A 66,368-nucleotide genomic window follows, 5' to 3' on the forward strand; every position below is an offset into this window, starting at 1 on the left:
ATTAACATAATTTTTATATTGTGTTCTTTGTTTGCAGGCTGTTTGTGATCATATGGGATACTTTACAAATCTCTACGTCGGAAATATAGGTTCAGTGTGCGATGAGCGTGCTTTTTCTTTGTCTCCTCTTCAAGAATATGTCAATGATCCAGATAAGTTTCCAAATAATACACATTTAATTGGAGATACAGACTACAGACTACATCGATATCTTTTGACTCCGTATTTTCACAAAGGACTGCTGACGGAACATGAGAAAAATTACAATTCTTGCCACTCTGCTAGTAGGATGATAATCAGGAAAACACTCGCCCATCTAAAATATCGCTGGAAAAGTCTTCAACAAATTCTAGCAATAACTCAGATGGATTATGTATCTTGTCATATATTAGCATGTTGTGTACTACACAATATTTGTTTACTAAAGGAAGATGAATTGGAAGAGCTGAAGGATGTGAAATTAGCATTTGATGAAGATATTATTGTAGGAAAAACAGATCTATCGAGTGAGAAAATTCACTACAATGACAAAAAAGTTGCAGAAGCTAAAAGAGATTTAATATGTTCTTCTTTGTTGTACGAATAAATCATAAAAAGTAATTTTTATGACTTTCACGTAGAGACTATGCTAGAGAAATATCTGTAAATCTGTGTATTTATATGACTGATATTTAAGTAATTATAAGACTTATATGTACAATATTTTATTAAAATGAAGCAAATATTTGTAACATCTATATGAATAGTTCAAACTGTATAAAATGCTTCTTTGATTGATATATATATATGTCGCCAGTCTCGTATTTTTTCCTTGATTAGGAGTGTTCGAAGATAATATATAGTTGCCTTTCGATTTTCCAGCAGTAACTCCAAAGTTAGACGTTTTTTGTGAACTTTTAGAATTGCATCTGATCTGAGTACGCGTCAAATTATAAGATAACGATATCCTCGAACTTTTCCCTCCACCGGAAATATTCCAAAATTATTCAATTTTATTCAAATACGTGTGGGAGCTGACAGAGTTGCTAGACCAATTAGGGGCGGGGGGGAGAGAGGATGTGGTCCAGTCACCGTCACAAATGCCTCGAAGTGTTTTTACTTCTTTCTCCTCCTTCATTCGAATCCGAGAGATAGAACAAGAAAGAGCAAACGCTTCTAAACACTTGTAGCGATCACTGGACCGCATCTTAAATTAAAACTGCCGCTCTTATTCCAGTTTATAATCCAAACCACCGACGAGATACTCCATGGGTGCGTTCCGTTTCACACATGTGCGCACATTTTTTATAGTATACGTGACATGAAATATAGATAAATGCGCGCATATACGTGAAACGGAACGCACCCATAGAGTATCTCGTCGGTGGTTTGGATTATAAACTGGAATAAGAGCGGCAGTTTTAATTTAACCCTGTAAAGACTGTTGGTCTTACCACGGGATTTAGCGTACCAGAGAAATCTCGCTGTGCACTAGCGTCCTCTTAAGATTATCGTGGCCAGAATATGAAACATAGCTCGAAACAAACATTGGATGGTAACAGATATGGAATAACGAGAAAAAGATATCGGGGAGAGTATCAAAAGACTATGGGCAAGAGCACAGGCTTTTGCATAACGCATAAGAGAATAAACCAATTAGTTTTCTTCATTTCCCTTCTCAGGACAGAAATGAAGAACTCTGATTGGTTGGATTCTCTTATGCGTTGTTTATTATGCGTTATGCAGAAGTTTGTGCTCTGGCCTTTATGTAGTTATTAATTACAGAATTCTAATGAATAAGCGCGCGCGGATTGGAGAAGCGTCGTATCAATGAATTAGCTTATTATACCATTATACACGTTAAACAGTCAATTTACATATGATTTTTTCTCGCAGTCTTATTAAATGATTAAACGATTTTACAACAAACTAGTCAAAAATAAATTAAGGCCGGTATTCATAGTCGGATCTTATATTTCAGATCGTCTTAAGTTTATCTTCAGATTCTGTACAAATTACTTCATTGGCTACGGGATATCTGAAAGTGAACTTGAGACGATTTTAAATATAAGACTCGACTATGAATACCAGCCTAAAGTCTAACCAGTCTAATGGTCTGTTCTTTGTACTGCTGTACTGTTGAACTGGTGCGATAAGTTAAAGTGAGACAAATATAGGTTTTCTCACTCTAGCTTATTGCACCAGTTCAGCAGTGCAGCTACAAAGAACAGACCATAAATTATAACTCGCAACCTGGCCAGCGCGAACTGCTTCGTTCTGATTGGTAGATTTCCAACATCCAACCGTAACCAAGCCCGTAACACCTGTAGTGGGATATGATCTTTTAGGTTTTCAGAGAGTCTCTACTTCAGGCTTCTCTCTTGTGTTGTGTTCTCTTGTGTTGTGCGCATTCCGCTACTGTAGGCTGTAGTGGTGATAGATCGGCTGTGTGATAAATTTCAAAAGATAAAAATGCGCCGAGGATTTAATTTAAATACCAAAGATATAAAGCAGAGTATCAACATATTGTCTGCAGTGATAGACTTGGACGAATCTATTTGTAAACCTATCACCAACAAAGAGCATCGTGAGAAAATGCAGGAGGCTGTACAGGGTTTATTACATCTTGACTTGTCGGATATTGAAGAAAAAACCGATACTGAGGTAAATAGTGTAAGCGAGGTCCCTGAGTTCAACATAAGATTAGCGATAAGGAAAGAAATATTAATGTTTAGAGAACTTCCGAGATACAATGAGGAATAATTTTTTTTCCTAATGTAACCATGTTTTGGTAAATATTTAAGATACGAGTTTTCTATCGCAGATTTCCAAAAGTTAAATTTGTCTAAAAATTAAATTGTTTGACACTGTAGCAAAAGCAAAAATTGGTTTCTAAAAATTGTATCTTTTTGGCTAAGAAGCCTGTTACATATTTTGTATTATATAATCTTCAGATATTTCTATTTCTTATTATACAATTAATATATTGGTATGTACTAGTCTAGTTCTCCTATAAATTATTTAAAACGTTAACTAAATATTATATGATTAACGATACAAAATTAAGGTATATACATGCAAGTGTATTGGTTTTACTCATATTATAGATAACTTACTTTTATTTATTTTATTTTATATTTGTAAGTAAAAAATTATATAGGTTATCTTAAAACATTTTAACTCATTCTACGAATATAGAGACTATTATTAAATTAATTAATTAAATTAATGGATATGAAGGAATATATTGATTTCGTACACTATGTATTATTATAAATATTATCATAAAAAATTGCATGGTTTGATGCTAAGTGTTATTTTGATAATCCAAAATTATTTCTAATATATAAAATTTATATTCTAATATATAAAGTCTAATATGTAAAGTTTATCAAAAATATTATAGAAGAGCTAATTATTTATTGAAATTATTTTTATTTAATTTTTATATAGGTGGAAAGTAACCTCACTTCATTGCTTCTCTCAGCTTGCGCATCAGGTTACTATGAACTTGTCCAGGTATCAAATATAATTATATTTTCTCTCTTTGTGTATTTGTATATAAATATATTCTGCTTTATGTGTGTAGTGCTGAAATATAATATTTTTCTTACTAATATATGTATACTAACAACTGATACAAATTTATCCTCATATAATAATATCATATTTTAGTAACATTTAAGTATTATAAGAATTATTATATATTATAAAGTAACTGTTCTGATAAATCCAAGAAAATTTGATTTTCTAATCTATCCTGAGTTCTATTCTTCTTCCTCTTTTCTCTTTAAAATTCTCAGAGAAAGAGAGAGAGGGAGGGAGGGAGGGAAAGAGATAGAGAGGAAACTGTTATAATTATATCTTTTTTTTTTACCTTTGCTTTCTTTACTCTTACTTTTATATGATTGCAGAATATAAAAGCCAATTTACTTATAATTTAGCTGAGAAAAAGTTATCTTTATATAATTTATATAATTAGAAAAAAAAATCAAATATAATAAGTTTGAAAAGAATCGCATAATATTTCCTCTGAAGTAATATTTTATTCCAACTACTTTTTCTTATTTATTTGACTGTTATATTTTTCAGTAACATATAAAATTGACTTATATATATAATATAGCGCAATGATAAAGATAAAATTAATCCAAATTGATTTTGTAGTGCAATAAAATCCATCATCATGTATTTCCATATATGAAATAGGAACTCATCACAAGGAATGTACAACTTGACATAAATAGAGCTCACATCAAAGAGAATTGTACTGCATTAATGGAGGCTGCCAGAGCAGGACACGCCAATATTGTGCACTTACTTCTTTCTCATGGTGCTGATGTCGATGCTCGCTCCTCTACAAGTAAAATTACATAATGGTTATTTATATATCTGATGTTTCTCACAAGTACATAATATTGTGTACATAATTTTGTGTATTTAATTGTTTATCTTTCAAATATTTCCAATATGTCTATCTTTTTGAGATTACATGGTGTTATATCAAATAGATTAGAAAATAATTATATCTAATCGTAGAAAATTCTGCTCTCATATACGGATGCGCTGGTGGATATGAGGAAGTTGTACGTATTCTATTGGAAGCAAAAGCTAATATTGAGAATTGTAACGAAGATGGTTGTACACCTTTGAAGGCAGCAGCAAAAGCTGGTTATGTTCCGATTGCTAAGATTTTACTGGAACATGGAGCAATGTGCAAAACACAGTCCAGTGAATTTAAAGAAACTGCGTTAACATTGGCCTCCTACAAAGGACATTTAGAGATGGTTCGACTCTTACTGGAAGCTGACGCAAGTCAGGTATAATTGTCCTACTATCAATCAGCCTTTCGTTTTCTCAAGAAGGCAATATACGATGATTAAAGTCTTTTGTAAGTATTTAAATCAAATATGAATATTTTTGTGTATACTATGAAGCAGACCAATGAACATATACACGCATAAACAAAACTGAACACGTATACACGTACACAGAGGAAGGAGAGAAAAGGAAAGATGAATATTTTACATATATTTTCAGAGTTTTATCAATTTTTTTGTATCTTTAATTGTTACAGAAATATGATATCAATGATCTAAACATGGCACTTGTGGTTACATCGATAGGTGGTTATATAGAAGTAGCGCGCTTACTCTTAGACTCAGGTGCCCAAGTAGATACAGAAACCGACAGCGCCGAATCTTCGTTATTATTGGCGGCTTGGAGAGGTCATACGGAACTTGTGAAACTTCTGCTTGATCGAGGAGCAAACATCAATAAAACTAACATTCAGGGTTACAATTCCTTGATGCAGGCATCGCGCGCAGGTCACATGGAAACGGTCGCGTTACTTTTAAGTGAAGGTAAATCATGATTATTCGAATCGTTTAATAAATCACATAATTCTCTTGCGACTTACGTGAATTTTTCCACATAGGTGCAATTGTCAATACCCAAAATAATAAAACTTCGGAAACGGCACTTATTTTAGCCTGCCATGGCGGTTTTCTTAGAGTTGTTGAGTATTTAATTAAAACGGATATTGATATCAATATGGGATATGCGGTATATACTCCTTTAATAAAAGCAGCCCAAGCAGGACATATAGATGTTGTTCGATATTTATTGAATTGTGCCGCCGAAGTTGAAATTCAATCGGATAAAGGGAAGACAGCATTGACATATGCCTGCGAAAATGGTCATACCGACATAGTTACGCTTTTACTTACATTTAATGCCAATTTGGTATGTCACATTTTTGACAATTACGATCTCTCCTTAGAACACCAAGTTTATGAGAAATAAATCTATTTTATTTACTGCATACTTTGATCAACTTTTACCTTTTGAAATATGAGTTATCAATTTATTTCTTGGTGTAATAGGAACATGAAACGAAGGAAGGTGCGACTCCTCTAATACTAGCTTGTATCGCTGGTCATTTTGACTTAGTTCAATATCTTATGACAACGGGAGTCAATATCAATTACCAAACAGAATTTAAATACACTGCTCTCACAATGGCATCTATATCTGGTCATGCAGCTATAGTTGCACTGCTTCTTGATCACGGTGCTGTCCGACAGTATGAAGTAAGTTCGTATGCTGATAATAGTAGCTGACATGAAAATGATAGCGCTCGAATGCAGACCTTCATCTTTATAATTGCTTGTTTTCAGTATCGTTGTACGTTTTTTTTTTTTTTTTTTTTTACTTTTTTATTGATTTAGAATACTTAGAAACAAAAATTATTGATATATAATAATATTTAACATACTTTGCATAATATATATTAAATCTTACAACTTCCTTACACATCATAATATTTCCTTGAAACTCCGAACTACTTATCACGTGCCTCTTAATTGTGGTAACATCAGAAGTGAAAAAATACATGCTCAATATTTTTACAAAATATGTTGGAATAGGATATATCAATAAAATGACAATTGCAGTCTGTCAAATATATTGAAAATAATTTGGCCATTTTCTTCCTTTTGTTATAATAATAAATATATTACTGTAAAGTTAATGTAACAATATAGTCCTATCTTTTTGAGCTATTTCTTTTCATAAGTCACATTATATAAGTCAAATTGGTCACAGCGAGCAGGTAGCGAGCTTTAAAAAATTATATAAGATTGCATTCCAATGTTCATTACCATTACTGAAAATCTATAGTGCATGTAACATGAACTAGATTTTTATTATTTACAATGAATATCAGAATGCACCTAACCATAGAAAGTTGTATTATGTGCGACGTGTATATATCAATATATATACACATGTTGTATATAGTATATGATACAAACTTTCTGCATATTCTTTAAGGAAACACTACGATAATATATATATATATATATAAATTGTAAAATTTAATATATATGACATTTTGTATATACATATATATAATGTGTCAAAATGTGTTATATAGGATGAAGATGGACTGTTAACGGCAGAAGTAGCAAGAAATAATCAGCCATACACCATCAATCTGTTACTAGATAAACCTAGAATTTTTCGAACGTATGCACATAATTATAGTACTAATAACAATAATGAATCTTTATTTCAAACTTACGCCTTATGTTGGGAAGACATGAAGAATAGAGAACAGTTATCTTATATGAAGCGTGAGACAGTTAAGACTGCTTTACTAGAAATAATTGCAGTATGTGTGTGTAACACAGCAAAGGAAATGTAAAATATGGTTGCAAGTGTTGGACAGTTATTTCTCTTTTATCACGAACAATGTGTAAACATAACAAGTGACATGCTCAGCTATATAACAAGGCAGAAAAAGATTTATAAATACTGAAATAATTTTTAGGATAAAGGATCAAAGAGAAAGAAAAGGCCTCTACAAAACTTCGTTCAGATGAAATATTAGAAAAATACAAGCCAGACTGAGGCCAAATGTTTGGTTATTTTTTTTTTTTTCTATAAATGAATAAGTGTATAAGTCATATTATACGAAATAAAACTGCTATTTAACTTATTGTTGAGTTATATAACTCGTGGTTTGAGTCTTGGCTAATATGTTCGTTTGATTAAATTTGTGATTATCGACTTGGAGATTTGCTTAGTCAAGACTCGAATCACTATTTGTCGACTTGCAGATTTAAACAGCCAAGACTCCAACCGTAAGTTATCGGCTTGCAGATTTGCTTAGCCAAGACTCGAATCGCAAATTACCGGCAAATTCCAGCACTTTGCACTTTCCGGCGAAAAATGTTTTAGCTTTTTCAATTAAAGATACGATCATTAACCAAGACTTGTTTTCATTTCTTTGATAACGGCATCACAAAAGCATCTGCTTAACAGTTTCGTTGTTTTTCGAAGAAACGATGTAATATATTCTAACCAGCAATCCTAAATTTCTACTAATTTTGCACTTGATTTATTTTAATATCTATTATTCGATTTTCATTTTTTATTGACTTGTAACAGTAATCGTATTCATGTGATGATATCTACGTCACATTTTCTACGTAGATACACATACGTATGAATGAACAGCATATTGTAGTAAACACAATTTTTATTATACATTTCTTAGCATTTCCTGCTTACATACTTTTGATGCTAAATCCAAAAATGTAATTAGATAAAATTTTGTCTATCATTTAATTTTTCTGTGGCAACTGGATATTTCAAAAAATAACATATTTGTACATGATAATATAACATGGAGATTTTTCACATTACATCCTGTCGCGCGTGCGCACGCGTTATGAACGTAACATTAATTTGCTCAATGATACATCAACATGATACATTACAAACACATTGTTATTTTGGTATCGTACGCCAACTTTATAAAAGTATTTAAATATAGCTGATTTTCTACACTCGATCTATTTGTACAGTTTAAACATTTTTTTTTTTTACATGCTACATTTGTGAAGGAGTTGTGTCACTTTTGTACAAAATAGCACGTAGAATTACTATTATAAAACGAAAAGTTGCAAATCGTTAGAGTAAAACCAATACGTGTTAGTATAAAAGCATGTTGCATTGAAAAAGAACATTTTCTGTAATTCCTATACAAAGCTTTGGTTTAATTGTTCGTTTTGCCAAGTAATTACATCTCATCAGAAATGAACAGTAGTAAATCAACTTTCATACATATGTACACAAACACATGTACAGAGTGTCTCAAAAGCAGCACCATATTTCGATAAGAAATAATTATGAAGGGAAATGATATCAATTTCAACGACGATGCATCATTCATCTTCTATTGAATTCGCATCAAGGAAAAAAATGTCTTTATATGTAGAATTATATTAGAAAAAGATTCCAGATGATACTCTGTATATGCATAGGATCGTGTGTGTGTGCGACGTTAAGTAATCGGCATGTATAGTATGTATGTACACGTTTAAAAATTTTTTTCATATTGCTTTCTACATCTATGTGCTTTCTTTTTTTTTTCTCTTTATTTTTATATTTTCATTGATACGTATCAAAAATTTCCGTACCATCTGTGCCACGACTGCAAGACGCGAAATCAGCAGAATATGATCACGCTCAACGACTGACTCACACCTTGAACCTTACCGCCAAAAAGTTATGGTACTTTGTATTTATGGTACATCATATCAGTCTTTTCGTAACTTAACGTTAAAGTCCGTAGTAATTAAGGTATCACCGATACCAAGTGCATCGCGAACTGAAGTTCAATATCCTGACTAGTACGCCAAATAAACGTGTCAGAAATGAGACTAAATTCTCGACGCGCAATCGGAACTGCGCCACTACTTGTAATATTGTACGTCGTCCAGCATATTATCAGACGATGACAGCGTCAAACTGCGTTCCTCGTACATCCCTTTGGCATAACTGATCTGTCGCGATACCTGCGATGACACAACGAGGGAAAAACAACTTTTTCAAGTAATGTTTTTAAAGACACCTGAACGGCAACTGAAGCTACGTCGAGAGAGACAGAAGTAATTATATTCTGCTAATCTATGTAGCTGCTGCTGCTTATTTGAATACTCACGCGTTTCGCCACCTCTTCATTGTCGCATCGCACCTTGGGCCGTCTCAATAATTCATGTCCGTCAGAATTCACCGTAGCAGTAAAATCGGATCTGTCGTGTAGAGATATTAGCTCTATGTAATATAACGTGACGCTGTTACTTTCCATTTTCTGCATCGGTTTACAGGACAAGAGATTCGCCAGGCCGACCTCCGTCACCACTGCCTTGGTGCCACCGGAGATGACGCGTACTCTCTCGTTCGACACCAGCACCCTAAGATTTTCCGTGCCGCTGCGTAAACATTCGTACGCTACGAAGAGCTCGGAGTAGTCGCGATCGTTGATGCTGTAGAGAAATTCCTGGCCTTCAGCCTGTTGACGATTGTACGGAGGTAACAATCCGGTGGAACCACTGACGACACGCGGCGGTCGATCGCGTCTCGGTATGGCGCGATGAGCACTGTGACGAGCGAGAAACATTGACGGAATTGTTTAAGAAGAAGAGTCTGAACTGAGCCTTGAACCACTTGAATTCGGTTCAATGCCCGCAGTATTGACAGTTCTACTGTACGATCTACTTCTATATATTGTATTGTATATATCTCTCGCAGTACATTACCTCCTACTCGTTTCTCGTACAGCACTAGCTGTCTCTGTCGCCAGGTCTAGAACGCCAACAACGGGTTTCGTTATCGTGCCTACTACACCTTTCCCGAAACCGGCGAAGAAACCCTGCAAATGTGGCATGATTAATTGCGCGTGAAGCTTTATTCGCGCATGATATTTGTGTATCCACACTTATTTTATAATTATCTATCGGCTTGAAGGAAGGAGGCAATTGGCAATTACCGGGAAACCCTCACTGGCCGCTCCGTCGTAGGTCTGTTTAAATATACTGGTGACACCACCCAGTAGACCAAAGCCGAAACCCTTTAGACCAGCCACTAGATGATCACTGCTGCCCGTAGTGTTGGCCCGGATCCTTTGTCTGGCCTCTTCGTGCCTCTCGTCCATGATCACTCTCCCCAATCCGTCCGACAGAGATTCCGTTACTTTCGCCGCTGAGTTGGAAATACCGTGGGTGACGTTCTTCACCAAAGTTTTCACGCTGCCTTCGTAGATGAGTCCGGAAACGCCTTCTGTCACGTCGCTCATGAATCCAAGAGGATTACCCAGGAAATCCACGGAACCCAGAATAACCGCAGCTTGCCACTTCAACTCCTGTTCCCCAAACATCATAGCCCATATATATCTACAACCAAGTACTACAAAGACTAAAAACATTGTTTGGACATTGTCATACGTCTTTATAATGCTTCACGATAGAATGCATCAAGAATTGACTGCTCTCGAAAGGATGCTTTTTGGTGAATGGCTGCAACTCGATGGTGGCGTTTTCAAAGTTGATCAAAGTCAAGCCCAATTTTCTCTTTACAGCCTGCAAGTGTTGCGGCAGCTTGGTCGTAGTGAGCACACTAAGTTTCACCTGAAACAATTGGGCGTAGGAACTAGGTGTATGTGGAATATTGCGCTATAGTAATAATAATAATAATAATAATAACAACAAAACAACAACAACAACAACAACAACAATAATAATAATAATAATTTTCGACTCGACGATGTGCAAGATAATAGAACGAAGTCGGAAACTGCGTCGGCCTGCGTCGATTACCTGATTAGGAATGAGTTTTAGCGCTCCAAAGTAATATCTCTTGGCGTGTGCGGCAGAGACCTCAGAGATAAATCTTTGCGCCTTGAAGTCGTTCTCGTCGACCGGCTCTTCCAATTCCAACTTGCCGATCCCGAGGAACGCTGCCAGCTTCAGAATAAACTTCTCCTCCAAGTGTACGCACAGCGGCTTCACGCTGACTATAACATGCTTGTATATCTCGGCATTCTGATTCTTCGATCGCAACTTCTCGGCCGCGATGTGCAAGGCGGGCCGTCTCTCGTCCTCTGTACGAGACGGCCGTGTCACGAACAACACCGACGTGCACTGCGCCTCGAACAGCTGATTGTCAATTTGCACGTCGGCGACGCTTAAATCCAACGTGGTGTTCACCGGAGTTCGCACAAGACTCAGAGAGATCTCGGCTAGTCGCGCGAACAACAACTCCTCCACCGGTCTCTGCGACACGATGGACAATCCAAGACCGGCCGGCAGATCCAATTTCAGGTTTAATTCACGGGAATCCAGCCTCTCGATGTCGGCGTCGATCTGCGTGGGCCGATGACTCACGGCGATGTGAGACCAGTCGCGTTCCTCGAGTAGGGCGAACATCTTATTCTGAAGTAAACAAATCCGTATGCTGCTATTGACTTCTGAACAGCGCTGATTTCATTTGTCCGAGATTCTCGAGCAGATCTCGGATCGGTATAGCAACATGAATCGTAAATCGAGTACCCTTTCCTTGATGTCCAGAGCTTGCAGCACTCGAGTCGGCCCGTCTGTGGTCACTCTGATTGTCAAGAATCCAGAACCTGGTCGTAACTTTTGTCTACCCACCCGTTGCTCGACCGGCGGTGGATTACCAGACGTCTCGGGGCCCAGAACAGCTTCGCTCCCTAAAAAGCAGATAGGACCTTGTTCATCCTGAGTAAAGTAAACGCATACGCAACGAAACTGTAAGGAAGACTTGAAGCTAAGATACAGACTCGGAATATTTACAGCAGATGCAAAAATATTACAGACGTCGGAGTTTTGTAATGACGCTGCTGTAATAACAAAAAAACAACTCTTTGCAATGATGCAAAAAATTCTGTTTGTAAGAAAAGATTCCTTCGCGTTTTTCTGTATCGCACTTCGATATTCTCAGAAGGATATGCAGAAATAAAGCGCTTGCGAGAGAAGAAAAAAAAAAGAAAAAAAGGAGAAAAAGTAGGCAAAACAAGCCAAGATATTAACACGCGACACTTATGGATAAGCTCTTAATAAAATCGCCGATTTTAGTGTGTACTCTGAAACTATACGTACACATTTGCCAACGGGCGACACTGCCGCCTGCAACATTCATGATCAATTTAGATCTCTCTATACAAAGATAGCGGGCAAGAACTGTTAGAAGAAGAGTAGAAAAATCTTGATAAAGGTAAAAACTTATATAGATAATCGGCAAACAACTCAAATCTCTCTGATCTGTCGAAGATATCGCGTCGCGAGGCAAGCATCGGAAACGCGATCTGCGTTATTTAAATTATTCGGCAATTTACGCGTTACTGTCACCGACATGTAACATTCGTTATTATTAATAATACTCATAATCCGCGATATTCTATATTTTGTATGTACATACACAGGCACAGGTATTATTACTAGAATTACATAACACAGACAGACGCGTTTAAAAAAACGCGACGATCGCGAGAGAATCACGTGTTACACGCGCAGCTGCAACCAAGTGATGCGTTGAGAATCTATCTAAAGCAACACAAGATAACACAGAGAGAGAGAGAGAGAGAGAGAGAGAGAGAGAGAGAGAGAGAGAGAGAGAGAGAGAGAAAGTGTGTGTCCAAACAACGATGAACAGCGTGATGGAAAGAAATTCACAACGTTCGCGATAAATTTCATTTATATAAGCGAATCGACATCTCAAGTGCGACCGAGTGAAAGCAAAGTTCCAACCTTCGTATAGTCCCATAAAGCCGTCTTTCGACTGAACGCACATATTCTTGTGCACACAACACAGTCGGCCGTCGTCGGTAAATCGCCAGGTTTGTGTCGATCTTCGCCTAGGATCCGGCTTCCTTAGCGCGAGTGCGCAATATGTGAACGGTTGCGGGGCGGTACCCGCTATATCCAAAACGTATATCGTGTTCACATCCTTGTAATGCTTGTCTCTCGGCGGACTGGAACCTGCGCATACGAGCGCACGTGAGCCACGCTAGATCACGTTTGAATTGTTCAGCAAGCTACATATAAGACGCGCGCTCGTTGTTGCTCGTAATGCAATGTGCCTAGTTTAGACGTGAGGAACTGCTGTTGCATATAGAGTACTACTACTTTCTGCGAATACTACCTTCGTGCTGCAGCTGTCCATCACCAGTCATTCTCCAAAGTTGCGACCTAGCACCGTACTGCTTTCTACGCAGAGCGACCCAACCACCCGGACCGGCCTCCAAGACCAACCTTTGGGTTTCCACGTCGAGCGGATCCAGATCGTTTTCACCTGTCCCAAGATCGGCATCGGTCTTGAAGGTGCCTATCGCAATAAAGCCACATGACGACAAAATGAAAATGATCGCGCGTTGACCGAGTCGTAATCGCGATCGCAAGATGTATCCTCAACTTCATCCAGATTTAGATTTTCACCTGTGAATGCGATGTAAATAAAGTTCTCGTAAGTCAGACCTCTACTCTCTCCCAGCACATTCAGATCGTAAGAAGCTGTCGCACCGCCCGGTGCTGTTAACACTAAAGCAGCAGCTTGTATAGGTTCATCCAGGGCGTACGGTACCGACGAATGGGGTCTCACAGTCCATTGCAGGCCATCGGGAACTCCAATCTGCAGATTTTTATCGTGGCAAAATGAAGCTGGACATTGAACAATCATAGGACATGTATGATGATTTGCACGACAGGTGCATACCGAACGAATATGAATAATAAACAGGATAGAAAAATCACGCGAAGATCAAGTAACACGCTACGTCACTACGATGAAAATGATGAATATGTATATGTACCTGATTTACGATTAAAGGAACGGCTGAGAAATTGTCCACTCTTATAGGCGGCGGCATGGTATCGGCGTCGGTGAACACGATGAAATACGTAGTTTCCTGCAACACCACGTCCACTCGCAGAAAATGCATCTTTCCCGTTACATCTCTGACGTTGACGGTCAACGAATAATTATTGTCCAATTTAATACCGCCCGACCACATGCAGTCCGGAACATCGGTGATCCTGACGCAAAGCAACAGGTCTTTGTCAAGACGTGGCCAGTGAAACGGCATGTGACAGTCGGGCATAATCGTAATGTACGTCGCTTGAGCGTCCGGATGTGACTGTGAAAATGTGATTGTGAAAGTGATGAAAAGTTAAAAGGGCCGCTTCCGCTAGATATCATCGAACTCGCGTCGGGCGCGTCGTTCGACTTACCACGGTCGTCGTGAAACATTTCTGGGCTAGCTGCAAGGTATAAGATGACTTGTTGTGAAATTGGTATCTCGGCGATAGCGTGACCACCGTGGTGGCCCTGTACCTTCCTCTTGCCGCTCGAGTGGCCACGCTGATCAAGTAGACTATATCGGGTCTGCCATCGCGCAGACTGACTCTTAGGCGATGAACCTGCGAAACGTGCGGAACAACCGACGTTAGAGTAGAGATATTTGTGAGAGTCAATTCTCAACTAATTACATAGTATGTAATTAAACAGCTACTGTGTGTGTGTGTGTGTGTAATTGACAAATTATTGACAAATATAATAGTTTATACAACTCGGAAAGCTACACATCATATCAGACATGGGCTTCTGTCTGAAATATACTCACATGGATACCGGGTTGTAGATAAAAGTGTTGAGACCACTGCGGTATTCCCTGGGGATGCACGTCAGTACCGACTCTCACTGACACGGTTCTACTGGCCTCTTCGTCGCTAAACGAGAATAACAACGGCGCGATCATTCTCGCTTTCTCGTGCTCCTCAAATTGCCCAGCTGCCTCGATGCCCACACCTTCTTGCCTGAATACCAATGGTAGGCCGGTCTTGTTTATGATCCAATAAGGCGCGGTGATGTTAATCTGCACAGCCGAGCCCTTCTCGACAATCACGGCTGCTTGCAAATGGAGTATTCTGCTAGCGGAGTCCAACAGTTTGAGACGAGCGGTGAAGGAGCAGCTGTTTAACGGTAATATTATCTGAAAGATTTCGCACGCATTGATATTATTAATGAGAGACAGTAGAGTGATATGCCATTGGCAGCTTCCAACGTGACAAATTCCAACCGTTCCAGATCCCGGATAACCGTCCAGCTGAATGTTAATCTCCAGTTGCTCTTCTAAATTGGAAGAGTGCAGATCCGCGCTGCAGCCCGGCGAGACTCTACCGCCTTCTGCAGTCGCCTCGTACGTCAACTCGTACGGCAGGAGATTCGTTATCGTAATGGGAGCCATCACCGTGATTGTGTGTCCTGGCAATACTTGCGCACCGTCGACAGGATAGTTGTTTCGTCTCACCGCCACGCACATTCTACATCATGTGATATGGAATACGATTAATAACTTTGAGACATCAACAATCTCTCGCCAACGAGTGTCGTACCTGAATACGTTGTTCTGATTGGTTCGACATGTGATATGATTTTCCATCACTTCCATCGGTTTCTTCACCGCCGTCCAGTTTACCGATTCCGTGCAGTATTGGAACCGGCAGTTTGGGATGAACGGTTTAAAACACATCTGCACGCCGATGTGCGACAATGGCAAGGACGTGACCGACTGCGCCGGCAGTTGCATTTTCCCGATGTTGGCCGATGTCAATATTAAATCTAAAAGAGTAGTACAACTTGAGAATGTCGATCGTCGCCTGCGGAGAGAATGATGGACAAAACCCTACATCCAAATTGATTCAGCGATGTCTCCATCTTGATCTCAATCGCATGAGATAACTTGTTGGCCACCTGAAGAGCCGACCTAACGGTGACCAATTTCCTGGCGGATCCTTCCAGCTCTACGGTGAACACGAGTCTAGCCGTCGACGAGATAAACTGGAAATCGATGATACACAGGACAACAACGTGTTCAGACTCGTGTTCAGATTCAAGCCGGTCACGAGATCGACATTCTCACTTCGGATCTTACCTCGGATTCGGCAATGTCGGCGTGCCGAAAGTATATGCCGACGCGATCGACGGTTACGGGCTCCACCGGCTTCCATCCGTCGACCTGCACCACGATCTGATGTCTCCTGACGGTGTGTGTCGCGTGATGCCTCAGCTTTCCTCTCCCTTCGAACGTGAACGACGTCGTGTCACCGGGAACCACTTCTATCCACGTGCTGTCCTTATGAACGGAATTCCTCGCTTGAAAGCTCTTTCCAATATCCATCGTGTGGGTGGCATCGCCCACAGTGGCGATAATCGTTTTGAACCAAAGCTTGCAGCCGGTGTCGTTCTTCAGGGCGAACGGTACAAAGGGCGAACGGCGTCGATACACGCAAGTACCTCTCGTCGGCAATCTGCCAATGACTGAGACGGTCGGTCCGTTGGACAGATAATAATCCTGCGTCCAGTTGTGCTTGACCAGTTGCACGAGCTCGACCAAGGTCAGGGTGACGTTAACATTGACGGAATCCTGGGAATCGATGGTCACATACAGTATCTTGAGGTCGAGCGTGCCGGCAGTTACCTGCTCCCACTGAATGCTCGCGCGCCACGGCTCGATGAACGGCTCCCAGCCACTCAGCACCCGGTTGTAGTAATCCACGCCGAAGGTGGCCGACAGCATGCCGGGCTGTTGGTTCACCTGGCGCAGGCTAAAGTCCATCAGTGTGATCTCGAGCAGCGGCACGTCCGCGTCTCGACAGTCGTCTATAATGCAGATCCGTACGCAGGACGCCTGCAGCTCTACAGCACGGAAGACCGCGTCGTTGTTCGCGGCGACTTCGGAATTCGGTTCGGCGTTTTGCGTCAGCCACAGGGCAGCGTCGTCCAGCTGGCCGTCACAGTAATCGAGAGCGGTCCTGCAATCGACCTCGGTGAAGCCCAGAGTGGTCAGCTTCGACACCCGGCTGTCCACGTCACCGTCGACTTGGCTCGACTTGCGCCTTGCCCATGAAGTTTGCTTGGGGATGGAGCTGAGCATCCTGGAGAACATGGTCACGTCGTGGTAACTCAATCTCACGCACAACGGCTGCAGTTGGACCTCCAGGCACTTGTCCCGCGTGAGATCCAGACTCGCACCGACCGGATCGATGATCGACAAAGCGGTCTCGTTCTCCATGCCCAGAACGCACGAGAAAAGTTCGCAATGCGAGAGATTGCACGAGAGCGGCTTCTCGCCCTGCTGCGGCGTCGAGCGGTACGACAAGACGGCGGTGGTCTTCAGTATCACGGCGTTGGTGTCGAGCACCGAGGTGTCCTCGACGATCACCAGTTCCGAGCCGGTGATGTTGATCTTGAGTTCGATCGGCACGTGGCCGGTCGACGAGGCATCGCCATCGCCGCCGCCGCCGCCGTCAGTAGCCTCGGCCTCCTGGCAGACGATCGGCTGCGCGGCACCGGGCACAGGATCCGGTTCCGGCGAGTACAACAGCAGAAAATCTCGCACAGCCTCCCACCAGTCGAGGATGGCGGTCAGTCGCATGCTGTGTAGCAGTATGGTGGTTGCCGCGTGAGTCTTGCGCTTCCGATGATGCACCTCGGCTTGAACACGATCCTCCGCCGCTTTCGCCGCCGTGCTTTCGCCGGTGGTGGTCGTCAGTGGCTGCAGGATACGCGTGAACACGTTGCACTGACGATCGGCCGGCTCGTTTTGGAAACGGGTGTCCGTCACCAGTATCTCCCGCGACACCAGGTCAATGTCCTGCGAGCCGTCGCTCAACGAGTCCAGTGTCAGTCTCGACTTGATGAAGTTGATGCACGCTAGCGCTGCGATATTGTGGCTGGGGTGTAGCTTCACCGTCACATTCACCAGCTCGAGAGTGATGCAGGATCTGGTCCAAATGTCCAAAGCGCCGACATTGTCGCCGACACGGATCACGTACGCGGGGTCGACCGTGTGATTTAGATCCTGAGCGAGGAGACGCAGGTCATCCAGGTTCTCACCGATATTGTACGAAAGGAGGCCGCGGATCAGCATGTACTGCGCGGGATCGAGAGCGCAGTCCATCGTCGACAGTATACCGTGCACGCTCAGATCGGGTATCGCGCGGCTGATGTGGGTGTCGAGGTTTCGCTCGATGCGTAGCTTCAGATGACACTTCTCCGTGAGCAGCGATGAGCCCATCTTCCTGATGAGGAAACCGCCCACCCGTACGGCCCCCTCGTCGAGCCTCGTCGTGTCGTCGTCGTCGTCGTCGTCGTTGAGACAATCCGCGCACTTGAGTCGCCGCGCCGCGTACACGTCCATGTTGACCAGCTCGAGCAGCATGACCTCCAGCATGCAGTCTACCGCCAGCGCGGACGTGGTGTCGAATCGATTGTGCGCGGTGAGCTCGCCGAGATCGAGCAGTATCAACTCGTTCGAGCGGGAGCTGACCGGCAGGAGGATAACGGGCGCGCCGGCGTGCAGCTCCAGCGAGAGTCGCGTGCCGCGCTTGTTCGTGTCGAGGACGGCGCCGGCGCCGGCACGTAGGTTTCGCATGATGCACCACAGCTGCGAGAAGTGGCCGAAGAAGGTCTGCAGCTCCGCGACGAAACGCTGCGTGTGCACGTAATGCACCGCGGACATCTCCAGCTTGAGTCGCGCGTCGTGCGGTCTGTGCTCATGGTCAGCGTAGCTCGAGTACTGGAAGTTGAGCGCCTTCCTGCCGGATGTGAGGAATCTCTCCCGATAGAAAGTACCGTGCGGCGTCAGATCCAACAGCGACATCGAGCCCAACTGGCCGAGCACCTTGGTCTCACCGTTGGAGCGGAGCACGTACATACTGGCATTGGAGACGTTCGCCTTGGCGATCTCACGTTCCCGCTGTGTCAGCACCAACGTCAACGACCTCACCTCTATCTCGGTCTCTGAGCGTACCGGCAGTAGCAGATCCTCCGCCGCCACCGTCGCAGCCGTCGTCGTCGTCGTCGTCGTCATCGTCGTCGTTGTCGTCGTCGTCGCCGTCGCCGTCGCCGTCGCCGCTGCCGCTGCCGCTGCCGCCGCTGCCGCCGCTGCTGCTGCTGCCGCCGCCGCCGCTGCCGCCACCGCCTCCTTCGCGTCCTTGCTCGCGCGATCGCTGTCGGGCGAGGCGCGACGTGCGGCCGTCGAGCCGTCGTTGCCGTACGCCGTCGCCTCGGACAGGCCTGCAATCCCAAAGAAGTCAAACACCACCATCCACGACTCCACGCTTATCACTAGATCCAGGCAATTGAAGTCCACGGTTACCATTTTGCGATGGCACCGTTCTTCCTCCTGCCGCGCCGTGTCCGCCCCTGGCTGGCACATGGTGACGCTTATCAGCACGAGGTTCTCCTCGCTGGCGATCGCGCCCGGCGAGGGCGGCGGTGTGTTCGGCGTGCCGGCGGCCAACGGCGAGATCGGCTTTCGTCGCCAGTGCGCCGGGATCGTGCCGTAGAGCGTGTCGGTCTCCAGTCGGTCGGGTAAACTGCCGCGGCCGTACGTGCCGCCGTTCTTCAAGTGACGCGCGTAAGCGAGATCCGGACACGACTTGGACACGCCGGTAGGCAGCTTGGCGCGCGCCGGCGCCGACGATCGCATCATGAAGCGATGCCGCGATCCCACCGGGCACAGCAAGTCCTCCATAAGAAGGGAGCGCAGCGCTAACTGCACGCTCGACTCGTTTCGATGCAATTTCTCATACTTGACAACAAAGTCGCGCATTGACAGCTCCACGAGCGGCTGCTCCGAGTGCGCCCCGAGCTTCAGCTCCACGCTCAGGATCGGTAGCTCGAACGACACTCTGACGGATAAGTCCAGTCTGTCGTCATCGTCGTCAGCGGCGGCGGCGGCGGCGGCGGCGGCGGAGGAGGAAGAGTAGTAGCGGGAACCTGACAATCTCGACGCACCATCGAGATCGTCCGAACGGGGCGGCGGGTGCGTTGCCGCGCTCATCGGTATGGAGAACAATCGGTTGATCGTGTCGAGCAGTTGTTCATATTGGCCGCGCGATAGCGACACCTTCAGCGGCGTTATCACCGCACCGTGCACCTGCACGATCGGGTTGTTGGTGAAGTCGCCGTCTAACAGAAAACTCGTGCTTTGCGTCAACTTGTTCTCTCTCTCGACCAGTATCTTTAGCACCGTGTCGTGCAGTATCGGCTTACCCGACTCCTTGCACGAGTACATCTCTTCGGCCCTCATCGGCAAACTACTTGCAAGCTGGCCCGCGCCGTTCGCGGACACCTCGAGCGAATAGAGATTCATGTCGCGCACCTCCAATGTCACCCTGTTGCGTCTCGCTGCTAACGGGGCGCCAAGGTGCGGCTCGTGCTGCAGCGACATCGTGCCCAGGTGAGCTACAAACACCTGTCGGCTGTGCGAGGAACGCGGTATCACCAGTACCGGGCTCTCCAGCAGCACGTCGAGCCGCAGCGACGTCGCGCTCGCGCCCTCCAGGTCGTACGAGACGCTCGGTAGCCGTTTACGCGGCGGGATCGTCCAATCCTCGGCGTTCACCAAGCCGATCGCCATGTCGGTGGCGGCCGCGCCGATCTGCCGCGCAAAGTTGCTCAGGTACTGCTTGAACTCGTCGGCGCACGAGCGCAGCTCCGATATCAAGTGCGGCGCGTGCGTGTACCAGACACTGGCGACGCGTATAGTCAGGCCGATCACCGTCGTCTCGGCCGACAACACCGTCGGCTCGCCGACGGCCGGCCGCGCGGTGGTGCTGCGGCTGGCCGCGAAGCGGAACGCCTCCGGTTGATCCGACAGAGCGCCAAAGTGCTCCAGCGGGTAATGCGGCGGATCCGCAAGTGGGTCCCTGCCCACGCTCAGTATCCGCTGATGCGTCTTGCCGGTCAGCGTCTGGTCGAGTATCTGCACGCCGCCCAGACTCCCCGAAATAGAGGTGTCGACAGCTAGCGTCGCCTGTATGCGCGCGTCCGACATGGTCGCCGTGGCGATCTTCTGCCCTACCAGGCTGTCGCCCTGCATCACCGCGCGCAGCAGCAGCACGTTCAGGCGATGAAAGTCGAAAGTGATCTCCGTTCTCGTCGACGCCGTGTCTGCGCCCGTCTGCGCGCTCTGACTCGACAGGGAGTCGTATCTGTCGACGGTACGCGCCGATCTCGACCTAATCGGCAGGATCCTCTGAAAGAAGCCCATCAATTCCACTATCGTCTCCTGATTGGCTATGATGTCGAGATTGTTGAACTGTATATTAGCCATTCGCAGATTCTCCGCAGGATCGTCCACCAGGGTGAGCTCCACGACAATCAGCGCTTCCGAGTCCAGCTTTTCGGTGCCGACCATGACCAACGAATTGCTCCTGCGCGACGGAACCTTGCCTCTGTTCACCAGACTGGAGAGGGCGTCGGTCAGGGCGACGGGAGAGGTGAGTCGCGCCGGTTTCGCGGAATCGCCCGGCGACTCGGGCGGCGATTCCGGCGAGACCGGTGACGTCGGTTCCGAGTCCCTCAGACTGCCGGAAATACTGTCCATACCAACGTGCTTGTGACTGGCCATGAGTAGTTCGAAGTCCGGGCCCAGTATTTGAATCGCGTCTACCAGCAGCAACCCGTGGACGGAGAGAGAGATGCTCAAGTCCGCCATTCTCTTGCTGAGGGCCGCTCGCACGCCCGACACCTGCAGTTCCGCCACGCTGCGACCTCTCGACTGCAACTCGAACGTCATTTGATCGATGATGAACTGAACCATCACGGCGTGGCTCAACGAGCGATCCAGATTCTCCTCTTTGCGCGGGCTCTCGGGTGCCACGTTGCCGCAGGCACTTTCCGCAGGCGGAGCCGGAATGCCGGCCGAATTGGAGAAGTTTGACAGTAAGCAGTATATAAGACGCATCGCACCAACTTTATACTCGTTTACGTGCACCACCAGCCTCGGCAAGTTACCGGAAACCGTGACCGACGGAAAGTTCGGATCCGAAGTGACGAAGACTCGCCGCTCGATTTGCAGTGATATGTTGAAGCGTTCCAAAAGGTGCAACGTGGACATACCTCTGGTGCGCACGTATTTCCAATTGTCCTTGGCTCGAACCACCAGGATTTGCAGGTCCACCAGGTCAATCGAATACTGATCGTACAATTTCTTGTGCAATTCCGTCTCGGACAGGCCTTGAAAGTCGTGCAGCGAACCGTTCTCCTGACTGCCGGGCGGAGTGGAGCACGGCGTTTCGAATCTCTCCTCCTCCTCCTCCTCCTCCTCCTCCTCCTCCTTCTCCTCCTCCTCCGTCTTCTTCCTTTTCCTCTTCTTCTCCTCGTCTCTCTTCCTCTTCTGCCCCCCCTCTTCCTCCTCCTCTTCCTTCTCCTCCTCGTCGCTGTTGGTCGATTCAGTTCTTAGCGTCACCCGATGCAGGTTCGCGTCGTTCGACAGGTGCAACTTGCCGAGATCGACTATGACGATAGCTGCGTTGCTATCGACGAAGCTCTCCACCAGCAAGATCTGCGGCGCCGAAATTTTGAACTGTAGATCCCACGAGGAACGATACACAAAGTCACCGTCCAATATCTGCTCCCAATTCTTCATCAGTTGCTTCCTCGTGCGGCGCTTCATCGCCTGCAGTCGCTGATTGGACGACGATCGGAGCGGCTTGCACATAAAATCAATCAGCCAGTATATCACCGTGGGATTGTAAACGACATCCAGGGACTTGGAGTAAACATGCAGCAGGTGATCCGTATTGACGTGCAACGGCTTCTTCTCGTACATCAGTTCGAACAGATGCAACGGCGGCTGTTTCTTTGGCTGTTTCTCCGATGAGCTGCGCGCGCGTATAGATTGCGTCGCGCTAGACGCGACCTGAGGCTGCACCAGGATGGGAAACGTGGAGTTTTCCGTAAGAAAATCACGAAGGTACAACGCGCCCAGACTGATTGAGAATTTGTGCGATCCGAACCTGGGTCGTGACTCGTAACTCAAATTAACTCTCTCGAATTTCAGCTCTATCACGGTCTTGGTGCCGTCGCTGCCGTTTCGCTCGGTGCACAACGATATCGCACCTTGCACCAGAGCGAAATTAAACTGTCCGAATACCGTGTCGCGACGCAACAGCGTGTCATCGTCCACGGTGTCCGCCAGCACGTCCAGAAGCTCGCCGTCGAAAGTGGTCGAAGAGACGTTTTGCGTGAGGTTACTGTGAGGCGTCTTCGAGTACCAGCCCCACCATTGCGGAAACCACTGTTCGAGCATGCCGCGTCCCTGCGGCACTTTCTCGTCAGTCTGCTGCTGCGACTTGGCGGGTCTTGTTTTGTACATAGCCAGCTCCCTCAGTACTCTCAGCTCGTCGAAACTCCGCTCGCACTCGACCTTCTCTTTCAGTCTTTTAGTTTCCGCCGGTAAAGTCGACGTGGGTGTACCTGCGAAAGCAACGACACACAGACTCGAGATCAGGATCGCCGTATCGCCTTGAGCGAGAGCGAGAGGCCCTCGCTCGGCCTCGCTGCCGCAGAATACACGGGAAGGAATTCGTTCATTTTGTCATTTGTACCTAACAATTTGGCATACGCTTGGACGTAAAGAACATTCTCTCTGGCCCGGTGAAGCACAGTCCTCCAGTTCGGTCTGGGCTTGAGGGTCTCTCTGCCGAGATGGCACCGAGCGGCGTATCTCCACCATTCCGTGCAATTCTCCGTCACAGATAGCCTGGGCCTACATCGCCACTGCTGCTTACGACGATCTATCCGTTCGAGCTCCTTGATACATTTGACCATCTCCTCGTATTGAACCTAATCGCCATGACAATACATTATATTCCGCGCGTATTATTTACCGACCGATCGCGCTCGACGCCGCGCCAGACCGATTGCACTCACGTCTGTTACGGATAACGGTACTTCGTCCAGAAGTAAATCTACCACGATACGCGGTTTATTGATCGATCTCAACGGACGTTCAGTCCGGTCTCTTTTAATGTGCGCTCTTGCGTTCACGGGTGACAGGATGTGATTTTTCGTACCGTTTCTCAATTTGCTCATAGCAATCTGAAAATTCCATCTCACAATAAAACACCACATCCCGAAATACCGATGCATTGAGATGCATAGAGAATGGGTGTGCATTGCATCGCGGAACTCTACTGTATCCATACTTACAGCTAAATCGCCAAGATTCAGGCCACTGAAGAGGTTGCCCTTCTTTACGTGGTTCCAGTAAATCGCAAGACTGTCGAGCTCCATCAGTTTGAAAGAGGCGTCTGTCAAGTTCCAAGATGTAGAGCCGGGTATCCAAGTGGCGTCACAACTCTGAGCGGTAAGCGCTCCGATTGTAATACCAAATGCGACACCATTATCTATATATACATAAAAGACCAAAAGTCTCTTTTTGACAGTCTTACACTGACGATGCGACACTTATGATGTATATAAAAAGACACATGTATATTCGTACACACGCGTAAGAAATTACGCTCGAATTGTATCGATATATATCCTTAAGAAACTGCAATTTTATAGAGATGCTTACCACCGGGTAGTGTAACACCATCTTCATACCTAATGTGGACATCTTTGATATTCAACTGTAAATTTTCAATTATATTTGTCACTAGAGATGTGCCATAGTTTATCCATGAGCTGTAACTTGTCGCATAGTAACCAGGATCATGGTCCACATCGGCTCTCCATCTTGCCTCCAAGGCATCCAATCTGTTAAGCTTGTACTCTAGTATTGCTTGTTCCTCCGCCTCATTGTCATACTGCAGCAAATTGTATTCTCTCAAGTGTGTGTAAAATATCATTTGTTTGCAGTTTCTACTGATAAGTGTCTATATCAGAAGATGTGCACGCGCGCATAATGCATCAAGACACTGACAACTATCTGCAATAAATTTCTAAACCAGAAAACTCTACCTCGTCCAGATTAATTGGACCTGCTACCAAATAGAGCTGCTCCATACCTATTACCCATGACGCGGTTCTTATTTGTCTGACTGGCACTTGCAATCTAATTTTACCGATAAATCCAGCCTTGATTTCTACTGGTAATCCAATGTGACGTAGTGCTTCTCGTTTCAACGGTAAATTCTCTAGCTCGACTTCCCCTGGTAAGAATACAATCTTGTTTCTTTTCAGATATCAAGTGAAATTATCGCTTGATTTTATAAAGGAAGGAACGGAAAAGAAAACCGGCGTATGACAAATTTCTTTATAATGAGAGGAAGGACAAATCAAACGACAAATTAATATGCCCGATCATGTACAGTAAATTGGCTCGTAGAAATTGTCATATTAAGTACAACGACACAATAGGGAAAGTTTGCGCCATTATTCATTTGTTACATCTTACGAGGTACATAACAAGTTAAAAACACTCTCTCTCTCTCTCTCTCACTCCTGCGGGAGACTAAATGCGTAGCAGCACATAACCTCACCTGATAACAAAGCGATACTCAGCTGATCCGTATTCAAATTTTCCACATATTTCCCAAGATAATTATTCAGCACCCAAGCTACTAGTCCCTCCAACATTTTAGCCAATCAAATGTAATCTCTCGTAACTGATTAAACGACAATGCCTGTACGGATAGAACAAGTAAACTTGTAGGTTATACGCCCTTCGATGTTTCATTCGAATTCTTGAAATCTACGAGATAACAGCGCATGAGATAATACGTGTCGATAGACTGTATTCAACTTTCACGGAATTAACATCTTTTATGTCTCGACTATCGTTGCATTTCTCATTAAACGTTAATAGCGTACCATTAGCATCAACATCCATTTTAGATAACGGTTCCACCACAACTGGCCAACCACTGTCGAAATGCAGCAGCGTCGTTCGATGAGAAAAAAACAAAGCGAAAGCTTCGAAAATCGATCGATTATAAAGAACATCGACATTTATCGATAATCGATTATAGTCTCGGACTATAATCGAGAGGAGGACGATCGATCCTGTTTTTTTTTTTGGAAGAAAGAATCAATTTCGATCGGTCGTGCAACATCGCCCCCCATCTCCATCTCGACGTATCACATAAACGGGGCAATCGCCGCGTGCGATCGAATTTTATTCGCTGGCGGTACTACGAAAGAGACTATAGCATACGTGACACAAACTATATAATTTCGATACCGACAGTGAATATCAGAACGCACAGAGGACAGAGAATAATTGCAATGTGGCAGCTACGTCAAAAAGGAGCTTCTAACCTGATTCTCCGCGTCGCCGAAAAGAGTTCTCACTGAAAAGCAACGCTATGTCCTAGTAGTAAAATTCAATTTTCGCACAACATACCGAAGAAACGCGCGTGTATCAATAGCTATGTCTAGATGCAGTGGACAAAAATGAACGTACCGTTGATCACGTTTGAAATTTTCTATTTTCTGAGCGTATTTAGATTTTCCCAAGCGTGGGACAACGACGAATTGGAGGTGTTCGATGTGGTCGAGGAGGTCAATCAAAATTTCTACGAAGTGCTGGGTGTTACGCAGGTACATTTTCCGCAGTATATAACATACTTAGACGTAAAACGTTTGGCGAAAGTACAACATGTGCAACGATGCGTATATTTTTTACAATTAACATTTAACAAACCATTTTTTTCCTCTTAGTCTGCGAACGCCTCCGAGATCAAGAAAGCTTTCAGACGTCTGTCGTTGCAGTTGCACCCAGACAAAAACTCTGCAGAGGATGCAGAACAACAATTTAGAAAGGTAGATTAGAGGAGAAGAAAAGGGGCGGGGGGGCCCGGAGGGGCGAAAGATATGGAAATTATTGAAATTGGTAGTTTACCGTACTTTTGCCTTGCAGCTAGTTGCCGTTTATGATATTTTGAAGGATCCTGGAAAGAGGCAACGATATGACAATGTGCTGGTCAATGGTTTGCCAAATTGGCGATCAGCGGTGTATTATTACCGCCATGTGCGGAAAATGGGACTATTGGAGATGAGTGTCATTTTGTTTACAGTTATTACAATAGGACAGTATCTTGTAGCATGGGCGGCGTACTTTGAAAAACGATACACTTATGTAAGTGCCAATTTTGTGCCTTTGGAGTTATTGCCTCTTATGTAAAGATCATGTATATGTATAAATATATGTACATATATATATATATATATATATATATGTTGTGTTGCAATTGCAGGAGCAAGTTTTAGGTAGCAAGCTTCAGAAAATGCAAAAGAAAAGTAGAAAGAGCAAAATGGATGTCCCAGACTTGGCTGACATCTTGGAAAAAATTCCCACTCCAACTATATGGAACACTCTTCCGTTCCAATTGCCAAGGTGGCTGATAGGTTCCATAATAGCTATACCATCTACTATTCGCCTTACGATGCAACTGTTGAAAGATAGACAGGAAAGGAAGAAGCAAGAGGAGGAAGAGGCATCGTGAGTACAGCAGTTTCTCATACATTGCGACTTGTTTGACTCGGACATGACATGAGAGAAAGTAAGAATAATAATAGATTCAACAACATTATTCTAGAGCGCAAGAGAACGAGCAATCTGAGCCGGAAGTAGTGTCGCGTGGAGTTAGGAAACGTAGGGCTGGTTTTACTCCGCAGGAAAGAAGCGGTAGTACTATTAAAGAGTCGATAAAGAAGGACTGTGATTACACGAATCATGTGTGCGAAAAGCCGACGCTGTCGGGTGGCTTATGGACTGACAGTGACATATTAGAACTAATAAAGTATGTAAAGAAGTATCCTGGCGGAACTCCGGAGCGATGGGAGAAAATTGCGACTATTATGAATCGTACTGTCGCAGAAGTTACGCATATGGCTAAAAAGGTTGTTTTCGTTAACTGTGCGTTTTTCTTGAGAATATTTTATACTGAGAGAACGTCTTGCTCACTGACATTTGTGTGTATTTGATCTTGTTAGATAAAAGACGAAGGCTTAAAGCCTGGCGAGCCAGCGGAGGAGATTCTTGCGGAAGAGAGACCAAAGAAGATTAAGACCCGCATTGAAAATACCGCGAACACCGCTGAATGGAGTCAAGAACAACAACGTGCGTTAGAGGCGGCTCTAACGAAATACCCTAAAGGTGCTTCTGTAGATAGGTGGGAAAAGATTGCAAATTGCATCGAAGGGAAGACAAAGGTATGACATTACTTGCAGAGAGTACCTGTTTTGAGTCGACATTGAAACGCGGTCTATTGAAATGAATTCTACCTGTATTTTACCTGCCGTAACTCTTGCAATTGTTGCCTACAGGATGAATGCCAAGCGCGCTACAGGCAATTGGTGGAGCTAGTGAAGAAGAAGCAACAAACTTCATAGTTCAACTTGTATAGAATACTGTTTTCTCCCCTTTTTTCTTTCTTTTTTCCCCCGGGGATATACTTTATATCGTCGAGCCAAGAAATAGTATTACTGGACTATATGAGAGAAAGGAAAGAAAGATAATATTTCTCTTTCTCTCAGTGAATCATATTACAAGCGAGAAATTTCATACGAAAGTGAACAGTGACATTTGCTGATTGCAAGATGTACGAGTTTGTCTTTCTTGAAAAATTACCTATATAAATTTCCTACGCAGATTCTTTTATATACAAGAAATATTTCAATCGTGTTTCGCGTTGTATGTGCGTGTATGCGTTCGTGAACAATCGACTTTATTATCGACAGTGCAATGGTAAATCTAACGATGGGAAAGATGGAGAGAGAGAGAGAGAGAGGGGGGGGAGGGGAGGAAAGGAGAGTATCGAGAGTAAAGGGAAAATGAATGTTTTTCCGTGTCATCTTATTAAATGTTTATCGAGAATGTATTTATTTAATAAATTTAATAATCCATCAAGAGGGAAAAAAAGACTGAAAACTTACAATCTCAAATCTGTCCTCTTTTTTCTAAAAGACTGAATTTGAAATGAAGACTATTAGAATTTATATCGTATAAACTTTACCAAAGCAGGTACTAATATACACATACACACACACACACACACACACACACACACACACACACACATATATCAACAAATACCGGAGGTATAATGTAACGTGAGTCGATACTTTTATGACCTGTATATTTACAGAATATTTACAAGTATATACACGTAGCTGTCTGTAAATAATGCTCGTCTTACAACTGCATTCTTGCATCCTTGTATATAATTCAATAGTTGCATACATTTCATCACTTTCTATAATGTCTGTTTACAGTTTATAACAATAATAAAATATCGATCGATATCTTGGCAAACATTACAGATTGTTTTCGTTACTTGTTTCCTAATGATGAAGCGAGATGATACTTTTCACACGCATCGAAACTACTTTCGTTTGTTACATGCTACACATGCGAAATGAAAGTATCTTTCATTCAGTTCCATCAGCTCTTGTCATTGTTGATCTTTCTTTTTGTGTCATCGCACGAAAGAAAAATCGGAAATGCCATTTCGAATCATTCAGAATTTTTTGAAGCTTTCGCAGATACGTGTATGATGATATTTTGGAATGAAAAAGATAGAAAAACACGTCACATGTAGTATGTACACGCGCGCACATGCGCGAAACTGACGAAACAACCTTTACAATAATGTGTACTCGCGAATTGCGTAATCGCAATGTCATTCAATTGCGTCTCCTACGAACTCGGGATATCCTCCAAGCATTCGGCTCCTCGTACTTGTTATAAAGTGGCTCCAGTCTCTGATTCTTCTTAAACTTGCTGAGCTTGGTGGGATCGCTAAATTTGAAGAACGCCGGCGCAAACTCCACCAGCCACTTGGGGTCGATGGTCGTCACCTCCCTCATGTACTCCTTGGTGGTCTGCACTAGCTCGTGATAGATGACCCACTCCGGCTGGCGATTGAACAACGCGCTACTCGGATGAATGTAAACAACTTGGCTGTCCACCAGCGTTCTGTATCCCTCTTGCGGGTCCTTCTTCGCGGCGTTCCTAAAGAAGCCAGAGCACACCGCTTTCTGTATTCGCACCGTGTTCTTCCCCGCCGACACCACGTCCAATTTGTGCCGGTCCATTATGCCCAGCAGCTGCTTGCGCACGTCCTGGGCGCGCTTCAGTGTCCTGATCTGCACAAAGTTCTCGTAGCACCAGGCGTTGCTCAGTTTGTTATTCTTCCACGAGTTATAGACAGCCAGCAGAGTCAAGTGATCACCCTCGGCCTGATTGAACTTGGCCTTCTTCTGATCGGCCAGAGCCTGCTTGTCCTTGGGTCTGTAGAAAACGTTCTGCACGGACAGCATGCTGACGATGGTGAGAATCTCGTCGGAGCACTGCAGGTGCACGCTCATGATCAGCATCTTGGAGAGGTTCGGCTCCAGCGGGAACTCGGCCATTCGCCGGCCCAGCCGCGTCAGCAGACCCTCGTTGTCCAGGGCGCTCAGGCTGTGCAGCGACTCCAGCGCCATGATGAGCGACTCCACCGGCGGTGCGTCCATGAAGTCAAAGTGCAGCAGATCGTTGATGCCCATGGTCTTGAGCTGCAGCACCGTCGTGGCCAGATTCGTGCGCTGAATCTCCGGCACCGGCGTGGGCAGCATCTCGTCGCGATACGCCCGTTCCGTGTAGAGCCGATAGCACTTACCGGGCCCGGTCCTGCCAGCCCTGCCGGCGCGCTGCTTCGCCGCCGCCTGGCTGATCGGCGTCACGATCAGACTGTCCATGCCGGTCTTGGAGTTGTAGACCTTCTGCTTGACGAAGCCCGGATCTACCACGTAGTAGATACCGTCGATCGTCAGGCTGGTCTCGGCGATGTTCGTGGCGATGACGACCTTGCGCGAGCCGGGCGGCGCCGGCTCGAATATCCTCGTCTGCATCTCCGAGGGCAGCGCCGAGTAGACCGGCAGGATAATCAGCTCCGGCACGTCCGGGCCCAGCGACTTCATGCGCTCGTAGAGTATCTCGCAGGCGGTGTCGATCTCCTCCTGGCCGGTGAGGAACAGCAGTATGTCGCCCGGCGGCTCGCGCAGGTGGATCTGCATGACGGTGATGAGCGCGGCGTCCAGGTAGTCCGTCTCCGGCTCCTTCGTGTACATCACCTCGACCTCGAAGGTACGACCAGGTATGGTGAATATCGGCGCCTCGAAGAAGTACTGCGAGAACTTGACGGCGTCCAGGGTGGCGCTAGTGACGATCAGCTTGAGGTCGGGCCGTCGGCCGACCGCCTGCTTCAGCAGGCCGAACAGCACGTCAGTGTGGATCGTACGTTCGTGCGCCTCGTCCAGCATGATCACCGAGTACGTCTTCAGGTCGAGGTCCATCAGGCACTCGCGCAGCAGCATACCGTCGGTCATGTACTTGATGTTGGTCTCCGGCCCGGTGCAGTCCTCGAAACGGATGGTATAGCCGACCTCCTGGCCCAGGCAGCAGCCGAACTCCTCGGCCACGCGCTTCGCCACGCTCATCGCCGCCACTCGCCTCGGTTGCGTGCAGCCGATTTTACCGCGCGCCGTGAAGCCCGCCTCCGCCAGGTACTGCGTGATCTGCGTGGTCTTGCCCGAGCCGGTCTCGCCGATAACGATCAGTATCTGATTGTCCGTCACGGCCTTCACGAGGTCGTCGCGCAGCTTGTAGATCGGCAGGCTCTGCCGTTGCTCCAGAAGGGTCAGATTGGTCTTTTTGCCGAACGACGACTTCTTGCCGCCTATCACGTGCTTCTTCCACTCGGGCAGGTCCTGCGTCTGCAGCCCGATGCCGCGCATGTTCGCCGCCAGGGTTCTGCTCTCCGCCTCCGGTAACGGGTCTATCCAATTCTTGTTCAATCCGGTGGGCACGGAGTCCATCTCCTGTTCGCGTTGCAGCATCTTCTGCTCCCTACGCTCCTTCGCCAGGGCGCTCTGCATCATCGCCGCCTGCGCCAGCGAGCCGTCCGGATTCTTTACGATGCGCACGGGACTGAGGTCTCCCAGCGCTCTCCCATGGCCGTGCAGAAACGGCGGTTCTTCCTCCACCAGCTCGATCTCCACGTCCTCCTCCTCGTCGTCCTCGCGCGGCAGGACGCCCGTCTCTGTGTCGAACTCCGGCAGCTCGCTCCTATCGATGCACGACGCCGCCAGCATCTGCTTGATCTCCCACTTCTCCGGCGACGACAGTCGTTGCACGCGTTTGCGCGAATACGTCTCGTCCTCGTCGTAGTTGCCCTGCAGCTCCAACAGTGACGCAGGCCGGTCCGGATTGCGCAGGTGCTTCTCGTCCTCCTCGGCCTTGGCGACGGCCGCCGCCGCCGCTGCCGCCGCCGCCGCTGCCGCCGCCGCCACGGGATTCAGATCCCTGCCGGTCTCCTGGTCCACATCCTTCATGCTCAGCGACACCTTCTGCCCGCCGATACTGAGGACCTTCACGAGGACCCGCTGCCCTCTGGAGACTACGTCGCTCGCGTTAGCCACGCGACCCTCTCTTCTCAACTGGGAGATGTGCACCAGGCCCTCCAGCCTGCGTCTCAGACCCTCCAGCGACACGAAACAGCCAAACGGCACGATGTTCGCCACCTTGCCCGCATAAATCTTACCCACCTCTGGCTCCATAGACAGCTCCTCCATGGATCTCGATCTTCGGCCACGCTCGCCGTCGTCGAGTTTCCTCCTCGTGTACCTACCGCCCCCGTCCCTGCGATCGCGCGACAACGATCTTCGGAGCTCTCGCGATCTGCAGGATCTTCCGCGCGTACGATCTCTGGATCGGTGACGAGGACGGGATCTAGAACGCGATCTGGATCGGTGCCGTCTCTCCTTGCGTCTCCTTCTGTCGCGCGGCGATCTGCTTCTGCTTCTGCTTCTGCTTCTGCTTCTGCTCCTGCTCCTGCTGCGACTCCTTCTCGCGCGTTTGCTCCTCTTTTCGCTATTGCCGCTGCTCCCGTTGTTGTTGCTCCTGTCGTTGCTCGCGACTCTTGCTTGCTTCTTTTTGCTCGACGGCGCGAACGCCTCCAGCGAAGCCATCACGTCATTAACGACGTCCTCATCGTTGGTATCTTTAGCACCACTAGGGCGCTGCGTATCCTCGTTCGGCAGTGCTAACGCGGGAAATCTTAGCGCCAGCTCATCCTTACTCATGGGATTACTCATGGGATTAGATGACTCACCGGCGGAAATTCTGGCAGGTTTCATATGCTGTATTATCCTCAGGAGATTAGCCATAAAAGAATCCGAAAACTCTGCTCCATTCTCGATCAGTACCTTCTTGAACGTCGGGAATGTGTTGTTCTTCTCGGCCAAATGAATAATGAATTCGGCCAAGTCTTTGTCGTTCAGACCCAGATGATTCTCCAGTTCCGTGCAAATTTTCGACACCAGAGACAGATGTTCCAGCTTTCCAACTTCCTCCATTATTGTAGACGACGACAATCGACAATTTTCGATCGTACGACACCGATGTGTACGCGTAATCTTGTATAACCTTACTGCGGTAAGGTTCTGTTTATCGCGCTCTCACTCCCTTGCACTCTTGTGTACGCACGCTGCCTTGAACGACGCCTTGAATAGAAATGAAGAGGAAACCAAGAGAAAAAGAAGAAACGAAAAGACGGATATCGCGCCATCTACTCAGCTTCACTCTACTCAGATATAGCGCCAGCTATGTGTTTCCGTCCACTTGCCTCAATTCGATGGCAAGATTCGGTCGCTCGATCGATAAACGACGCGAATCCTATCGCGCGTTGCTCGCGTGTTGTGTATTATTGGTCTGTTCTTTTTAGCTGCACTGCACAACTAGTATAATAAGGTTAGAAATATGAGATAACTATATTTTTTCTCACTTCAACTTATCGCACCAGTTCAGTAGTGCGGCTAAAAAGAACAGACCACATATGACGAGATGAGAGAAACGGGCGTTTGAATCTCTGGCCAATTTAAAATTTTTAACCTAATCTAACCGAACGCACACAAAGTGTGCGATACTGAGTACGATTGTGGAACGAGAATTTGATCGACTTCACAGTTCACATTAAGGAGGATCTCATCGAGTTCATTTCAAGATGCAAACCATCGGTGATCGAGAGATAGACGAGTCCAAAGAACCCGTCAGGTCGGACGACAATAACACGTTTGAGGTAGTTCGAATAGGTTTGCGTGAAGCTGCTCTAACGAAGAGAAAGAAGGATCGTATCTCTGCCTGGAATAAGAATCGTACAGGCTTAGGGGAATCTATCGAGAATGCATTCTTCCCGATTGATTACGTCAATGAAAGAGCGAGGTTTCTCAAGAGGAAAAGAATATCCCTCGAGGACTACAGATATTTGCCCAACGCCCTTATTCAGGTACATTCTACGGATACCAATCAATATAAGTAATTAACTAAACACAATATAAGTAATTAGCTAAACACAACAAATTTCGCTTGCGTATTATACGCAGGATCGCCATCATGTTTGTAGCTGGTGGACCTTAAAGCTAAGTGAGTAACAAATTGATATGTAACGTTACTCGCAATTTCTCGTACATTTTTTTCAGCGTGAGGAGAATATCGATTCCTTCTTAAATGTAGATCAAAGCTTGTCGGGCTTGATACGTGATCTTTCCGGCAACAATCCAGTCCTCCAGTTATACGCAGCAAATTGCTGCTGCAACATTGCGCTTGGAAATGTAAAAGCCTGTACAGCATTAGGGAAAGCTGTCATTCCATATTTGCTCACTGAGCTGGAAAGCTTAAACTATGCATTGCTGGTGAGCTGTCGTCGAGTGACACTGAGTCGAATTGCTTACAAACGAATTGTTTCAGAGTTTTAACTTTTAGTTTATTAGGACGTGTGTATCTGGACAATTGGCAACTTAATCGCAGGAAGCGGCAGAGCTTTCTCTATTCTACATGCGCAACATTGTCTGAAACACTTGATTTTATTATTAAACAATTGTGACAATGCAATTTATCCCTCTGTAATATATGCAGTTTTACATTATGTATACATAGGATTTCACGACATATCGTAAGTAATGTATTCTCAGTCATTCTGTATTCAAGTCAACGACACAAATGCAAGAGATGAAGCTTACAAGTAGGTAGTCTAACGTATCTTTAATATTCATAGAGACAACGAAATGTCAGAGCTTGTCCAAGCTACTGTAAAACGGAGTCTTCTGTATAAGGATTCAAATTTTGTTTGGCTGTTAGCCCTCTTATCTTCCTCGACTGTATTCGCCGTACATCCGCATTTCTTAGACTCGTCTATTTTGTCACAAGTTGTTGATTATCTTCATCACTCTGGCTCGGATGAGACAGCTGATGTCAACGAGGTTGTTATCCGCGCGACAAAAGTACAAGATGCTTTTTCGATATAATTTTGAAATATTATTTCAGTTCTTTTCGTCGTTTTTTTTTAGATCACAGCATCCATACGTATACTGGCCAATGCGTTGTGTAACTCTTACGAGGATAAAATAGACATTCTTCTGAGAAATCCAAAATATTCGCAGGAAGATCTCTGTGCTTTATTCGACAAGTTATTGTCACATCGATATGTACATATCAGAAAGGAAGCTTTGTGGTTAATAGGTACATGCCATTCCTTTTCTTTCTCCTTCGCTTTTTTGGCAAGATGTCGAAAAGAAATCTATCTGTTTTTGCAGGAAATTTGTACAATCACCGATTATCCCGCATTGGTCAAAGTATAAAAGATATCGTACCTTTTTCGTCGTCGTTAGATCAGGCTATCTTGTCAATTGGAAACTACGTGTGAAGTAAGAGAGATGTGTAAGATATATCTTCTTTAACATGGTACACTATGCTCATAAAATTACAATTCATAAAAGTGCCTATTGCATGGTATATAAATTTTACGTATAAATGCAGTATAAATGCAGTATAAATGCATTGTATAAATATTGTACCCTTCGATTTTTGTAATATCTAATTTCGTTGGACGGCTGCAAACTTTTGTGAATATAACCGCGCTGGTTTCATATATCAAGCGACACTGTAACAACTAATATTCTCTCTTCACAGGTACAAATTTTTTTAACGGTTCCGAGGGGATGTGTTGATTTGTCTGCATGTCTTCTATGCACTCTACCTTGATGATATTGAAATATATTTGTCCCAATAGATTTGCGGTTGGATGATTGGCAGCCTTCAAGCACCGATAAAGCCCCTTGTCGCAAGTACAATGCGACCTGTTAATGATAAAACGTTTGAGTCTGAACGCGCGTTATAGCGAGTAGTAGCTCCGAAATCCTCCATTTATTTCGATAGAGGTGATATTGGCAAACTTATGTTGATTGGGTATGTGATTGATAAAAATATTAAAATAAAAATTCTTGAACAGTGCGACTTGGTCGCAAAATATATACTGTGCTGAGAACACTCTTTTTCACTCTCAGATCGGAGCGAAGCAAAGTGCGATTTATTTATTTTGAAATTCTAAAAATGAGCACATACTTGGTATATAAGGAATAATTCGTGAGGTTGTATCGAGTCTGTTGAGCACGGATCTTTACGGGACAAAGGTCATGGGTGCGACAGCATCTGGAAAACAGATTTGTATTCAACGATCATTTCACAAATTTCCGAAAAGCAATCGTCTCTCTTTTTCTCGCTCTCCTCCCCTTCTCTCAATAATGAGAGCAATACCTGTCGACATAAGGTACGTCGCCCAAGTCGTGATAACTTTCAGCTATGTCACCGGTACCGCACCATTTTGTTCCTAAAATGTGGATCGAATACGATTTCATTGGTAAGTTTCGCGATAAATCGCTTGCACGATGAAAAATGCAAGCTCGTGGTCGTGGTCGCCGCGAAAACGCCTTGATTGATGACATCAGAAGCGTCAGGAAATGCACATTTAAAATTCGTGTTGTTTCCAAATAAAAGAAGGATAACTGATTAATGAAAGAATACTTTCGGTCGTTAGGACACACTTGTAAAATGCTTTGAACGCTATCTTTCTTCTTTAATAGGTCACTTTAACGGTCACTCTTGTTGCAAACATTTTATGATTGTTGATTAGATATTAAGGGAGAAGAACGTAGTGTTCTTGTTCCGGGGCAAGTTTTACAAGTATGCTCTAGCGATCACAAGTATTCTCTCAAGTAATATCCTTCTATTTGGAAACGGCACATGAGAATTTTCCGCGTGTCATTTCTCGCTGCGACGTCACTATACAACATAGTCGCGGCGAGCACCCGGCAGAAGCCCTAATACAAACAACTGACCCGGCAGAATGCCAGAGAGCAATGTAATGGAACTTGCGGCTATACGTGTTCCTCTGCTCAGTACGTTTGTGGGCGAAGTGGACGTGGTTTCCACTCGAATGCTATCTAACAGTTCGCATTGTTGCATGAGTCTTGTAATCTCTTGAAAGGACACCACTTGTGGATGTAAAGTCACAGACAAGTTCCGTATAACTTCGGCAGCCTCTGACGGTTCGCTGAAAGAGTGTCAGCGATACGTGTCAGGATAGCGTGTCAAGAGGATACAAGAGGAGAAAAAGTATGAAATGCTCCGAAAAAAAAGTGATCTTTCATATTTGAAGCTTTTCGAAAGACTCGTACGTATGGAGCAAATACTTACTATACTTCGATGATATTGCAGTCGTGCAATACATTCCTCGGGCCGAGGTCTACCACTGCTACTGTCTGTTCGTAATAATAAACTGCTCTTATCTCGTTATCCGCGAGCACGCTAATGCCCGAGGTAAGGCCGTTTAATCCTTTGAACGTGCTTTTGAAAAATGTTGGTTGCTGCGCAGTTAAGCCGCACGCCGACACGACAAGAAGGCACGTCCGTATGTTTATCGAATACATTTTATCGCTTCAAATATCGATCCCGCCGATCGCCATTACCTTAATTTTACACTTTCCCCAACTCGTTCGTGCTGCTTCAAAATTCCTTTCGCGCGACATGCAAGCACCGATGCCGTATATCGAACAGCATCCTCCACGCTTATTTACTACTACACTTACGTACTATGTCACTTTGGAGAAGATTCTAAGACTGCACGAGAAACATTATATTATCATCATCATCATCATCATCATTCTTCTCAATCCCTCGCCTCGCCACATTGATTCTGTTCGTTCTATCGTTTTGCCAAATTTCGAACTCCAGGAATTCCAGCGAAAACTTACTTCGGGATGTTGTGTTCGAATTTTAACGTAACTTACGTGACTTACGAAACACGCAGATATCTTTGAATATTTTTCACTTTACGCGAAGAGCTATAGCAGGAAGGAACGAGCTACCTTTTTATTGACTCACCGACATCACCGCGTCACACCGAATCGATTGGATTTTTTGCGAGAACGACGCCGTTTAGCAGATACTTTATATACAATTACAGTAGACGCGCATAGACCGTCACGGACAGGGTTGGCTGGACTGACCGATCGAATGGTGAGCGATGATGCGACACCCGCGCGTACCCTTCCCTTTCCCTCGATCGTCAAGTATCAGTACCTAGTGCCAGCGACACACCGGTGGGGAGACCCACATTCGCGGGGACTAGGACGAAGAAAGTGGGACGAAATGGTGTGGTGTATGACTGTCCGAATAGTTGGACAAATTCACGGAGTCCTGTGTGCCTTTGGAGAGCACCGCGAAAAGAGGGGAGCGGAGCAAGGAGAAGAAACGACTTTTCGTCGATTTAGCAAAGGTCATCCAGGATTAACGTTTCTAAATCCAATCTGTATATTTTGTGGATTTATCTAGAAAAAAGAAAAAGCATTGTACACGAGATTGTACTGTCTGTAGTGCCAGTAAATGAGCCACCGTTTTAGCGCCGTTAGAAGCGGCGGCACAATCTACTCTTGCGTGTGTAAAACGTAAAATATGTCTCACGTTGTGCGTTACGTACCACGTGGAGCGTTAAATTTCTCTCGATGGAGAAAGAGCTTCTCGACACTATTTATACAACGTATTTTCACTTTCATACGCGGTATCGCGAAATTTCGCCCGCGGCTAATAACGATAAATATGGTTGCGCAACGCCAGGAGCAATGCAATGTGTGCTCGACTGTTCGACCCCGAAGCGGGTTACGAAAGCGGGTGCTGAAACATGCTTATGACCTGCACGTCGATAGGTTCCGGTGTGTATAATTTTGCTTGATGTTGAACGTTCGATCTCCCTTAGCAGTGGCCTTGCCTCAGCGAATTGTCCCAGCGAGGGTGGTTCGATTTGTTCACGGCGCTCGCTGGATATTGACCTCCCGTATGAGCCGTGTTCAACGTAATGCTCACGGGCGTCGCGTTGGACAGTTGCAATCTGACTGGACATTGCTTATATCCTGTAATAAAAAATGAAGCAGATTACCCAGCAAACACGGTTATATAACACCATGGTGTTATATAACGGTTATATTGTTGAGTAGGAAATTACAACTAACTAACTGCACGTTGCATGTAATATTGTGTTTGCTGTGGGTATAGAGACGTACGGTACGGCGAGGGTATAACATGCGGTAGCGCGCCGATAATTTCGTACGATAAATACGCACGGAGTATCTTTAGTAAAACGGACAACACGGAGTGGTGGAAGTAGTTTACATGGCGATGTTCGACAAATGATTCGCAAAGAGAGAAAGAGAGGGAGATTTTCTACTAGAATTTACTCCACGAATGGATTTCACCCGTGTGTCTTGCACGATGAAAAATTGCCACTCTTCCGCCAATAGCCAATTTTGTCCTCGACCGCGTATCCGGCTTTTCGTCAATGCCCCGTTAATGAATGGAACAATGGTTGCGTTCAGAGAACAAAGCGCTTAGTAACTATTGATCCTTACATTCAGACGAGAATAACGTTGACGAATTACTCAACCGTTTTTGTAACCGTTACGTTTTCTGCGAACGCAGCCAATATTTTATCGCGCAAAGAGACGCAAGACGATAACGAACACGTGTGTCACGCGAATACGACTCAATTAGACTTCTTGAATTGTGAGCGACTGTCGCATGCGTTGCGTGTCTCGTCCCGTCTTGTCTTGCCAATAAGAAATCGGCGTTTTCCACGTCGGAGTCTCCTCCTCTCCTCGGTTACTGTTAAACACTTTATATACTGTACATTTGTTCGACCGACACGTATATGTACACGTATGCGGATGGCGCACGGCCAAACACCAAGTTTCTCAGCACGGAAGAGAGAAGTCGAGTCATCGTGCGAGACTTACCGGCGTGATGAGCTCCGGAGCAGTGGCAGCACACAGGGTTGTTGCGCGGTCTTGGGCAGAATTCGACGCTGTGTGGCTCGCCGCAGCGGACGCAACGTGGAAGGTGTCGGCAGTTGGCAGCCACGTGCCAGAAACCTTGACAACGGTAGCACTGCAATACCCCGTCGGCGACTTGTCCGCCGTCGTCCGACGTCGCCGAGGTGTTACAGTCTTGCCTCAGTACACATTGCGAGGGTATGCTGGGGCATCCGGTGCTGTTGCTACCGCGCCACCAGCGCTCCGGGACAGCGTTGAAACGGGCCGCTCCGAAGAAGTCCAGACCTCGACGCAGTAGGGCCTCGTAGTGACCGGCGTCGAGAACCTGTGTGCGCGAGTGACGCGACGAGAGTCAACGAAGAATGGTTTTTACAAGGAAACTTCGCACTTCGGCGAGAAGCGTCCGAGAAGCGCGCGCTTGTCGCACGCGCGTTGCATCCATTTCAAGCAACGCGCGCCATTTAGCAGCGAGCGATATCACCTCTACTCGAACAAATTGCCTCGCGCGTTCGACATTTCCGACGACGATTCCTTGCTTCGTCAGGGCCGAATCGATATCCTGGAGCGGTATAGCCCACGGCACGCCTCTCAGTAGTACAGCTTGGCCGGGATACCGGGAGTCTTTCGCTGAGAATCGTGCTACCTGACGCAAGCGAAATTAAATTAGCCTGATTACAAAGATTACAAGGATTGCCCCCAACGCGACAGCCGAATGCGCGAAGTAACGTAAGTTACTTTACCGCGCTACAGTACCTGTACAGGTGTACCGAACACTTGGCCTAGATCGTCGCGTTGGAGCAGTTTCTCGGCGTCGTTTTCTCTGGCAAAGGCAGCAATCAGGCCGCATGGAGTCTCTGTGACTCGCCAAGCCGAGAACGGTGCGGCAGCGGCGATAGCTTCCTCGAGACGGGATCGCAACAACTCGCAACCTAAGTCGAACCGAGTGATGACGAAACCAATCGCGGAATCAATCGGGCCGCCCCTATATCTCTCCTCTCTTGGTTTTTACTTGGTTGAAAAGAAAGAAAGAAAGAAGAAAAAAGAAAGAGTCTAGTTTTATATTAAATATCGTATGTATTTCGAGATGAATCGGCTCCACCCATCGGTGTGCCTTACCCTGGCCTACGCGGCTTCTTGCGGGGTCTTGTGGGCCGCCGCCAGCGCGCGAAATGTACAAGGAACACGTGAATTGTGTTTCCTGTTCCACGGTCAACGCCGGATTTAGGCTTTCTTTATCCGGCGGCCGGTCGCTACCTTCAGCTCTGCTGCGCAAAAGCTCCGCCGCGGCATGGTCTTCCATCTTCGCGCGCCGTGCATTCGTGCGCGACTGTACCTTGAATTGGTACGTGTATACTGTACACTGCACCGTTGCCGCTTTTTCTCTTGCCAACGCGACGCTTGAAGAAGTATCCCGTTCTTTTCTTTCGCAGTTACGCATGTATTACGTGGACGTAATTTACTCGACTTGTTAATTTATGCGTCCACGCGATTGCGATCTCGCGAAATGAGATCCGGGGCGAGAGGCGAGGCGACAATTGTGAAAGATCGTTGATTGGCACGACTGACGCGGAAGTAGCTTGAGAGAGAGAGAGAGAGAGAGAGAGAGAGAGAGAGAGAGAGAGAGAGAGAGAGAGAGAGAGAGAGAGAGAGAGAGAACGTGATATCTTTCATCTCGGGCGACAGCGTTGATTTACCTGCGGTTCGGCTCCTTCCCGTCTCGTTAGCACAAAAAGACGCGACCTGTGCATCGGGAGGACCGAGAGAGATACGGGCCCATGCTGTCGCGCCGGTCGTCATTCATCGTTCATTCCTATTCACGGCTAATCGCCTCGCTTCAGGATGATATGCGACCGACAGCGAATGAAAGAATGAAGAATTATATCGCGTCGCTGTTGTTACACACTGAAAATCGCGCGAGAATTATTGGAAAGTCGCTCGCTGCGTAGCTCGCGATTGTTTTCTCCCTTATTTTTCCTTTTCCTTTTTACGCGACTAATGTGACAAATTGACGGGAGGGAAAGATAAATTTACAAGGTGATCGAGTTAATTTGCGATATGCTAATAAGTATACCACGCGTATCGCGCGCTGTACGCTGTATAGCCGCAATGCGTAGCAAAAACCGTGAGCAAAAAACTCGCGCTTCGCGGCTCGATCTACGTACAACGAATTGTTCTCCTTTCATTCCTTTGCAGGGAAATTATCTCGAGTATTACCGGGATACTTTACAGCGCGTTCCGCGCCACTGGTTAACAAACTCTTCCGAAGCTGTGAACCCCGATATATGACTCGATCGGAGGATGGAAAAGCCAGATTTTGGAACGGCAGTATCGTTCCGCGATCGTTAATTTTGCCTTACCGGACAATTTTTATCATCCCCAGCGAACTGACTGATCGGTACATCGTGTATAGAAAAATAAAATATACGTGTGACGATTTCGCTGTACTTTATGCTTGTTAACTCGGAGCTTCGGAGGAGCAGGCAAAAGGGTCCAATAACATGAATTGAGCGACACGAATCGCCAGCGAATTAGCGGCGCCCATTCTAAACACAATGGACGCTTGCTTCGATCGATTCTCCCAGTTTGGGGCTTGCTATTCATAATCAGTCGGTACGATCGTCGCTCTTGAATTACCACCGGGCCCCTCGGTGCCCTCGGCTACCAATACAAAAATTTGCCCAGGGCTGACAGTCTTTAGTATTACCTCGTCAGTGGTTTATCGATGTAAATTTCCAAGTTCCAATTTAACCTAAATGCAACGCGGAATGTTAACGCGAGGGAAGGAAAGAGTGTAGGCAGATGCAAATGTGTTTGCGCGTTTGCGGATAAGGAGAAAAGAGGTTCGGTTTTGTTTTCGTATAGTCAATAGTGGACGTACGTCCACATCGGAACGGCATCGAGATGATGATGGATTATTTTGTGACGAATAATTCCTTGGCGCCTGCACCCATGGGGATACAAAGCACAGCGGGTGCGGTGCCTGTAAAAAACGACAAAGGTTAGGCTCAAGGCTGAATTGTTAATGACGTTAACTACTACGGAGAACACAGATATATTATGATGTTTCTTCTCATCGAAGAGAGAGAGAGAGAGAGAGAGAGACCTCGGCGAATTTCGCAGAAACAAAATGCATTTGCGTAATGCGTTCGTAAGATTCGTCGTTGTTATTTTAAAAGATGTGATAATTACTGTCCTGGTGTATGCTTTAGTTGTAGCACGAATATCTGAGATAATACCTACTCATCCACATGTGTGATGTGTCATGTTGAATCCCCTCTAAAAAAAAACTTATTTTCCATTGCAGGTGAATTGTCGATGAAAAAAGTCAAGGTGCATCGTTATGTTTCTGGCAAACGACCGGATTACGCGGCAGCAAGCTCGGATGAGGAGTCTGAGGAGGAAGACTTCCTGGAGAAGCGTGCGCTCAAAGGCTACGACGACAGCGAAACTATCGTGGACGTTCCTGCGCATTCGCATGGAAGGACCAGGGATGACGACGACCCGCGTCTACGAAGATTAACACGGCAGAAGGAAGCACCGACTGAAGTGCGCACCGAGAGGCACAGACACATACACGAGCCCGAGTTAATCGAGATCGAGCTAGAGAGGACACGCGAGCGAATTAAATTAGAGAGCTCCGACACATCCGAGGATGAGGAACTGTCAGACTCCGAGATAGAAAAGCGGCGAGAGGCTCTGAAGCAGCGTGTACTGTCCAAGAAGGACACAGAGGAGGAATTGATACAGGGCGAGGAGGAAGAGAGGTCGGGCGAGAGCTCGGAAGAAAGCTCGGATTATGAGGAATATACCGATTCCGAGGAGGAGACTGGACCGCGACTGAAGCCAGTATTCGTCCGCAAGAAGGATAGGATCACAGTAATGGAGAAGGAGAAGGAGGCGATGCGGCAGAAACAGGCGGAGACTGAAGCGAAGAAGCTCGCGGAAGAACGCAAGCGGCAGACGTTGAGAATGGTGGAGGAGGCGGTGCGGAAGGAGACGCAGGTCGGTAAGGGTAACATCGAGCAGGAGAACAAACTGAACGACGTCTGCACGGACGACGAGAACGACGAGGTGGAGTACGAGGCGTGGAAATTGCGCGAACTCAAGAGGATCAAGCGAGATCGCGAGGAGAGAGAACTGATGGAGAAGGAGCGTCTGGAGATCGAGCGTATACGCAATATGACGGAGGAGGAGCGAAGGCAAGAAGCACGATTGAACCCGAAAGTGATCACCAATAAAGCGGCCAAGGGGAAATACAAGTTTTTGCAAAAGTATTATCATCGTGGTGCCTTCTACTTGGACAAAGACGACAATATATTCAAGCGCGACTTCTCCGGTGCCACCCTGGAAGATCACTTTGACAAGACGATCCTGCCAAAGGTCATGCAGGTGAAGAATTTCGGGCGCAGTGGTAGGACTAAGTACACTCACTTGGTGGATCAGGATACCACGCAATTCGACTCGCCGTGGATATCGGAGACTGCGCAAAATCTTAAATTTCACAATAATCAAGCGGCGGGTATGAAGCAAGTTTTCGACCGACCTTCTCTGAAAAAGCGGAAAGCCGATAATTGAGTGTCACGTCGAGAGACTCTACACGCGCGCGCGTGTGTGTTGTATCTTCTTTTTATTTTATTTTACTATTTTTTTGTTTTATTTTATTTAGTAAATACAAATATGTAGAAACATTTGTACAAATATCATTGCGTCGATAAAAACAATTATGGAAGTTAAGAACGACAGCTTATGTATACAAGATACAAACGATATATTCATCTATATAACGTCATCGCAATGGAATATATGAGTAGAACTAGTTTATGTATAATATCGTCGGCCCCATACACACACACACACACAAACACACACACACACACACACACACACACACACACATACAAGACCCTGTTTTTAGAAATAGATTACAATACGACGATTTATACATATGCAAATATATTTTATACACGAACAAAATTGCATAGGCACGTAATACTAATTAGACTGGAAAGTATAGATGTATTTTCCTTTCTCTTTCTTTTTTTTTTTTCCTCAGACATGTATATTTCTCGGTATACTTTCGACTGGAGGCTCCTAATATCGTATCATACAACACTCATCTCATAGTGTCCAATATTGACAACTGATTCGCACACCCCTTACTTGGTAAAAACAAAAAGGACAAAAAATAACTTACGCCAAGATTGTAAAGTGGAAGAAATCAGAAACGTGTACAATATATTCCCCACATCGTAAATCTGATATGCTACGCTGCGCTATGTGGCACTGGTGGCGTGCAAATTGTCGTACCAGTTTTCACTGATCGTTAAATATCGTATTAGTTAGTTTCTTACTTACTTTTTCTTTACTATTAGTCCTCGTTTAAGACTTTTACACCTAAGTAGCTCGAATAAATAATTCTAAACTTATCTCTATATAGAAACATTAGAAACATAGAAATATATATAGGAAGAAATTTCCTTTTACATTCGAAAGAAAATATGAAGAACGATTTGATTTCTATCGCATACCCATTTAACATGTTGATTATGATGCGGATTACGATTCGCGTCTAGTCTTATAAGTGTTGCAAGATGTAGAATCGCGTATCGACAACGCCCATTGAGACTTGAAAATGAATCTCCAATCTTTTCAACATGCATCTATACATCTATAGGTTTATAAACTGTCTATAAATGGTATTAACAGATATAAAAACATACTCGCATTGTATATAACAATCACATCAAACATTTATTTCGGACTGCGTAATTTTTTCAATGCTTGTTTTGCAGCTGCACATTTGGCTAGCTTCTTGTTAGGTCCAAAGCCATAAAATATCTTTTCCTTACCGGCAATGGTTACTTTTAACGGTACCATGACGATGTTTTTGCTTTCAATCATTGTTGCTTCACTGTAATTACGGAAATATCTTGTGTACATACATATATACATACATGCGTGTGAACACAAACAAGCGAACAAATTCTGTGTGTATGCGTGCGTGTGAAAGGAAGAGAGAGAGAGAGAGAGAGAGAGAGAGAGAGAGAGAGAGAGAGAGAGAGAGAGAGAGAGAGAGAGAGAGAGAGAGAGAGAGAGAGAGAGAGAGAGAGAGAGAGAGAGAGGAGAAAGAGGGAGAGAGAGAGAGAGAGAGAGACAGATACACATGTAAATGTTTCATACATATGAAATACGCCAAGTGCCAAGTGCAAAAAACAAATAAAAAGAATTATACTTACAGAAATTTAGCATGTGCATCTTGATGTTCGTATATCACTCGGACTGGATTCTTTGGGACATTTCTGCTAAATTCATCTACGAAACACAATGCATGGTGACTCTATACATACGTGTATACAGTATCTTGATAAAGAACTATCAATGCTACAAGCATGTGTAATTAAATCGTGAGATTTGAACAATGTCTCTTTGGACAATGTCATTTTCGTTCCGCACACGCGCGCATGTTTTACCAAATTGTAAATTATTATTACATAAATTACCACGTTAATCACATTATTCGTGCATAAATCTTACCAATTTCCTTGTGCATAAAAGAATAAACCATCTCCCAGACTTTTGCCAAGTTTCTGTTACTATCGAGATAGATAGCTCCGATTAATGTTTCGAATAAATCTCCCAAAACTTTCGGAACATCAATGTATTCTGCTATGTTGCAATCTTCCTCTTCAAGTAACACCCACAATAACTTACAGCGGGAGAAAAATTCATGTTATAAATTACACGTGACTTGTGATCGCGACATTTGCTGCGAAAATCAAATTGCACACGCATACCTCATCGTTAATTGCGTAATTCCGGTCTTCTTGAAACTTGACGAAGCGGTTGATCATTTCGTGTAGTTGCGGAGCATAGGCCAGTAAACAAGTGTGTAAACCATATCGCACGGCTAAGCATGCGAATGTTATATTGTTGACGAGGGCAGACCTCAGGTCGGTAAGAGCACCCGGACTCAAGTTGCCGCAAAATTCGTAAATATGGCACGTAATTAAGAAATCTGAGAAAGGAGAAAATACGAAACTTTCGTGTTTGAATCATTTGTTGTAATTCGCTCCGTCCGAGCGCCGAAACATCGGCATTCCTCTTAATGCTTTATATTACCGGCCAAATTATGTGATGTCATAATATACTTATGATCATGTATGTTAAACAATTTTGCACTCACCCAGCACAGCGTCCCCAAGAAATTCAAGTCTCTGATAGCAATCAGTTATTCTATTTACCGAATACGACGGATGGGTAAACGCCTGAAACGTAATAAAACAGCGATTCAAATAGAGGTAAAGATAAACAGATACACGCACGCGCGTACCTCGCGTGTACACGCACACACACGCACACGCACACACGCGCGCGCGCACGCACGCACGCACGCACGCACGCACGCACGCACACGCACACACGCGCGCACGCACGCACGCACGCACGCACGCACGCACGCACGCACGCACGCACGCACGCACGCACGCACGCACGCACGCACGCACGCACGCACGCACGCACGCACGCACACACACACAACATACATATACATACACGTATTGTAAGTTTAGAGCACAGATAAGGTAGCGAGTTAAATGTATTTGCAAGTGTGTATCACAAATGGAATGAGAATGAAGTGTAATAATAATATAGAACTGGGCTGTTTTTAATATCTTAAGATCTTAAGATTACCTGCAACAAATATGCTCGATTGTTAAATTTATAACCAAGCCTTTTTTCTATGCTATCGGCCCATGGCATATGTTCGTTTGGATTTCCTATGCCGATTATAGGATTTGATGAATTAGTACCGTTCAGTAATTCATCAATCTTGATATCTGGTAATATGCCAAACCACTTAAGTAGCTTCGCAGCGCCACTTATGCCAGTATTCTGTGTATTCAAAACTGATATGTGTTAAGTGTATCTTTTTTTTTCTCACGCCTTCTTTTAACACGTTCGTCGTGCTTTTGTTTGATGTTACAATCGTACCAGTACAGTTTCTTTTGGAAACTGAGAAGCCAGAAAACTACGGTGTTTTTGCCAAAAGTAATAATCAACGATAACGTTACATTAGTTAAACTATCCACTCACCCTGAGATAAACACCAATTAGCGCTTCTATCGAGTCCGATATGGCTTTATCGGATATAATTTGAATATTGAGGTAATGCTCCATGCCAGTTTGGATTTCCGCCAAGCTCCATTGCGATATCGTGTTCTGTATTGTGTTACTTGTACTTGCGCTTATGTCACCGGTTAATCTTTCTTCGTCTGGTACCGGAAGTTCGTACAGTATATTCGACGACACGTCCTGGTCCAATAGCGTCTTTTGCAATGGTCGGAATACTGTGTACGCGGGCACGATGAAAGTGCTCATTGGCGCAAACTCGTCGATCTTCAAACGCCCAGGTATGCCCTTGTTCACGCCGTTGTAATACAGATTGCGATTGCCGATGATTCTGCCTTTTATCGCCGTCAACTGACCCTCACTGAGCATTGGAAAGGTGTGATACAAAAATAACGATGTAATGAATTTTAGGTACGAATCGCCCAAAGTTTCCAATCTCTCCAAATTGAACATGTCGTGACACATCTTGGTGGTAAGTGCCTGCAATCGAGTGAAACTTTACGATATCATAGGTATCGATGATTTTGCTGGCTACTCAAGTAATTTATATATGTAACGTACATCGCTGTACTGACGGTATCTGTCTATATCTTAGACGAGAGGTAAACTCACTTTCACTTACCTGCAGAATTTCCGTCGGACCAGGTCCGTACGAATGTTTCTCGGCGAGAATGTTCAACGGTGGTACCGTTACTGTTGGCTTTGATATATATATGATGTTTCTGTCCAAGTTGTTCTAAAACATGAGAAAAGGGTCTCGCGTCACCGTTCGAGATACATTTATATGTCAACAAGCATATATCGTACTTATATCATAAATGTGTACATATATATGTATATACATCGCTGTATAATATAACATATACCTTATATACTATGTATAACTGTAATATAATATATACGTGCATAGTACATACACACGCGTTTAGTACATCCTGCCTGCTTACCAGAATCGTGTCATCCTCGTTACTGTTTCCATCCATAAAATGGCAATAGTATTGTATATCTATCATTTGAATGTGTTCTATGTCACGGTATATATCCTGAGGTTCCTGATCCTTTGACCAAGGATATAAATTCGCTTCGGTGTTCAGTACTACATTCATGAAAATAAAAGCAATGGAAACGCTTTAATTAATCATAAGAAAACAAAGAGAAAGCTTCGACTTTTTGTTAGACCCGTAGAGCGTATATTTTATCTTATCTTATATTTCTTTCTTTCTACGCGTCTCGTATCTAACGTACCGTCTAATTCTAATTCATTCATATCCGGCTCTGCTTGCATGCTTTCAATCGTGTCGTCCAATATTGTGTCTAACAATGGTTCCGTTGACTGTTCGACAATTTCCTTTTCTATCATATCTAATGCAGGCCATTCACTGCCGGATGGTAATGCCAAGATTCCTAAATTGGTCTCTCTTACGATAGTTTCCCTCAAATCTTCCGCGATTAAAAGATGCGTAATTCTATGAAGAATCGAAGGTAAAGTGGACGCTTTTAGCCAGTATAGAGCCGGGAAACATATCATCCGGCATAACTCCGGAATTAAATGTTCTTCAAAATCTTCCAGTACATCCGCTCTTCGACGTTTGCTAAGTCCAGGTTTCATGCTCCTGCGGATGGTAATAATGCACGCAATGAGAATTAAAATTAATATCACATTGTGACAAACTAAATACTGGCGATACTTGACGCGACCGTGTGTCATACCTCGGTTTTATACAATTAATCTTGGTTGAAATCGCCTTCACTTCCAGCAACGGTTGTTTTAGATTCTGAATTTTTATTCCGTGTTTCTCTTCGTAGTAATGCGTGTATGTTTCAAAATCGTCAGTCGGGAAAAGCGATGTGGGTGTCAAGTCGTCACACACTTGCGTGACTATATACACACTCGGTGATGTTCTGTAACTTGGATTGACCAATGTCACTTCGTAATCGCTGTATCTGACGTGAGAGAGCGTGGATGACGGAACCTTCTCCACGTGTTGATATTTCCTTACATCGTCCCAATTTATTTCCCAATCGACATTCACTGAATCGTTAAGGTAACGATCGAAATTTATAAATATGAATGTATATATCTATATATCTATATATCTATATATCAAGTAATGTCGAGTTCGCAAACTATAGAAGCCAATTTTTAGAATGTTGCATAAAATATGATAGATCCAGATAATTACATTATTACGTTATATAAACGAGCGACTCGCATTTTAATTGTGTGCGTAGGTATAGTATACTTACGCGGAACAATTAGAAAAGAGTTCTCAAGATTGTCCTTGTCAAATACCATGAATTTTTTTATCACCGGAATCACTTCACTGAAGAGCAAGGTATGATATATTTTGAGCGATTTAATATCTTCATTATTTAGCGTCATCGTTGCGTAATTAGGCTTTATTGTGACGTTCAACTCGCCGATATTCATGAAAATTGGAAAAGACGGTATCTGAAATGAATCACGAAGGAATTACGTGTTATATGATCGCGGCACGCTGCGTAATTTTTTTTTCGAGCTTAGTAACACGTGGTTAGATATGCTGGCTGTTTAGCATTTTCTACCTTCGGCATGCTCTTTGTGGAAAGGATGCCAAAGCCACTCTTGTCATTGAGTAAATTGTAAAAGACCAAATGCCTGTTATCATACGGTACGGAATATGTGGGACTGGCGTGGAGAACATGGAGATACAATTTCACTCCGTAGTGTGGAAATGCTCCGTATAACGCCGTTGGATACTACAAGAGCATATTTCACAAATTAAATGTGTGTGCATATGAGGGCGGAGAGAGGGGGGGAGAGGGAGAGGGAGAGGGAGAGGAGAGAGAGAAGGAGAGGAGGGGGAGAGAGAGAGGGGAGGAGAGGGAGGGAGAGGGGGGGAGAGAGAGGGGGGAGAGAGAGAGAGAGAGAGAGAGAGAGAGAGATTAAACACATTCGATGTACTATTTTCTGCTGATTGCTGTTGCAAGTATAAAGCTTACATAGTTTTATTCTGTAAATGTAAAGTATAAACTTGCCTGCAGTTTATGTCGTCGTTTCTTCTTATGTGTACCACACGAAGAGTCATCTTCGTTTATCCAATTAGGAAATAAGTAACTTTTCTCTTCTAAGACTGCATTCGGCAAGACAGGTTCTATATTATCTGTTAATGCACCCAGCTGGTGCAATCTTATGCAACATTTCATCGCGACGGATCGCTTGGCAGAATTTATGTTTGCCATAAAGTCACCATAACTTATATCCTTCAATGGCGATATGCTCGGTAATTGAATAGAAACCTGTCGAATATACATGCAACGGAACAAGTGTTATACCACGATGCATAACATAACGTAGCTACGAAATTAAACAGCGCAAAATATATGCAACAGAAACAACGTGAATACAAATACCTGATACAAATTGCTACTGGTTTTGTACAAAGTCCAAACTGGAATCAAGGTGACAAACTTGCATCGTAACAGGCTATTGCAATATCTATTTAATATACTGACCACATTGTTCTCTGTTAAAACAATGCCTGCAGCACTCACTGTATACGGTAAGATTTCATGCTGATATAGACCATTTTCAATCTCTTTATCAGTGGGTAAGCTACGAACCTCGTTTCCTATTAAAATCTACCAATAATAAATGTGCGAGTTAGCATCATTAATTCCATTAATTAATTCGTTGAATTGTGTCGTATGATTCTTGATTCTCGTCATCTGTTAATCCGCGCCTTATTTTCAATCAACTAATTGAAGAAGTACCAACCAGCTACATCGATATTACATTCGGGTGCCCCGAGGATACTTGTGATATACAAATTATCCTCAAGGCGAGAGTCTGAACGTTTATTACTCATGTCACGTTTTCAATGCTTACCGTTTTCATTTTTAACTCTGTAATTTTAAAATCTTTGTATCTTGAAAGGAAAGTTTCATCGTCGCGCGGCACTAGAACTGTGTAATGACTAGTGCCATGCCGTGCACGACCTTTACTTTGAACATATGCTCTATAATCCGTTGGTAAGTCATAGCGCACTACTAATGCACAAAGTGGTACGTCAATTCCTTCGTCAACAACATCGGTCGCTACGATGCAATTCGATAAACCTTTTCTAAATCTGTGAAAGAAAAAAATTTTTATACACACACACACACACACACACACATGTGTATGTGTGTGTGTATATATATATATAAATGCACACACATACACACATATGTGTGTGTGTGTGCATCTTAAAAGTATTAAACACAAAAAGAAAAAATGTTACCTTTGCATTACTTCCTTTTGCCATTTCGCAAGACATAAAACTTCTCTAGTATTTTTATAAGGACTATTGTGGCATCCAACTATGAAGTCAGGCAAAAGAAAATGATACTGATCATCATGCATAGACAGTGTCTGAAATGTTATCAATTAATCTTAAGTCTAAAAAATTAAATTTATATATGCCTGAGCATTTATATAACCGCTGGTACTACAATATAACTGTGAAAACAAAGTGTGCTATTCTTAATAAAGTGATCTATAAGTGAAATACGCAATTCCTAATCAACGAATAATAAAATAAACACAGAAGAAAAAACAAAGGAAAAACCTACCTTTAAGATATGATATAGCACTTGCGTCATGAATCTTTCTTTGACAAAAATAATGCAGCAAAACTTTTGATCAATCAATTTATTGGCATTGAAATCCTTCAGTAAAGTAAATAGTTTGTACATCTGGTCAGATGAAAACCTAAAAGTTTTATTAGTATTGTGATTTAATTACAGCAGTTTAGTTATCGCAATATCAATTGTCACAGGGGACAAATATTCTATAAATTTTTCCAAAATCCTCATTTTACACTAACTTGTATATTCGTTCTAATTCTGTACAACCTCTCATTGCATCATCAAACAATTTTCTTATTCTGACAAGTTGCGTAATTAGATATTCTAAAATGATATTTGTTTGCTGAAATATGATAAGGACTCTGTTTTTAATAAGAACAAAGATAACGTGGAGCACTTTACTATGCACCATGCAAAATAGAGTTTTAATTAATATTTCCAAGAATATTCTACTTACTATAGTTAGCAATTGCCGAAAAATGTCGAGTCAAATGACGAACCGATCACTCTTTTCCGACAATACAACGCGCTCTGCTCTTGATCGGCCAAATCTAAATTTTGACTTCAGAATATAGAGAATAAAGCTTTAATTACTTTTTATCTTCTTTTTTGCACTGAAACTGCATCTCGATTAGTTAAACAAAAATGTCCAAGTGAATACATTACCTGCTTGTATTGTAGTCGTCAGTATATCTTTCATAATACCAGTTAATTTTGTAGATTTCTTTCTAGGCTGAAAATGTGGGCTAGAATCCATAAATAATTTATCGGTATCAAAGATTATATTCTTTAATATACTTATGGAATCGTCTATTATTTGATTCACATCTACAGCCACTGTAGCAGCCACATAAGTATCGTACTTAATAATATTCTCCTTTGGATTTGTACAGTATTCTTGGATACAATCTGTTGATTTTACAGTTGCTACTTTCGCCTGGAATGTCACCTCCAAATCCTATAAAGCAAACAATTGTAAAATATCTAAAGATTACAATTGAAAATAATCAATAACACAGTAATATGGAGTAATCGCGTGTCCTTTTCTCTTTTTGTCTCTTTACCTTGATAGTAGATTCAATTTTGTCAGACTTTATATTAGCATTTAATAATGTTGCTGACATAGCTAAGATACGTGGCTGCTGTTTCTTACAATACTTCTCAAATAGTTGCATAATTTGCCGCATAGGATGGTTATTCACAGCTCTATGACACTCATCAAACATAATTAAATTTATCCTATCTAACTTTATATAACCATGGGTAATAGTGTCAACAAATATTTGAGCGGTCATTACTAAAACCTAAAGCAGATTGAATTGTTGTATCATTAATCACTCATCTCCATAGTAAATCTCCAGAATTATCGATACTGTGAGTCTAGTAATACTTGATTCGCATCCAATTCGAGTATCCATTGATCTTCTTTCCAACAATCTACCTTCATATCACCACTGTAGCCTTTACAAGTTAGGCATGTGTGTCTTCTTATATAATCTGTTTGTTGTCTGACCAATGCTACTGTGTTTACGATAAATATGCTACGTTTGCCATTTTTACTGTAAGACCTAAATACAGAAGAATCTTTTGACACAAACATATGCAGACATGTAGGAAATCAATCACAGATACATATTATTCACGACGATTAAATGCACAATAGACACACCGCTGAGAGAGAGAGAGAGAGAGAGAGAGAGAGAGAGAGAGAGAGAGAGAGAGAGAGAGAGAGAGAGAGAGAGAGAGAGAGAGAGAGAGAGAGAGAGAGAGAGAGAAGGGAAATTTCCACATTATATCTACACATACATTTGTATTTCGCCGCTGAATTTTTTCAGCAGCATAACAGCTATGTACGTCTTGCCTGCACCAGTTGGCAAATAAACAATAATGTTATTTTCCACAGCCTTCTCATAAAGATCTATCTGATACGCTCGCGGCGTAAATTCGGAAGTCGTCACCTCCATTGTCTCGTGCACACAGGTAGCTGTAAACAAACCATCACGAACAATCAGACGAAATCAGTTGTCATAGAGCAGTCAGAAAAAGTTGCATCATCCATCGAAACATGACCCGTGTATAGATAAGTTATCAAAATGTGTATCAAATACATTTGAAATTTTCATTTCAAGATTGCTTACTTCACCAACGGCTTATCGAGCAAACAAATCTAATGACTGCTACAAAATAAGCTTTGTATCACGACCCACTGTCACAGACTGATTGAAACTGGTCGCATGTCTCACCCCGATGTCCCCGGTAAAGTCAAACAGTTCGGGACAATCCCGCAGTTCTCGAGTGGTCTCGAACAGTCTCGAAGAAACAATCGAAGGACATGCCATTGACACTAACGCGACCTACCTAGTTCTATCTAACCGACTATGAATCTTCCACTAGGCCCGGTATTCACAGTCAGGTCTTATATTTAACACCGTTTTAAGTTCATCTTCAGATTTTGTACAAATTATTTTATTGGCTATAGGGTATCTGAGAGTGAACTTAAGACGGTATTAAATATAAGACCTGACTATGAATACCGGCCTAGATCTAATACCCGTATTCATAGTCAGGCCTTATATTTGAGGCTTCCTTATATCCATCTTTAGATGCTGCACGGATTATTTTATTGACTACAGACCGTCTGAAGATAAACCGTCTTGAGGAAGTTTATATTATTATATTAAATATAAGGCCTGATTATGAATACAGGTATAAAGCTAGTGCAAGCAATTCAGTGCAGCGAGCAGGGTATCATCAATCATGAATCTTTTCCTTTAACGTGAAAAATGAAAATTTTCTCTAATGCAAAAGCATATGGAAATATTCACTTTTCACGAGTTCACGCTAGAGGAAAAGATTTATGATTGATGCCCTATAATGAAAACATAATTGAGATCGTGATACAAGTTAAACTCCGTTTAAAGCAAGTTGTGGAACTGGGCCTAAGCGCTTAGTGATTATCATTTCTGATTGGTTCATTCCCCTGGATTTATTAAAGATCTAAAATAATACTCCAATCATCAATGGTTGCGTTCAGAAAATAAAGCGCTCACCGAGCGCTTAGTAACTATTGGTCCTTATTGTTAGATCCTTACATTCAGACCAATAACGTTGACGAATTACTCAACCGTTGTATAACCGTTGTGTTTTCTGAACGCAGCCAATCTATGAGGCTCTCCAGTTTGATCAGCTGGTTAGCCGATCAGCTGATCTTCTATGATTTGCATGATTGTTTATTTTTAACTAACTGAGAAGATGTAAGGACGTGTCAAACTGAATTTAACAAGTAAAATGATATTTTGTTCAATTACTTGGGTAAAATATTAATCGTGAAATTTAGTACTGTGTATATACAAATTCATAAAGTGTTTCGATTTCATTCTGCATCGATACACACACAATTGTGCACAATTGCACAATACACAAGTGTCTATTTGTACGTGTCAGAGATCACACCAAAAGTAACACGTATATTTTAAATGAGATGGCTGTTTTATTGGCATCGTTACCTAGCGCAAAAAGGTTTGTGAGATTTGTCGGAAGAAACAATAAATGTAAATAAAATCGAATTTCTGTCATTGTGCAGGACCACGCAAATCAGAAATTTGCGGCAAGGCAGTGTTATAGATCTGGATGCTGATACGTTTCTCAAGATATCCAATTATGAGGACACTGTTAAACAATTGGACATATACTATGGAATAGTCAAGAGACAATTATTGCGTTATCAGAGTTGCATAACGGGTCTATTTCCGCAGATCACAACTGACAAAAAGGTTGGTAGCGTACGCGAAAGTATATATTGCGCTGCTGCGATATGGAGTCTGTATCAAGCGTACAGGCGCATCGACGACGACCGTGGGAAGTCGTACGAACTTGGGCAGTCCGCGATCAAATGTATGCGAGGTATTCTGGAGTGTTGGGTAAAACAGTCCTCTAGAGTGGAACTCTTTAAGAGAAATCAGTGCGATCGTTTTGCATTGCATTGCAAGTTTCATTTGGAGACAGGCGATGAAATTTACAAGGATGCTGACTATCATCACTTGCAAGCAAGTATTTGACAATAATCTGTATATACAGTTTTGTAGTGTATGCGGGAAACAATAGAGTTGGAAGTTGCCTCTTTCTCGATTATAATCCATCCATTTTTCCATTGCCATCCGAATGTAGATCGATGTTGTGTCCCTTTATTTAATATTTCTGGTGCAAATGATCTCTTCTGGCTTGCAAATTGTGTACACGCAAGACGAAGTGGCATTTGTACAGAATTTGGTGTACTATGTCGAGAGAGCTTATCGTACACCAGATTATGGTATGTGGGAACGTGGAAGCCGATATAACGATGGGACGCCTGAGATCCATGCCAGCTCCATCGGAATTGCCAAGAGTGCATTGGAGGCGATTAATGGCTGTAACTTGTTTGGAGAGAAAGGTGCCTCCTGGTCAGTGATATATGTCGATATCGATGCTCACAATCGTAATCGCAGTATCTTTGAGACTATGCTTCCAAGAGAATCTAGCTCTAAAGTAAGCGGCACCAGTTGTACCAGTTGCATAATTCTCACATCATTTTTTAAGCCATTCTTTCTCTCTCTCTCTCTCTCTCTCTCTCTCTCTCTCATACACACACACACACACACACACACACACACACACACACACTTCTCCCTCTTTTTCTGTTTCGCTCTCACTCACAAGAGATGATACATGATTTCTAGAGTGTGGATGCAGCCTTACTGCCAACAATATCCTTTCCCGCCTTTGCAACTCACGAGGAGGTGCTGTACAACGAGACTAAGGCGAACATAATCCGTAGGTTGAAAGGCAATTATGGCTTTAAACGATTCGGAAGGGATGGTTACAAAACGGTGTTGGAAGATAAACATCGACGGTATTACAAATCTGGAGAAATCAAGGTTACACATAAATTTCATAGACATAGACATTAAGTCAGTGTCATCATGATCGATACTATTTTACCATCTCGCATCGACAAGATATGATATTATATATCCGGTCATGTCTTTTTCTTCGATTCTAATTGGGCGATTGATGATGTATTCTCATTAAACGACTGTTTCTACAGGATTTTGACAGTGTCGAGAACGAATGGCCATTATTCTACATCTTCATGATAATAGACGGTGTATTCAAGAGTCTACCGGAGCAAGTAGAGGAATATCAAAATTTATTGAAAACCAAAGTGTACAAGGATCAAAATGGAGGTATACTATCAACAGTAGTTGTGTGTGATTGTGTAATTTCCAGTAGTCATTATAAATCACAGTTTTGTAATTGAAATTTCTTCCGTGCAACAGATCCGGTGATTCCCATGTATTATTACGTACCGGAAGAGTATTTGGAAACTGAGAGAAACGAGCCGTGCAGTGTTAATCGGCTGCCTAGCGACGAAGGGAGAGGCTACAGAGGAGCCGTGGATCACGAATCCACGTCGATGTATCTGTGGAATCAGGCTATGTTTGTAATCGCGCAGCTACTTACCGCTGGTCTTTTGCATATCAACGAATTGGATCCGATCCGTCGATACCTACCGTCGTATAATCGTCCGAGACGTGCGGGACGATATTCCGCTTTTCAAGTAAGAAAGACGTCAATTATACTGCGCGATAATTTTTTTTCCTCTTTTTCTTTCTTTTTCTGATGTCTCAAACAGATGTATATTTATTTGTCAATTCATAAGGCACATTTTGTGGTGAAGATGTTCAACTTGTAAAAATAATCGATTTTCACAAGTCACGGTCATAAGTTGATATAATTCTTTATTATGTTTCACACAGGCAAAACCGAGTATTGTAAGTAATTTGAAGCATGTATGCCTACTGTAGTATAGTTATATGTATACGTTTATTTCTTTCTATTGTCACTTCTTTTTAAGGAAAAAATACCGTTGTGTGATCAGAGCGATAACACGTATTATGCTTCGATATTACGCTTCCCTTTGTCCCTTTATTTATTATTTTTATTTTTTTTTCTTACGGAGCATGTGTGTGCAAAAATTGTCAAGTGCGAAATACCGCACGATGTTCGAGCTCGCGGTAAAGATTTGCTCAATGTTTCGTTTACATTGGTTTTCCTACGAAATATCCTTCAAGCTGTACGATTGATTAATGTTACTATACTTTTTTATGTCAGGGCACTCACACCGACCTAGTGGTACAAATAGTTTTAATCGCAGAATCCATGCGACTGCAAGCTATGATGGCCACGTACGGCATCCAAACACAAACACCGCACGAAGTCGAGCCTGTTCAGATTCTATCGTCTACCCAACTGGTGAAAGTATACCAAAAACTAGGTGTCAATAACAAATTGAATCTTCAAGGACGACCTGCGCGACCTATAGGTTCTCTAGGTACAAGCAAGGTACATAATGTGATATGATACATTGTGCTTTGGTGGTTTGATGTGTTGTAATTGCATCGACAATAGAGAGAGAGAGAGAGAGAGAGAGAGAGAGAGAGAGAGAGAGAGAGAGAGAGAGAGAGCAAGAGCGAGCGAGAAAGAGAGAGAGGGAGACAAAAGAAGGAAATGCTTGCTCCATGTCGTATTGACGAGATGTATATGCTGTTATGTGCGCAGGTGTACAGAGTCTGCGGTATGACGGTGCTTTGTTACCCTCTTATTTTCGAAGTCTCCGAGTTTTATCTGTACAGAGACATGGCTTTGCTGATTGATGATATAAAAACGGAGCTGCAATTCGTAGGCAAGTACTGGCGTCTTTCCGGTCGACCTACTGTGTGTCTTTTAATACGGGAGGAACACATGCGGTTAGTATGCGTACGTACTGCGCGTAATGTATGCTTTTACGCATATAGACATGTTCACCTTTGCGAAAATTTCCCCAGTGACCCGCAATTTAAGAAGATGTTGGACCTTTTCGCGATGCTGAAGAAAGGCTACTGCGACAAGACAAAAGTACGCATCGGCAGACTGCAAAATCTAATTTCATCTTCTTGCATTGGTCGGTAACGTACATTTGCAAGATCAGTCCTTGATCTCCCATGAAGGGTATAAAATGACATGCATGAAAGTATAAGTATTTACAATAAAACAGCAATCGAGCAGTATACATTAATCGTACAGAGCATTTGGATTTTGTGAATACCATGGAAACGGATTTGGACCTGGCACAGTTTAAACAGCTGCAGCACGATTATATAGGCTACCAAAGTCTCACGGATGTCCCTAAAGCCTTCGCCTATGCCGAGGATGTCAAGGATTATATTGTATGAAATACAATATATTGCGTGAAAATCGTGCTTAAAATATCTGATCGCATGGAAAAGTTTGTAATTGACATCTGACAATAATTGATTTTATTTTTCACAGTACATGGCAAATGAACCTCTGAGCGACATATTAAACGAGATTCGCAATAGCGTCGGTTTGTACGCCAAGTGCCAACTGTACGGCATCTTGATCAAGCGAGAAGGCATTAATTACGAGATTAATGGGACAACAGGTGCACACGTGTTTCCCTTCTCTTTTTCGCGAACACGTCAGCCATCATTCGCTGATTCGTAATTGTACGATCATTTATCATTCCAGTGCGCGACCATTTGAGGGCGTTGTATCAACATGCTGGTTCCTTGAGATTCTGGATGGCTGTGCGTTATTGTAGTAGCTTATTAAATCACACCGTCGACAGCATCAGTCCATTCATCACGGGTGTGCTAGTTAAAGGGAAACAGGTACTAATTAAGATCAGAGGTTCCCGTGAGAGAATACACAGTAAGAGATCCAGAGAAATTCAATTAAAATAGCCTATATAGCCACGGCCGTGTTTGTGGTGTTAGATCGCTGTAGGAGTGGTTGGACAAGAGGAAACTGTGTTTGATAAACCAATGACGCCGGCGGAAATACAATCGGTGATGTATTCGACGATACAGCCGCACAACACAGTGCAAGCGGTGCTCCAGCAAGAGATTCTACTGTATTGCGGTCGATTGATCGGCACCAATCCGGAAATGTTCAAAGGGATACTGAAGATACGTATCGGGTGAGTTTATTATTGTTTCTCTGAAAAGATTTTGCGTCTAATTGAATTGTTGTTTGAACCGCTTCTAGTTGGGTGCTGGAGGCGATGAAGCTATACTTGCAAATGTTTGTGAAAGATGCCAAGCCGATCGAGAACTACAGCCCTTACGAGGTCCGGCAGTTCCTCATCAAGGTGTTGACTGTCAAGGAATGGGCGCACGCAGAAAAGTACGTCAATCGACCGAAGTAATGACTTGCGCTATATAACGAATGTAAGCTGAACGAAGGTTATCCATTAATCGACTGGCTGGTCACGTCGTGTTGCCGATAGTCTGACAGTGCTGGGTCGCCGAAAGATCGAGGGTTGCCTGTGCAGAGTACCGGCGCATTTTTACAATCAAGTGTGGGAAGTTTTGATGCGCTGTCCCGGCGGTATCATCGTGAACGGACGAGAATTGCCACAGCAGCCTACTGTATCAAACATGACTCGGTCCGAGCTTACGTTCGCCCTACTCGTAGAGTCCTTGCTGCATCATGTACAATTGCCGGAATACCGTCAAATCGTCGTCGAGGTAACAAGCACTTGGACTTAACTTCACCGTTTGTACGTTTCGGTTACACTTTTGGTCACTTCAGAGGTTTGTTTCCTTTCCTCTTAGACGGTTTATCAATGCGCCTCCTCTGTCGCACGTGCTAAAAGATAACGCGCACGATTTTTCATTTATAACTGATCCCAACACAGTCGAAAGATGGGGACTCGCGATACAAGGAAAAGTGTAACAAAAACGAACGAATCCGAGTCGTGTCGTGTTAAAGACTCATGGCGCGATGCGCGTGTACAATTTGCTTATACGATAAAACTGTGCACAATCGTAGCTCCTGAGTATCGTGTCGACTATTCTGCTTCGAAACCCAGAATTAAGTTTCCAGAAGCAACTGGATCTCAGTCAGCTCGTCGAGGACAGTTTTATCATGTACCGCAAGGTAAGTGTATCGCCCTTATCTGTGCGTGCGCGTGCACATGACGTATGCACGCTTCTCTAAACATTCGTTCAACTTCTACAGGATCACAATCTATTAAATCTTGAAGACAAGTCGTCGTTCTTCTCGGCGCATTACTCTGTCACTACCGGATACCTCGCCAGAGCCGTGGTTAACAACGTTCTTACCGGTGGTTGCGTGACAACTATTCTAGATACCAACGACGCCGTTGACTCTCGAGAGATGTGCAAGGTCACGTAACAGTATGGATCCTTAACTGTAGATAAATTTATGAGATTGTTATTCAAGCAAGTAGCAAGCAAGTATCAAGTATGTAGAGATGACCGTGTGTATGCGATATATATTCGCACTGTCATTAATGTTATCGCGTTCGTATAAATATAAGCGCGACGATTGCAATGGTATGCGCGTCAATGGCAATGGCAATATGGATGCACAACAATGCAATGTTCCTGTTTCCCCGAATACTAACGAATACATTTTGTAGAGACACTTTTAACACATTCATTCGTGCACGTACGTGTATAAAACATATACGGTCTTCATACAAAAGTCACATTACATTCTAATTATAATTTATAAATTAGAACACGCAACGAACTAGAGATCAAGAGTCATCTTCTAGCGAAATTCGTGTCCATTGCTCGACCGGAACGTTGTATGTTGTTGATATTGGCTTTGATTCTGGACGCGACAGTACCGACTTCTGTCGCAACAACCAATTGTTTCCTATAACAAAAGCAATTATATTTTATTGCAATTGAAGTCCAGATTTGTTATTCGCATATTTATGCATCTGTGTCTATTTCTACAAGAGAAAGTAAATGCGCATCTATCTGTCTACTCGTAATTTACACTCAGGAACATACCTAATGAAATCCTTATTGTACGACTTATTCTGCGTCTCTCTCTTCTCTTCCTCGCGGTACATTTTAACATTCTTTTCTCTTTCCTTATCGCGCCACATTGCATTCGCCATCATCTCCTGCCTCCGTTGTTCCTTCTCCTCTTCCGTGAGGCTTGACTTTTGCCTCGACCTCCATTTATTCGCCGTTCCATCGTTTCGTCTATCTGTGGTATACCTTCTCTCATCATTGTACTTGCTCCGGAAATTATTCCTCTGCCTGCTATTCTCCTCGTCGTATCGTTGCTGCTTTCTGTGATGCACATTACAATCTTCCCTATACTCTTTGTTTCTTTCGTATTCGAAATTTCTGTCTCTGTTCAATCTTCTCTCTTTAATTGGTTTCCTGCTGTCGTTAATCTTTACATTGTCCTCTGCCGAACTCTTTTTTCTATCGCCCCCTTTTTTACTGTCTTCCTTTTCACGTTGAGTATCACATTCATCGCTACTGTTTCTGCTATTGCTCTCATCGTTCTCACTGTCACTCATATTTCCTACTTGCTTTTTCCGCTTGGACAGCGTTTCCTTAAGAGAAGCTTTGGTATCGTCGTCGCTACGTTCGTTTGAATCACTCGCTACCGAGTAACTACGTTTCTTCGACTTTTTCTTTTGCTTATGTCTCTTCTTCATTGACTTCAACAAGTCCCCTTCGCTAATGTTGTCTTTTAATTGTCTGTACTTGGCGACTAGCAACATATCCAACCTAGCCTCATCCTCGCTGCTGTCCCGCTGCTTTGACTTTTTTTTCTTCTTTTCACTTTTACTCTTGCGCGACTGTTGCTCCAGCTGTAAATTACAAAAGAGAATGAGACATAAACATATACAAAAAGATTGAGTCTCAGAAATCTGTTCACCACTTATTTTGCGATCACTTGTCTTATATTTACCAGTACTCTGAGTTGTTTTAACTTGACAGGATTTTTCAAAAGCTGATTCCTCGTCTCTATCTCCTTTTTCTTTATGACGCACAGAGGATCCTCTTGCATTTTTCTGGCTAAATCCACTTGTTCATTACCAGAGAAGAACCGCAACGAAGGCGGGATGCATTCTAACAACAAAAACAGAAACCAAGTATTGATTACCAAAGTAAGACAAAGTAGGACAAGGTCTATATATATACAAAGTAAGACAAGGTCTATATATATAGTAATATATAAAGTATGGATCCTTGATCCAATCTTTAACGTTTTGAGTACGATGTACTTTAAAATAATAATAATTCCAAACAATATTGCTCAACAGTAGCAATTAAAGATAGAAATAATAATCATTTTAATCCTTTATTTATGCCATGTTAAATAAAATATCATTTTTCTCACAGGCAGACACATATATCTGCGGTACTCATAGAACAAAATTTAATTGTTTCACACAGTTACATATTTACCATATTCGACGTGGTTTTTTGATATCCTACTAAGCTCTGCTTTCTCCGCTTGAACCATCTGTTCAAAGGCTTTGTCAACTGGTCTTCCCAATAGATAATCCTCTCTATTGACCATTTGATTTGGTCCTTTATACATCCAGTCCAGTTTCTTCTCGTCCTTCCTCTCTATCACTCCTTGCTCCATAGCATACTTTGTCATATCCTCACGATCCTTCTCCATTTCGATCTCCTTCTTCAGCTCCGCTATTCTCTTTTTTTCTTGATCATTCTGCTGTTCCGCCTTCCATACCTTTTCCATGTTCTTCATAGTGGACGGGTGCCACGATTTCTTCAAATTCTGTAATTCACAAATACACACCAAGTGCGATTAAGTCTAATCAAAATCACGTTCAATACGGCAGTTTCTGGATGGATTTGTAGCAAATTACCACAAAATACTTACCAAGTCTCCACCACCCATTTTGATTATATTCAACGTAATGTGATATTGTACTCTCAACGTAGTAATATTAACAAAGTGGTATTTTTTCCAGGAAAATGTTGACTATATCGATAACCATTACTCAATTTTTCTAACCCGCGTACAACTACAATAGTTCATATAGTTCATAGTTCAATAGATGGCTCCGAGCAAAGCGTTTCTACACTCCAACGCCAGTCACAGACGACAACGACAACTACAATTCTTGAGCACGAAGACCAATGACGATGTATACAACTAGACTTGGGCTGAGTTCCGATATTCACTTCGCCAGCACTAAACATCTATAATATACGTGACACAAACTATGTATTTTCAGTACCGGCAGTGAATTTTGGAACACAGCCATAGTCGACCATTTTCTTCACATTCGACTGTAATTGGTCAATTTCTGCGTCCTGCGAGCTATGTAGACGGGACTTTATGGCACAGTTTCTCACTCTCTCTCTCTCTCTCTCTCTCTCTCTCTCTATCTCCCCCCACTCTCTCATTCTCACTCATTCATTCGATGGGTGCATTCAGTACTACACTGCTCACTGAGCGCTCAATGAGCTTTTACATTCGATTGGTATATACCTTTAGATTTAAAAATATACACCAATCAGATGCAAGAGCTCACTTAGCGCTCAGTGAGCGGTTGTAGTAGTGAATGCACCCAAAATGTGGTTCCAGGCGTTCATAAAACTATTGCCCCAAGGCAATTCCACGATTGGAGCAAAGTAAGAATGGGAGACTTTTTTATCATACGATATTTTATCATCTTGATTATTCCTTAAACGATAGTTTTCTTGTTCGATGTTATTAGAATTGTCGCTAATAGCGGTTGCTTTCCAGCAAGGAGATACAAAAGCTGTGTTCGCTTTGGGCACGTTCTGCGAAAGTAGGGTGTGTATCGATTCAACATAGCACGATTCGGTATTTTCACAATCTTCAACTTACAAGTGCTATCTACGTCTAGTTTCGTCTTTCAGAAGCTTGTAGTAATATTTAGAAAGAAACGTTATCGGTAAAACTTGCCCGAGTTCTGACTGAATCGATAAAATTGTGTTTTACCACTAAGCATGGGATACGGATGCTTCATCTTTAAATACGAGCGCAATAATGAGATATTTCCTTTTAAGAGGTAAAAAAGTTGCAGAAAAAGGTGCATAAGTTTGTTTGAAACAAATTAATTGCTGACTCTTTAGATTCTGAATAACTTGGACAAATTTTGCATAGATATGCAGACTGACACTTGAGACAACTGGTACAGCAATACAACATTCGAAATGTATGAACGCACCGAGGGTACATGTATCTCATATAGTGCCTCTGTTGCTGTTTAAGGGTTAAGTTTTGTGAGGAGCTGAACAAGACCGTCTTCCAACGTTATACCGTAGGCACGATGCACCAAATCTCCCTGAATGAATGCAGGTGAGCTCAATGCCCGCAATGACGTATGCATCTCGTTGCATAGACGGTATACATATGTTCAGAAAAATTCAGATATTATTTAATCTCTCACGTATCGATTCGTCGTATTTATCGTTTTATCAACGACACGCTTATGTCAAATCTATATTAGAAAAAAAAAA

General features: G+C 43.6%; 12 protein-coding genes across 32 annotated transcripts in view; 6 read left to right on the forward strand and 6 right to left on the reverse strand.

Moving 5' to 3' along the window:
* The window catches only part of LOC105187867 (putative nuclease HARBI1), a 1,971-nt gene extending 1,207 nt beyond the window's left edge, over window positions 1-764 (forward strand). The window contains exon 4 of the mRNA XM_011148970.3: window positions 38-764. Within this exon, the coding sequence (XP_011147272.1) occupies window positions 38-586 (549 nt within the window). The 3' untranslated portion in view covers window positions 587-764. The remainder of the gene's footprint in view (window positions 1-37) is intronic.
* A 1,583-nt stretch (window positions 765-2,347) lies between these two features.
* On the forward strand, window positions 2,348-7,480 carry LOC105187866 (ankyrin repeat domain-containing protein 17). Of its 3 annotated transcripts, XM_025303911.1 has the most exons (9): window positions 2,348-2,643; window positions 3,433-3,498; window positions 4,189-4,342; window positions 4,519-4,565; window positions 4,635-4,799; window positions 5,057-5,342; window positions 5,417-5,724; window positions 5,865-6,071; window positions 6,917-7,480. In XM_025303911.1, the coding sequence occupies exons 1-9, from the start codon at window positions 2,452-2,454 to the stop codon at window positions 7,184-7,186; spliced, it is 1,695 nt and encodes a 564-aa protein (XP_025159696.1). In that variant the 5' UTR covers window positions 2,348-2,451; the 3' UTR covers window positions 7,187-7,480. The 3 variants fall into 3 exon arrangements, with proteins under 3 accessions (XP_025159696.1, XP_011147271.1, XP_025159697.1); XM_011148969.3 differs by having other exon boundaries at window positions 4,519-4,799; XM_025303912.1 differs by lacking the exon at window positions 2,348-2,643 and having other exon boundaries at window positions 3,435-3,498; window positions 4,147-4,342; window positions 4,519-4,799.
* A 1,700-nt stretch (window positions 7,481-9,180) lies between these two features.
* On the reverse strand, window positions 9,181-26,019 carry Vps13D (vacuolar protein sorting 13D). Of its 4 annotated transcripts, none has more exons than XM_025303807.1 (25): window positions 25,957-26,019; window positions 25,626-25,769; window positions 25,105-25,295; window positions 24,719-24,950; window positions 24,349-24,545; window positions 24,070-24,237; window positions 23,745-23,982; window positions 16,277-23,613; window positions 16,032-16,182; window positions 15,738-15,963; window positions 15,422-15,665; window positions 14,966-15,334; window positions 14,574-14,762; window positions 14,156-14,479; window positions 13,782-13,974; window positions 13,489-13,671; window positions 13,095-13,325; window positions 12,447-12,473; window positions 11,877-12,037; window positions 11,145-11,759; window positions 10,773-10,955; window positions 10,319-10,690; window positions 10,089-10,201; window positions 9,491-9,929; window positions 9,181-9,344 (listed from the first exon to the last, which is right to left on the reverse strand). In XM_025303807.1, the coding sequence occupies exons 2-25, from the start codon at window positions 25,720-25,722 to the stop codon at window positions 9,243-9,245; spliced, it is 12,582 nt and encodes a 4,193-aa protein (XP_025159592.1). In that variant the 5' UTR covers window positions 25,723-25,769; window positions 25,957-26,019; the 3' UTR covers window positions 9,181-9,242. The 4 variants fall into 4 exon arrangements, with proteins under 4 accessions (XP_025159592.1, XP_025159591.1, XP_025159593.1 ...); XM_025303806.1 differs by having other exon boundaries at window positions 25,626-25,837; window positions 25,957-26,005; XM_025303808.1 differs by lacking the exon at window positions 12,447-12,473 and having other exon boundaries at window positions 25,626-26,000.
* Window positions 26,020-26,242: 223 nt separating this feature from the next.
* On the forward strand, window positions 26,243-29,086 carry LOC105187864 (dnaJ homolog subfamily C member 1). Its single transcript, XM_011148967.3, has 7 exons — window positions 26,243-26,685; window positions 26,806-26,907; window positions 27,005-27,223; window positions 27,342-27,586; window positions 27,684-27,987; window positions 28,081-28,299; window positions 28,414-29,086. Exons 1-7 carry the CDS (start codon window positions 26,524-26,526, stop codon window positions 28,477-28,479), a joined length of 1,317 nt encoding a protein of 438 aa, XP_011147269.1. The 5' UTR covers window positions 26,243-26,523; the 3' UTR covers window positions 28,480-29,086.
* A 118-nt stretch (window positions 29,087-29,204) lies between these two features.
* Window positions 29,205-33,739, reverse strand: pea (ATP-dependent RNA helicase pea). Its single transcript, XM_011148968.2, has one exon. The coding sequence runs from the start codon at window positions 33,484-33,486 to the stop codon at window positions 29,773-29,775; it is 3,714 nt and encodes a 1,237-aa protein (XP_011147270.2). The 5' UTR covers window positions 33,487-33,739; the 3' UTR covers window positions 29,205-29,772.
* A 61-nt stretch (window positions 33,740-33,800) lies between these two features.
* Window positions 33,801-36,438, forward strand: LOC105187859 (importin subunit alpha-9). Of its 6 annotated transcripts, none has more exons than XM_011148960.2 (7): window positions 33,801-34,415; window positions 34,609-34,821; window positions 34,900-35,081; window positions 35,184-35,388; window positions 35,476-35,647; window positions 35,722-35,869; window positions 36,098-36,438. In XM_011148960.2, the coding sequence occupies exons 1-6, from the start codon at window positions 34,134-34,136 to the stop codon at window positions 35,829-35,831; spliced, it is 1,164 nt and encodes a 387-aa protein (XP_011147262.1). In that variant the 5' UTR covers window positions 33,801-34,133; the 3' UTR covers window positions 35,832-35,869; window positions 36,098-36,438. The 6 variants fall into 6 exon arrangements, with proteins under 6 accessions (XP_011147262.1, XP_025159609.1, XP_011147260.1 ...); XM_025303824.1 differs by having other exon boundaries at window positions 36,198-36,438; XM_011148958.2 differs by having other exon boundaries at window positions 35,722-35,845.
* On the reverse strand, window positions 35,876-38,700 carry LOC105187861 (Phospholipase A2 isozyme PA4). The gene is made up of 5 exons (XM_011148963.3): window positions 37,661-38,700; window positions 37,303-37,517; window positions 36,722-36,794; window positions 36,530-36,616; window positions 35,876-36,264 (listed from the first exon to the last, which is right to left on the reverse strand). Exons 1-5 carry the CDS (start codon window positions 37,891-37,893, stop codon window positions 36,078-36,080), a joined length of 795 nt encoding a protein of 264 aa, XP_011147265.1. The 5' UTR covers window positions 37,894-38,700; the 3' UTR covers window positions 35,876-36,077.
* A 73-nt stretch (window positions 38,701-38,773) lies between these two features.
* Window positions 38,774-42,858, reverse strand: LOC105187862 (uncharacterized). 4 transcript variants are annotated; one of them, XM_025303821.1, is made up of 6 exons: window positions 41,982-42,127; window positions 41,404-41,620; window positions 41,041-41,216; window positions 40,769-40,930; window positions 40,252-40,612; window positions 38,774-39,372 (listed from the first exon to the last, which is right to left on the reverse strand). In XM_025303821.1, exons 1-6 carry the CDS (start codon window positions 42,033-42,035, stop codon window positions 39,215-39,217), a joined length of 1,128 nt encoding a protein of 375 aa, XP_025159606.1. In that variant the 5' UTR covers window positions 42,036-42,127; the 3' UTR covers window positions 38,774-39,214. The 4 variants fall into 4 exon arrangements, with proteins under 4 accessions (XP_025159606.1, XP_025159607.1, XP_025159608.1 ...); XM_025303822.1 differs by having other exon boundaries at window positions 41,404-41,614; window positions 41,982-42,088; XM_025303823.1 differs by lacking the exon at window positions 41,404-41,620 and having other exon boundaries at window positions 41,982-42,858.
* Window positions 42,859-43,040: 182 nt separating this feature from the next.
* Window positions 43,041-45,163, forward strand: Mfap1 (Microfibril-associated protein 1). The gene is made up of 2 exons (XM_011148966.3): window positions 43,041-43,285; window positions 43,592-45,163. The coding sequence occupies exons 1-2, from the start codon at window positions 43,189-43,191 to the stop codon at window positions 44,860-44,862; spliced, it is 1,368 nt and encodes a 455-aa protein (XP_011147268.1). The 5' UTR covers window positions 43,041-43,188; the 3' UTR covers window positions 44,863-45,163.
* Window positions 45,164-45,322: 159 nt separating this feature from the next.
* Dcr-2 (Endoribonuclease Dcr-2) lies at window positions 45,323-55,368 on the reverse strand. The gene is made up of 24 exons (XM_025303827.1): window positions 55,164-55,368; window positions 54,832-55,009; window positions 54,416-54,593; window positions 54,090-54,329; window positions 53,689-53,983; window positions 53,265-53,445; window positions 53,011-53,149; window positions 52,680-52,810; window positions 52,286-52,526; window positions 51,811-52,038; window positions 51,436-51,696; window positions 50,983-51,156; window positions 50,665-50,869; window positions 50,128-50,449; window positions 49,663-50,030; window positions 49,365-49,513; window positions 49,040-49,153; window positions 48,382-48,897; window positions 47,980-48,180; window positions 47,471-47,552; window positions 47,082-47,302; window positions 46,822-46,993; window positions 46,524-46,599; window positions 45,323-46,198 (listed from the first exon to the last, which is right to left on the reverse strand). The coding sequence occupies exons 2-24, from the start codon at window positions 54,987-54,989 to the stop codon at window positions 46,039-46,041; spliced, it is 4,812 nt and encodes a 1,603-aa protein (XP_025159612.1). The 5' UTR covers window positions 54,990-55,009; window positions 55,164-55,368; the 3' UTR covers window positions 45,323-46,038.
* Window positions 55,369-56,219: 851 nt separating this feature from the next.
* Window positions 56,220-62,865, forward strand: LOC105187856 (probable phosphorylase b kinase regulatory subunit beta). Of its 8 annotated transcripts, none has more exons than XM_011148950.3 (18): window positions 56,235-56,544; window positions 56,609-57,071; window positions 57,193-57,549; window positions 57,741-57,938; window positions 58,109-58,247; window positions 58,341-58,621; window positions 58,821-58,835; window positions 59,176-59,406; window positions 59,623-59,810; window positions 59,889-60,004; window positions 60,127-60,269; window positions 60,373-60,505; window positions 60,592-60,734; window positions 60,840-61,042; window positions 61,111-61,266; window positions 61,352-61,592; window positions 61,897-62,004; window positions 62,086-62,865. In XM_011148950.3, exons 1-18 carry the CDS (start codon window positions 56,507-56,509, stop codon window positions 62,260-62,262), a joined length of 3,330 nt encoding a protein of 1,109 aa, XP_011147252.1. In that variant the 5' UTR covers window positions 56,235-56,506; the 3' UTR covers window positions 62,263-62,865. The 8 variants fall into 8 exon arrangements, 7 of the variants coding, with proteins under 7 accessions (XP_025159602.1, XP_025159600.1, XP_025159601.1 ...); XM_011148952.3 differs by having other exon boundaries at window positions 56,236-56,544; window positions 61,111-61,248; XM_011148951.3 differs by lacking the exon at window positions 58,821-58,835 and having other exon boundaries at window positions 56,234-56,544.
* LOC105187857 (pre-mRNA-splicing factor CWC25 homolog) lies at window positions 62,561-64,967 on the reverse strand. The gene is made up of 5 exons (XM_025303819.1): window positions 64,756-64,967; window positions 64,314-64,650; window positions 63,814-63,974; window positions 62,892-63,712; window positions 62,561-62,751 (listed from the first exon to the last, which is right to left on the reverse strand). Exons 1-5 carry the CDS (start codon window positions 64,771-64,773, stop codon window positions 62,637-62,639), a joined length of 1,452 nt encoding a protein of 483 aa, XP_025159604.1. The 5' UTR covers window positions 64,774-64,967; the 3' UTR covers window positions 62,561-62,636.
* Between the last annotated feature and the right edge of the window lie 1,401 nt (window positions 64,968-66,368).

This window comes from Harpegnathos saltator, unplaced genomic scaffold (genome assembly GCF_003227715.2).
Source record: "Harpegnathos saltator strain DR-91 unplaced genomic scaffold, Hsal_v8.6 scaffold58, whole genome shotgun sequence".
Taxonomy (NCBI): domain Eukaryota; kingdom Metazoa; phylum Arthropoda; class Insecta; order Hymenoptera; family Formicidae; genus Harpegnathos; species Harpegnathos saltator.

Bases quoted from the DNA above. Each gene is read 5' to 3' on its own strand.
- LOC105187859 (XM_011148960.2), top strand. From the start codon at position 34,134: ATGCAAACCATCGGTGATCGAGAGATAGACGAGTCCAAAGAACCCGTC. The intron at 34,416-34,608 runs GTACATTCTACG...CATTTTTTTCAG, and splicing joins TGCCCAACGCCCTTATTCAG to CGTGAGGAGAATATCGATTC. The intron at 35,648-35,721 runs GTACATGCCATT...CTGTTTTTGCAG, and splicing joins GGAAGCTTTGTGGTTAATAG to GAAATTTGTACAATCACCGA.
- Vps13D (XM_025303807.1), bottom strand. From the start codon at position 25,722: ATGTTGGAGGGACTAGTAGCTTGGGTGCTGAATAATTATCTTGGGAAA. The intron at 24,951-25,104 runs GTAGAGTTTTCT...AATTTGCTGCAG, and splicing joins GTCCAATTAATCTGGACGAG to TATGACAATGAGGCGGAGGA. The intron at 15,666-15,737 runs GTACGACACTCG...CACATGATGTAG, and splicing joins AATCAGAACAACGTATTCAG to AATGTGCGTGGCGGTGAGAC.
- pea (XM_011148968.2), bottom strand. From the start codon at position 33,486: ATGGAGGAAGTTGGAAAGCTGGAACATCTGTCTCTGGTGTCGAAAATT.
- LOC105187866 (XM_011148969.3), top strand. From the start codon at position 2,452: ATGCGCCGAGGATTTAATTTAAATACCAAAGATATAAAGCAGAGTATC. The intron at 5,725-5,864 runs GTATGTCACATT...TTGGTGTAATAG, and splicing joins TTACATTTAATGCCAATTTG to GAACATGAAACGAAGGAAGG. The intron at 6,072-6,916 runs GTAAGTTCGTAT...TGTGTTATATAG, and splicing joins GTGCTGTCCGACAGTATGAA to GATGAAGATGGACTGTTAAC.
- LOC105187856 (XM_011148950.3), top strand. From the start codon at position 56,507: ATGGCTGTTTTATTGGCATCGTTACCTAGCGCAAAAAG. The intron at 57,550-57,740 runs GTAAGCGGCACC...CATGATTTCTAG, and splicing joins CAAGAGAATCTAGCTCTAAA to AGTGTGGATGCAGCCTTACT. The intron at 57,939-58,108 runs GTTACACATAAA...CTGTTTCTACAG, and splicing joins ACAAATCTGGAGAAATCAAG to GATTTTGACAGTGTCGAGAA.
- Mfap1 (XM_011148966.3), top strand. From the start codon at position 43,189: ATGATGATGGATTATTTTGTGACGAATAATTCCTTGGCGCCTGCACCC. The intron at 43,286-43,591 runs GTTAGGCTCAAG...TTTCCATTGCAG, and splicing joins GCCTGTAAAAAACGACAAAG to GTGAATTGTCGATGAAAAAA.
- LOC105187861 (XM_011148963.3), bottom strand. From the start codon at position 37,893: ATGTATTCGATAAACATACGGACGTGCCTTCTTGTCGTGTCGGCGTGC. The intron at 37,518-37,660 runs GTAAGTATTTGC...ACACTCTTTCAG, and splicing joins TGCAATATCATCGAAGTATA to CGAACCGTCAGAGGCTGCCG. The intron at 36,795-37,302 runs GTCAGTTGTTTG...TCCACATTTTAG, and splicing joins GCTCTCTGGCATTCTGCCGG to GAACAAAATGGTGCGGTACC.
- LOC105187862 (XM_025303820.1), bottom strand. From the start codon at position 41,725: ATGCGTAACTGCGAAAGAAAAGAACGGGATACTTCTTCAAGCGTCGCG. The intron at 41,217-41,403 runs GTAAGGCACACC...GGTTCGACTTAG, and splicing joins AAGAAGCCGCGTAGGCCAGG to GTTGCGAGTTGTTGCGATCC. The intron at 40,613-40,768 runs GTGATATCGCTC...TCGCGCACACAG, and splicing joins GGCAATTTGTTCGAGTAGAG to GTTCTCGACGCCGGTCACTA.
- LOC105187857 (XM_025303819.1), bottom strand. The intron at 63,975-64,313 runs GTAAATATGTAA...TTTTGTTGTTAG, and splicing joins AAAAAACCACGTCGAATATG to AATGCATCCCGCCTTCGTTG. The intron at 63,713-63,813 runs GTAAATATAAGA...TGTAATTTACAG, and splicing joins TAAAACAACTCAGAGTACTG to CTGGAGCAACAGTCGCGCAA.
- LOC105187864 (XM_011148967.3), top strand. From the start codon at position 26,524: ATGCAGTGGACAAAAATGAACGTACCGTTGATCACGTTTGAAATTTTC. The intron at 27,224-27,341 runs GTAAGTGCCAAT...TTGCAATTGCAG, and splicing joins TTGAAAAACGATACACTTAT to GAGCAAGTTTTAGGTAGCAA. The intron at 27,587-27,683 runs GTGAGTACAGCA...ACATTATTCTAG, and splicing joins CAAGAGGAGGAAGAGGCATC to AGCGCAAGAGAACGAGCAAT.
- Dcr-2 (XM_025303827.1), bottom strand. From the start codon at position 54,989: ATGGAGGTGACGACTTCCGAATTTACGCCGCGAGCGTATCAGATAGAT. The intron at 53,984-54,089 runs GTAAAGAGACAA...TTTGCTTTATAG, and splicing joins AAATTGAATCTACTATCAAG to GATTTGGAGGTGACATTCCA. The intron at 50,450-50,664 runs GTAAGTATACTA...TTAACGATTCAG, and splicing joins CTCTTTTCTAATTGTTCCGC to TGAATGTCGATTGGGAAATA.